The 65761-nt window shown below is 43.2% G+C and overlaps 2 protein-coding genes across 5 annotated transcripts; one reads left to right on the plus strand and one right to left on the minus strand.

Moving 5' to 3' along the window:
• Positions 1–35302: 35302 nt before the first annotated feature.
• Positions 35303–43468, minus strand: BAG5 (BAG cochaperone 5). Of its 4 annotated transcripts, XM_061612264.1 has the most exons (3): positions 41063–41493; positions 40412–40611; positions 35303–40077 (listed from the first exon to the last, which is right to left on the minus strand). In XM_061612264.1, the coding sequence occupies exon 3, from the start codon at positions 40047–40049 to the stop codon at positions 38697–38699; it is 1353 nt and encodes a 450-aa protein (XP_061468248.1). In that variant the 5' UTR covers positions 40050–40077; positions 40412–40611; positions 41063–41493; the 3' UTR covers positions 35303–38696. The 4 variants fall into 4 exon arrangements, with proteins under 4 accessions (XP_061468248.1, XP_061468246.1, XP_061468249.1 ...); XM_061612262.1 differs by lacking the exons at positions 40412–40611; positions 41063–41493 and adding an exon at positions 43128–43468; XM_061612265.1 differs by lacking the exons at positions 40412–40611; positions 41063–41493 and adding an exon at positions 42795–42854.
• Positions 43465–59512, plus strand: LOC133377715 (cytochrome c oxidase assembly factor 8). Its single transcript, XM_061612278.1, has 5 exons — positions 43465–43775; positions 47054–47251; positions 49033–49096; positions 49682–49772; positions 57647–59512. Exons 1-5 carry the CDS (start codon positions 43605–43607, stop codon positions 57750–57752), a joined length of 630 nt encoding a protein of 209 aa, XP_061468262.1. The 5' UTR covers positions 43465–43604; the 3' UTR covers positions 57753–59512.
• Positions 59513–65761: the final 6249 nt, after the last annotated feature.

Genomic DNA, 65761 nt, shown 5'->3' on the forward strand with positions numbered 1-65761 from the left:
AAGAGTCTGGAATTTGGAGGGAGGTGGGGAGAGAGAGAGTGGGACTCCATTATTGTCTGAGGGTTGCTATGGCAATTCCCACAGAGAGGTTTGCTTAATAGAGTGTATTCCCAGGAAACCTCTCAGAGAGGGGAACTAGAGCTATCACTTGGCAAAAGCATCCCCCCCCCATATTTTCATGAATGGCATTTCTGTGGAGAATTTTCTGGGCCACCCTTTGTTAGAAAATGAGAATAAATAAATAAATAAATGGCCACTCAGAATATCAGCTCTACTATACCAGGAAGCCACAGGAGGGATGGAAGGATCTGCCAGTGTTGATTTGCTCAGCTTTTCTTTTTCTTTTTCCCAATTTTAAATTCAGTTCCCCACACTTCTGCTGCAATTCGATTATTTGTTAAAAAAATCTTTATGAAAACTCTTCAGCATTTTAGTGCAAATTTCTCCAAATAAACACATTTATGAATGCAGTTCTGACAAATGTACACATTTTTTGCAAGCAGTTTCACCTAGCATAATGCATAATATTTTCAGTACCATTCATTTTTATGCACACTTTTCCTGAACATATGAATTTTTAAAATTAACAGCAGCTGATTGGAGAACTGCACTGCAAAATTTGGAGACGTGCAAATTTCAAAAGATGGCTGTGTTTCACTTCTCATATTGTTTCAGAAACTGCAAATTTGATAGAATCGGCTTTAAATGCAAATTGGATTACATTTCTCCCACATCCCTCACTGCAATATACAAGGACAGCCCAGGCAAGTAAGCAGCATAAGCCTGTGTGGCAAAATTTCAGGAGGCTCCGAGATAATCTGGTGCCATCCAGATGTTTTGGACTACAACTCACATCAGCCCCATGCATCCATCTAGAAATGTGGCAAACAGAGCTGGCCCTACTATTGGTCGAAGAAGACAGCAGTAGCAGCCCATCATTCATGCTGAGCCCCCAAACTACCCTGCTCTAAGTCCCCCTAAGGTAGGCGACTGCCCTCAGGTACGGTGAAAGATGATGTCCCATTGGCTGGGCTGAAGTAAGATTCAACTAACTGTCTGGTCAGATTCTGTACATGGAATGTAGGGGAGCTCCATCTTGTCCACCGCAGGAAACAAATTGTCTTGAGCCAGCCCTGGTGGGAGAAGGACTTTAAAGAGGAGAACATGAAAGTCTTTGGCTACTTGATCCTCATAAGTGGAACTTTTATAAAACCAAGTACCGTATTCATTATTAAGGGCTATGCAGCAAAACCTATCATCTTAACCAGAGCTTGGAAAAGTTACTTTTTTGAACTACAACTTCCATCAGCCCCAGACAGCATGGCTACTGGATTGGGCTGGTGGGAGTTGTAGTTCAAAAAAGTAACTTTTCCAAGTTCTGATCTTAACATGGTGATGATTACTATCATAATTTTCTCTAAGAATAAAACTGGATTTAATCTTTTTATCACTTACAAATTGTCTTTCTATATGCTCATAAAATATTTGTAACATTATACAGATGCATAAATAGACAGATACAGTGGTATTCAACTAACTTTTTACACCAGCACAACAGGGGTCCCCCCCGCACTCCTCCCCAGCACATGCCCCATGCCATCCCCAAATCTGTTCTGGAGAGTTGGGGGGAAACCCAGGACAGATTCTGGGGACGTGCAGGGGGAGGAGAGGGGGTGATCATTCCTTTGCACAAAGAAAAATAAATAAATGTAACAAGATCTATGTGAGCTTCCAAATCAGGCCTGCCTCTTTGGCCTGAGAAACAGAAGGGCGCGAATTGCTGCTTTTCCCTGCCTCAAACTTGCTCCCACCCCAAAACTCTCTTGGCCTTAGTCACCCTCCAAGGTTACACAGCTCTCTACGGCTCACAACAACCACAGCAAGTATCAGCAAGGTCAGGCATTGTTGCTAACAGTTAAGTCATGCCTTAAATAGGATCGGGGCAGGCACCTTATTTGCACAGGAACTGCCTTTCAGACTGGGACCAGGCAAGCAATGGGCCTTTCTACAGGGCAGCCAAATGGGGAGTTCCACCTGTTTGCGCCTGCGCATATTGCGCCGTGTCCTTGACGACAGAGGGGAGAGAGGAGCAGGCAGTAGGGATGGAGGAGAATATCCGCTAAATAGGACTTAGAATCGGATTCCGACTGAATTTGACCATCCGGTATCTTTTCAGACCAGCACTGATTTCTCGCAGCGGACTGCGGCTGTAATTGGCACAGATTTTTTTGTGGCAGGCCACAGTGGTAAGCAGCATGGATTTTAAAAAATGTTTTTCCTGATTTTACGTAATTCTCTTCATAATTTCTTCTAAATTGATGCATTTGTAACAGTGTCTAGGTGTGATAAATAGGAAAAAACAAACCACGTGGAATACTGATAATTTACATAAGCATTTACATTAAAAATTACACATTTTTCCCCCCAACCAAAAAAACCCCTGGTGGATCTAATCAGCAAGTGCCAAAGCAAACTAGAACAAAAAAATAGGGATCGAACGACAGACTATCAGAATACAAGTGGATTGAAATAAGGCAGCGAACCCCATCCCTAGTGGGCAGAGACTGACTTGACAGGTATGGGGAGGAGGAGTGAGGGCTTCTCTCATCAACCGCTTCTGCGGGAAGTTCTGTTGCTTCAAACTCAAGCTGTCATCGGACAGCTCATAGCTCTCCCCATCCACCCGCACAGCCCCTCTTGCTGATCTCAGGGCCCGTTCTAGCTATTTCCACTTGTAGCTAGTGATGTAAGAAGGCAGCAGTTTCCATTCTCACCTGTATCCATCACAATCAGCACTGTTTCCGTTGCTCTGCAGTTTGGTTTCTGCCCAATACTGCATTATGAGACTCGCTGTTCGCTATTTAATGTAGGTTAGATAACTTGTGAAACTATTCATGTAACTTGCATAACTTACATTCATTTCAATGTAAAGGAAACATCAAAGCAATGTAAAAAAAGTCATTAGGTATTATTTGCAGACTGAAACAACAACGATGTGAAAGTATACCGACTCTATCTGCTTTACTGATTTCCATTGCTGAACTTAGTTTCCACAATTTCCTCTTCCTTTTCTGTTTCCATCGGAATTCTCCAACATCTCTACTTGTTGCACTTCAGCTGGTAAGATGACACAGACCCTCCACAGGTCCTGAAGCTGTGATCTAAGTCAGAGTTCTTCAACACTGGATTCCCAGATGCTGTTGAACTACAACTCCCATAATCGCTAGCCAATGGTGAGGGCTGATGGGAGCTGTAGTCCAACAACATCTGGGGACCCACGGTTGAAGACCACTGATTGTAAGTGATGCATCAAACTTTGGCCAAAGGATTGAACTACAGCGAGGGGCAGCTAACCTTATTTATTTATTTATTTATTTATGACATCTATATGTTGCTTTTCAGGTGGACCTCACAAAGTGATTTACATTTATTTATTTATAAAAATATTTTTATATATTTCCCTTCGTTTGTTTAAAAAAATTGAAGTGGTTTACAACATATAGGAACAAAGAATAAAACCATATAAAAATTTAAAATCAGTCCTCAGTTAACTATTGCAGAAAGATATTGTCTCAGTTGCTTGCATGAGCCATAGAAAAGTTTTCAGCAGTCATTTAAAAATTAGAACAGAGCGTTCCACAGGGCTGGGCCAATGTCACTAAAGGCTTGATTTCTTGTTGTTGGCAGATGAGCCTCACCAACTCAGGGGATGAGCAATGATGTTCTGGCAGATGATCTCAGTGATTGAACTGAGATATAACGGTTCTGGCCCAGAAGCCACATTCAGCCTTATCTTAGCCTCCAAGGGGCACATGCCTGTGTCATGTGTGGCCATCCCACACTCTTGCATGCACACACTGGACATTCTTGCATGACATCAGAGATATACAGTCTCTCTCTCTCTCTCTCTCTCTCACACACACACACACACACACACATATACACACACAAACACACAGAACACCCCATTCAGGTGATCTGTGAAGACAGGCTGGGGGGGTTGTCGCCTCTTCTCCCTCATCAAATGATCACTCTGATGACCAGGGAGGTGTGATCTGCAACTTTTCCAACCATCCCAGTGCCTTTTTTCTTTTTCCTTTTTTGCCACTGCCAATATCACTGGGGCCTTGTAGCTTTCTACAATAAGCTAGTTTCGATATACACTCACACACCAAGGGATGGTTGAGAACCAGTGTGGTGTAGTGGTGCTGGACTATGGCCTGGGAGGCCAGAGTTCAAATCCCCACACAGCCATGAAGCTCACTGGGTGACCTTGGGCCAGTCACTGCCTCTCAGCCTCAGAGGGAGGTGTGAGGCGTCCTTCCCTGGCTCTCCCTGTCAGGTTCCTACCTGCGCGTGGCTACTGCCTGTCTCTAGGCACCACCAGGGACTCCACCAGTCCGGACCGCTCTCTCTTATGATTTCTCTCCCCGCTCTAGCACAGATCTCAACAGATCCCCCTGCTAGGCAACCACCAGTAACGTCCCAATACTAGTATTCCCAGAGACTCTGAATACTGGTATTGTTATTCTCTTCACCGCTGCCACCATTTGTTACAGTTCCCCTCCAGCCTTGGTCATTACCTTACCCTCCCTTCTGGTCTGTGAAACCCCAGCCAAGGATCAGGCCTTTGGTAAACTAAATTAAGTATTTATTAAAGATAACAAAGCTAACAAGATTAACAAGATTTCTTCTTAAGGCACATAAGCATATGGTTTTACTCAATACTAATCCGAACTCCACCTCCCTCCTGGTAAACAACTCTCTAAACCCCACCAAGCAATCCACTCTTTCTCTTCTCCCCCCAGATTCCACAATTCACCACCTCACATTCACCAGATTTACCTGTCATCCTTTCATTTATACTGTCAGCCATTTTAAACATTCAGCCAATCATCAAGCATTCTATTGCCCATTCACTCCCCCTCCTCTTTCACTACTTACCATGTATACTCTAAACAACCAGCACTTACCATATATACACTAATATATAGGAACATCACAGGAGGCAATGGTAAACCCCCTCTGAATACCACTTACCATGAAAACCCTATTCATAGGGTCGCCCACAAGTCGGAATCGACTTGAAGGCAGGCCATTTCCATTTACCTAGGGACGGGATCTGTTGGCCAGTGCCGATTCCAAAGCATTCTGTCAGCCTAACAGGCTGGTATTGATTCGAGTTTGTTCTTTGTCCACTAGCCTCTGCTTTTACCAATCTGTTTTTTTCTCTCACAAAAAATATTGATAAAGTAGGGCCCCGCTTCCCGGCACTTCGCATCCTGGCATTCTGCTAATACGGCAGCTTTCATTCCCTGTTTTAAAGCCGATTTTGCGCTTTTGCAGCATTTTGTGGCATTTTTGTGCGACGCGCCCCATTATACTCAATGGGGTTCTGCTTTATGGCAAGGGTCCGGAACAGAACCTGCTGTATAAGTGGGGCCCACCTGTATTAATTTTGAAAGGAAATATTGATATTTTAATGGAAATAGTAATATTTTGAAAAGAAATATCAATAAAATTATCATTCTTAATATTATTTGAGCGGCAGATTTTTTTTAAAAAAAATTTTTTTTAAAATAGCCATGGAAAATCACTACATAAAATCTGATCCTCAACCATAGAGAATAAGTGAATTAATGTAAAATTTTGTCCCAAATCCAAATTGGGTGGAATTCTGACACATCCCTATGCACACCCATCTCTATCCTCCATCCAGGCAAGCAAAAAGATTTATTGGTGTTCAAGGATCCATTCCAACCAGAGAAAAGCACTAAAGAAGGATGAAAGCTGGTCCAGGGCTTCACCGTGGAGGGAGCATGGCCTAAGGAAAAGTCCCAAGGGCCAAAGAGAGAGGCCTGGAGGACACTCTTTCCCCCCCTGGCCTGTGGTTCCCCATCCCTGATCTATCTAATTCATACAGAATTTCTTCACACACTTTGAAAACCTTAGTTATTACCTCTGTGCCAACTATGTGCGGAGACTGCCACCTTGTGAGTTTTTTCTGTATTAAAATTTTAATGGCTTCCCTTGATCTCTGACATAACATCACTTTTATTGTTCTCTTAGGGAAAGAAAATCTTTCATTTAGATGGATGCATGAGGGCAGGAAACATTGTCCTGAGTGGAATATCCTGGTATCATGCCATATTGAGCTGTCTGATTTTAAAGGTTTCAGAAAGGATTGGTCCCTTTTTATCCTGACTAAGGCTAGAACCTTTAACAGCAATAATAGTTAATAAAATAACAGTAATAAGAGAGCGGTAGCCATCTTCCCCCTGGACATGGTTTCCATACGCATTAGGGGGAAAGATTAGAGACGTAGGAAGCTGCACAGAAGCTTGGTCCATCTAGGGATGGGGAAATCTGTCAATTTTGGTTCTCTCCCTTTCTCACTTTTCTAATGTTAAATTCAGTCCTGTACATTTCTGCAGTGATTTTTTTTTAATCCTTATGAAACTTCTCCACCACTTTAGTGTGAATTTCTCCAGTTAAACACATTTTTGTAGGCAGGTTTGACAAAGGTACACATTTTTGCAAGCCATTTCTCATCATTTCAGGCCTTGCTGCATGTTATTTTCACTCATATATTCATTTTTATACACACTTTCCCCTAAGATATGCATTTTTGTTTAGTTGGTTAACTGCACCCCAAAATGCTAATAAATGTGAATTTCGAAGCGTGGCTGTGTTTCGGTTCTCAAATTGTTTCGGAAAGTGCGGATTTGATAAATTCTGCTTGAAATGCTAACTGAATTGAAATTCTCACCCTCCCTAAGTCCATCTAACTCAGTGTTATAGAAACAATACTGCCAGTGGCTCCCATTTTAGATGGGGAACATTCCCAGTCCAATCTGGAGATGCCAGGGATTGAGCCAGGCACCTTCTGCATACAAATCATTGGCTGTGTCTTGCTGAAGTGCTGTATGCATGGAATGACATCCCTGAATGCAATGGAACATTCCCATCCTCTCATAAGAACATAAGAAGAGTCCTGCTGGATCAGGCCAATGGTCCATCTAGTCCAGCATCCCGTATTCACAGTGGCCAACCAGATATATGTGGGAAGCCCATGAGCAGAAGCACAACATCACACTCTCCAGTGGTGCACCCCAGCACCTGACATTCAGAGGTATACTGCCTCCGACAATGAAGGTAGAACATAGTCATTGTGGCTAGTAGCCATCGATAGCCTTATCATCCATGGATATCCAAGTTGGTGGCCATCATTACCTCTTGTGGAAGCGAACTCTACAGTTCAACTATGTGCTGTGGGAAGAAGTACTTCCTTTTGCCTGTCCTGCATCTTCCAACATTCAGCTTCATTGGATGGCCCCAAGTACTAGCATAATAAGAGAGGGAGAAAAACCTTTGCCTATCCACTTTCTAGCCACAGTGGTCTGGTAACCTCTTGGTCAGATTACTGCAATGTGTTACAAGTCAACTGTCTTTGAATGCGGCTCGAAAGCCTCAAGTAGTACAAAACACAGCTGCTAGAATTCCAACCAACATGACGCATTTTACATGAGTTAAAAAAATATTCATTGGCTACCTGTTAAGCCTAATTCAAGGTGATGGAATACCCCTTTTAAAAACCCTAAATGGCTTTGGTCTCAAGCTGCTGACAGAGCACCTACTTCCATTTCAACCTTCTTGCACTTTAAAACAGGGATGGGCAACCTCAGGCCCAGGGACAAAATATGGCCCTCCAGGTGTCTCCATCTGGCCCTCAAGATTCTCCCACTCCCTCCCTCCCAGGCCACACCCCTCAGTGGCTCTGCTTCACACCCTTTTATAGTGTGTTTGCTTGATGGCAAGAGTGTAGTTATTTGGGGTCTTGGGGGGTCTTAGACCCCCTTACTTTTTTCAGAACAGGATCCCAGCAGGGTCCCTATGTCTCCAGCATCCTGTGAGGCAATCAATATGAAAGGGGAGCATGTTAGCCACTGAAAAGAGTCTTCTCACATGCTTTCTTGTCCTTTCCTGGTGACTGGGGCCAATCAGAGTGAAAGGAGGTGAGTCAGCCACAGAGAAGACCCTTGTCAGTAGCTAAGCCTCTCCCTTTTCATGCTGATTGGCTCCTAGTGACATCTGTTGTTGTGGGAGAAGGCATTAACAAGGATCTCATTCTCAACCCAGCAGCAAAAAGGGGGGAGGGAGCTCAATGATTACACTTTGGTTGTGTTGACCCCCTGAGATTTCCCCAAATGTGGGAAACTCAACTACATGATTTTTATCAATGGCATTGTCTATTCTGTGTTAACCCTAAAGCAAAAGTCCTTGCTGAAGTTAAGACTTCTTCCACATAGTACTACCCTGGTGGAAGAAAGAATAATTCACTGCTGACAAATCATGCCCTTATCAAATCAGCCTCAGAGTCCAGCATAAAAGGGCTCGTTCACACAGCAACTTACTGTGAGATTGATGCTACTTGCATCCCTGTTTAATTCACATGATTCACATGATGCTGCAGACAAAGTGAAAAACTGTGTCCTAGCTTCTCTTTAAATCCACATTATACCAATCTGGTGATAATGAGAAAAGTGAAGGATAAATTGTCTCCGCTTTGCAGCTTTACTCCATGTAGTCACTTTGCTTTGACGTTTATTGCTGGGCGGGTGGATCCTCGCTTTCAGATACTCCCCTTTCTCCCCCCCCCACTAAACTCTCCATGAATTTCATTTTGTTTCTGGCGGCTTAACCAGCCACTTCCGCCTCCCTCTCCTACATCTGAGTTTGCTATGGCCTTCCTCCCCCGCCCTAATCAGTTTCGTGTCAATTGCACCCCCAGGCTCTGGGCTTCAGCAGGGAGAGGCGTGCAATTGACAAGAAGAAATAATGAAACTGACAAAGTAAACCATCTCCCCCCCCCTCTAATCTGTATCCTGTCAATTGCACCTGGAAGCTGTCCAGCTTCAGCAGGGAGAGGTGTGCAATTGACAAGAAACACTGACAAAAAACACCTTCCCCTTCTCTGTTAGCTACAGCAATACACCAGAGGGAGTAAATATGTAAATTTGGGGGTAGGGGCATGAAACAATGACACCAATCCTTCCCAGAAGAATGCCAACTAACGTGAACTGTAGGAAAGAAATTTCCCTATCCATGTTGAACTGATAGAAGAATATAAGAAGAGCCTGTTGGCCCATCTAGTCCAGCATCCTGTTCCCATAGAGGCCAACCAGATGCCCTAATGGGAAGACCACAAGCAAAACCTGAGCGCAATAGCACTCTCCCCTCCTGCAGTTTCCAACAGTTGGAATTCAGAAGCATACTGCCTCCAACAGTGGATATGTGATCAACTGCAGATGCCGAAAAGGTGCTAGGGGCAGGGCAGGCCAGTTTCGGGGAACAAGGGATAGATGCATAATATCCATCCCCTGTTCCGGGCCTGCTCATGACCTGAAGATAACTGGGGGATGTACAGCTCCAACCAATCTTCGACTGCTGTTGTGTAATGCCAGGTCTGTGGTACAGAAAACATCTCTCATCCATGACATGATCATGGATGAGAACGCAGACCTGATATGCATTACGGAGACATGGCTGGACGAGGCCTCAGCTCCTGTGCTTGGGGCCATATGTCCAGCCGGTTTCCAGTACGCACAGCAGCCGAGGATTGGTAGGCGGGGAGGGGGAGTGGCAGTTATTTATCGGGGGTCCTTGATTTTTGCCAGATTTTTTTGTTCTCCATGAGACCAAGTTTGTTGATTGCATGTACTGGAGGTTGGGCCCTAAGAGCAGTTTAGGAATTCTTCTTGTGTACCGCCCACCCCGCTGCACAGCTGACTCCCTGACCGAGGTGCTAGAGGTTATCTCGGCTGTGCGGGTTCTCTCCCCCAACCTTTTGGTTTTGGGGGATTTTAACCTGCACGCCGAGACGGATCTCATAGGAGCCCCTCGGGATTTCATGGAAACCATGACTTCCTGGGAACTGCACCTTAGTAATTGTGGGCCCACCCATGTAGCTGGTCATGCTCTCGACCTTGTATTTGTCTCTGGAGGGGGTGGTAGTGATCTGAAAATGGGGGCTATCTCTTCGAACCCCGTGTCATGGTCAGATCACTATCTGGTGAAAATGGACCTCTTACTGTCACGCACCCTCCGCAGGGGACAGGGACCGATTCGGATGGTCCGCCCCAGACGCCTGATGGAGCCAATTGGATTCCTGAATGCGCTGGGAGATTTGGAGCTGTCTGAAGGCCGCCCGGTCGAAACCCTGGTGACAGAGTGGAATAGGGAGCTCACCGGGGCAATAGACCGGGTGGCCCCGAAACATCCTCTCCCCCTGAATAGAACTCAGACCGCACCATGGTATACACCACGATTGCGGGGTTTGAGGCAGGAGGTGAGACGGCTAGAATGCCGGTGGCGGAAATCTCGCTCCGAGGACGATCAGACACTGGTTAGAGCAGCAATAGCAGCCTACCAAGTGGCAACAAAGGCAGCAAAGAAGGGCTTCTTTGCTACCTCTATTGCATCCACAGAATGTTGTCCCAGGAGGTTGTTCCAAGTGGTCCGAAGCCTGGTCGGTCCAGTTGCCCAGGAACCCATGGAGCACTCTAAAGCCTCCTGTGATGCATTTGCAAAACATTTTGCTGATAAAATCGATCGCCTGAAGAGCTTAATTCTGCACACCGTGGACACAGGAAGCGGGCCAGAGGCGATCAGTTGCGATCCGGTCCGGTGGGATCGGTTTCAGCCTCTTCCCTCTGAGGAAGTGGACAAGGTGCTCTCTACTGTGAGACCGACCACTTGTTTGTTTGACCCTTGCCCCACGTGGCTCATTGTGGGCTGCAAAGAGAGACTGAGCGAAGGGATCATGGTGGTGGTAAATGCTTCCTTGGAAGAGGGTGCATTGCCATCCGCCCTCAAGGAGGCGGTAATAAAGCCCATCTTGAAAAAACCCTCCTTGGATCCCCAAGATTTTAACAACTTTTGCCCAGTCTCTAATTTACCATTCTTGGGCAAGGTGATCGAACGTGTGGTGGCCAAACAGCTACAGACACACTTGGAGGAAACAGATTACTTAGATCCATTCCAATCGGGCTTCAGGACTGGATATGGAACTGAAACAGCCTTGGTCGCTCTGGTGGATGATTTAAGGAGGGCGTTGGATAGGGAAGAACACTCCTTCCTCGTCCTCCTGGATCTCTCAGCGGCTTTCGATACCGTTGACCACGGTATCCTCCTGGATCGCCTGATGGGAATGGGAATTGGGGGCACTGTTCTACAGTGGTTCCGTTCCTATCTCTCTGACAGGCACCAGAGGGTGGCATTGGGAGAGGAGGTTTCAGACCCTTGGCCTCTCAATTGTGGTGTGCCACAGGGTTCTATCCTCTCTCCCATGCTGTTTAACATCTATGTAAAGCCGCTGGGGGCCATCATCAGGAGATTTGGGTTGCAGTGTCACCAATATGCGGATGACACTCAGCTCTATCTCTCATTTAAGTTCTCACCGGAGTTGGCTGTGGAGACTATTTCCAAGTGCCTGGAGTCAGTAAGTGAATGTATGGGAGGAAACAGGCTGAAGCTGAACCCCGACAAGACCGAGGTACTGCTTGTGGGAGATAAGAGAAGGATAGGAGATATTGACCTGACGCTGAACGGGGTTAGATTGCCCCTGAAGGACCAGGCTCGCAGCCTTTGGGTCATTCTTGACTCCCAGCTGTCCATGGAGGCTCAGGTGTCAGCGGTGAGCCGGGCAGCTTGGTATCAATTACGTCTGATACAGAGGCTGTGACCCTACCTTCCGGTCCATCTGCTCCCACGGGTGGTGCATGCCCTGGTCTCCTCTCGCTTAGACTACTGTAATGCGCTCTACGTGGGGCTACCCTTGAAGACGGTCCGGAAATTACAACTGGTACAGAATGTGGCGGCACGGTTGATTAAAAACAGCCGCCGCCACGATCATATCACCCCAGTGCTGGAAGATCTGCACTGGCTACCAGTTATGTACCGAGCCCAATTCAAGGTGTTGGTATTAACCTTTAAAGCCCTATACGGTGTCGGTACAGTTTATCTAAAGGAGCGCCTCCAGCATCACCAAACATGCCGCCTGACGAGATCTGCCTCACAAGACCTTCTCTCGGTCCCACCAGTTAAGACAGCTAGGCTGGTGCGGACCAGAGAGAGGGCATTCTCAGTTGTGGCCTCCACCCTCTGGAACTCTCTGCCATACGACCTTCGCCATGCCCCATCCCTGGTAGGTTTCCGCCAAGGATTGAAAACTTGGTTGTTTCAGCGGGCATACAGGTCTCCTAGATAGTTTTAGTTTACAGAGTATAGATGTAGGTTGGTGGATTATAATTGTTTTATATGTTGAAACTGTATTATATGTTGTATTTTAATTATGTACGCCACCTAGAGTGGCCGTTCATTCGGCCAGATAGGCGGCCTAAAAATAAAATTTTATATTATTATATATTATTATTATTGAATTATAGTGAAAGAGGATATGTTGATATATAGGGATGGGTTAGAATTTTGATTCAGTTCACATTTCAAGCAGAATTTATCAAATTCACAATTTCTGAAAAAATATGAGAACTGAAACACAGTCATCCTTCGAAATTTGCATTTATTAGAATTTTGGGATGCAGTTCGCCAATTAAACAACATTTACAAAAATGCATATATTAGGGGAAAGTGTGCATAAAAATGAATACATGAGTGAAAATAACATGCAACAAGGCTTGAAATGATGAGAAATTGCTTGCAAAAATGTGTACCTTTGTCAAACCTGCCTACAAAAATGTGTTTATTTGCAGAAATTCGCACTAAAATGGTGGAGAGTGTTTATGAGGATTTTTAAAAAAACAACCTGCAGATTGCTGTAGAAATGTAGAGAATTGAATTTAACATTAAAAAAATGAGAAACTGGGAGGAACAGACAGATGTTCCCATCCCTATTGATATATTGATTCATTCAACCAACCAACCAACATGGCAATACATAATTTGCGATTTATCTATTTGTATGATTTTTACTATTGTCCATTGGGGTATTACTTCCTTGGAAGAACACAAAGCAGCATGAATATGGACAAATTGACAAAGCTCCTAATGTAAACACACTCAAACATTATGAACAAGTTGTTTATGCCCTACTTTATGTTTTTCTGGAGCATAGTCAGTATGATCCTGACTGATTCTGACTTTGAAAAACTCTGGAATATGACTATAGCCCAGGGTAGTATCAAGTTGCCACATGCGTTATTTGACTCAGGAAGATTAAAGTCCGAGGCAAACCTGTCTGGATTTGAAGGTGTGTGGTCAGGTGCCAGGGAGTCTAAGTCTTTAACAAGGCAGCTTGTATTATTTTAGCCAAAGTATGAATCCAAATACAAAGGTTCAACTCCACTTGGATGCGGGATTTTTCCTTTAAAAGAGACCTTTTAAGAAATACATAAAGTTACAGAACGTGTAAGCATATCCTGTCTTTGTACACTTCTGATTTATTAATTTTTCAGTCAGTTAACACTGAAATCACAGCCAGCCTACAGGAGAAGGAACGTGGAAGTTTCTTACATCTGGAGGCAGTAAACCACTTAAAAAAACCAGAACGTAAGAAAGGCCCTGCTGGATCAACCAAAGGCCCATCTAGTCCAGCATCCTGTCCGCACAGTCACCAACCAGATGCCTACAGGAAGCATGCAAGTGGGGCATAAACACAACAGCACTCTCGTGACTTGTGATTCCCAGTAACTGGTATTCAGAGGTATGCTTCCTCCAGCACTGGAAATAGTACACAGCCATTGTGGCTAGTAGCTTGTTGATAACCTTACCACTAATTTTTTATTTAGTTATTTAATTAACAGAATTTGTACACTATTGATTATTAAAAAACCCTCTAAGCAGTAAACCAAGAAAAGTAAAATATCAATACAACAGTTTAAAACAAGTAATTAAAAAAAATAAAAACGATTTAAACAGCAGCAGATTTAAAAAAGATTCAAATCCATCAACATCTATGTATCAGGGTAGGCTTGCCTAAACAAAAAAGTTTTAAGCAGGTGCCAAAAAGAATACAGCAAAGGTGCCTGCCTGATGTTAATAGGCAGGGAGTTCCAAAGATTAGGTGCAGCCACACTAAAAGAATGTTTTCTTACAAATGCAGAACGAGTATTATGCAGCACGTGCAACAGTGCCACTTTGTAACAGCCCATGGGCAAGCTCAGCCTCTTCACCAGCAGAATAGTTGCCTGTAGGCAAGGGGGGCTTGTATCCCCCCCGCCTTAGTTCTTGTTAGTTTAGCATTTAGCGTCTAAGTATGCAGGGAGATGGGTCAAGGACAGCCAACATGAGGTCAGAGCCACCTGGAGTCTAATCTGGGGTTCCTAACAAGCATTGAGTGTGATGCTCTGCCAAGAGTGTCTGTGTGATGCTGGGAAGGTGCCTTGTTAACTAGATAGTGTAGGCCTTGGAGCAGTTAACTCCCTGCCAGGCAATTAGGGGCATACAGCTTATCAGCTATTATTATGCTGTATGATCCTGGGAAAGAGCCCCATCCCTGGATGGCTAAGTGGTGATTTAATCCTTTGTAGTAATTAGTAGCATGATGTAGCCTTTTCTAGTAATTAATGCTTATTTGAAGTTGCCTTGTTAATCCAAAGATTAATAGAATAGATGCAATGATTTAATGCTTCACAATAATCAATGCTTATGTAACCTCATTATTGTACTGTAAACATGTATCCTATAAAAGGGTTCTCTGGTGCCCAGTTCGGAGTTCAGAACTGGTCACGCTCTGTGCAAAACGTGCAGTCTGTTCCACGTTGGGTGCGCCTGAGGGCTGAAAGTCACCCAATAAACTTTCTCCTTTTAAGTAAGCCTGCGGCTGAGTCTGCCTTATCCATCTCTCTGGTACCTTGGAAACCTGAATGCCCATTGGCCAGGGCATACACACTTCTGCAAATCTAAGTGCCTGAGTGGGCACATATGGGGTAAGGCGGTCTCGCAAGTAAACTGGTCCCAAGCTGTTAAGGGCTTTATATACCAATAGTAACACCCTGAACTTGGCCCAGCAACAAATCAGCAACCATATTTTTTCTTAACTGAAAATCCCAAAATTTGAGGGAATTGCTCCAGCCCCATGATCATTTTGGTTACCATTGTTTCTGAAGGTGAAGGCCAATGTAGCATGTAACATAGAGAGAGAAATTACAGATTGTAGTGGAAGTCCATCTTCTGCCTGGCTTTGCAATTTGCCAGGTCAACCCGTGGTAGTTCTTTGAGGGGTAAATTACAGCTCCCAGGATTCTTTGGGGGAAGCCATGTGCTTTAAATGTGGTTAAATGTAAGGTTAAGATATAACCCTAGACTCTACCCCATGGCCCACTTAAGACAACTGAAAATCACTGATGCCCAGTCACAAAATGATGGCGCACAGGCATTACATGATGGCAGAGTTTGGCATAATCAGCTAGCAATTACTGACATCACCATCTACTGGTATCTAATCCATCTTTGGAAATGGCTGACTTGTTTCCCACAGTGTTTTCCTTGCAGCAAAGAGTTCTACAGCTCAGCTTTCCTCAAGGTAATTACAAACATTTCACTCAGCCTCCCCCACTTTAGGCAGAATTTGCTGATCCAGAGGCTCTAAGTAGAGAAGGTTTGTTTCTTTTAATCTTTTCCTTTCCTGCCTTTATTTTTACCCATCGCCTGTAATGGACCTTGGGCCACTTTATTTATTTATTCCCACCCTTTCTCCCAGTAGGAGCCCAGGGTGGCAACTTTCATGTTGTCCTCAGTGCCACATCCTGCCCAGTACCTCCTCACTTCCCTGTCCACATCCCTGCCCCCTGCCATGACCTAGCACCTTTTTGTTGGACCAATACCAGCACCAGCAGCTCCTTACATGCTGAGCAAAGGTGGCCCTGAGGCAGAGAGGTTTGGGGATTGGGGGGGAGCTGGGGGAGGAGGGTCTCCCTCCTCTGACGGGAAAGAGCCAGAGGAAATGCTGAAGAAAATTAGAAAGCAAGATAAAAGCTTATTATAAACCAACAACAACTGGGAATAGAACAGAAGAGGATAACAGAAGAAAACTGGATGTGAAGTACCCGGGAGGAGGGATGGAAGAAATTAGCAGATGGTGGTGTGGGGAATAAGGTAGAAGTTGAGTGGGAAAGGACTCATTTTAAGGTCTTTTTATGATGTTTTAAAGTGTTTTTAGTGTTTCTGTTTTGCCGCCCTGGGCTCCTGCTAGGAGGAAGGGCGGGATATAAATCAAATAATAAATAAATAAATAAAATAAGAATGGGAGAAGAAACTACAAGAGATGGGTCCTAGCCCCCCACGTAAGGAAAAGAGCATAGCGAGGACGGACGTATATGAACCGTCCAAATCTATTGCGCTTCAAAAAGGAGCATTTATAATGTGGATCGAAGGCCACATGTAAACAGGCCCTAAGAAACGCTGCTCTGTGCCCCCCTTTGGTGTCTTATTCCTCAGCCCCTTCCTGTAACTCACTGGCTAGTTCTTTCCTGCCAGATACCTTATTTCTTCAGCTCCTGCATCCACCACCCATCGTTTCCTCATACCCCTATTTTTCAGGCCACTCCTTCCTTTGGCCCACATTCTTAGTTCCCCACCCCCCACGCACACGGCCTCTTGACCAGCATTCCTAACGCTCCTCTCTTGTTCCCTTCAATAGCATACAACCCTTTCAAAGCACCGTGAAGTTTCTTCGGTGAAGCCCTCTTGGGGGAAAGGCCACAGCTCCGGGGCAGAGCATTTACTTTGCCTGCAAAAGATCCGGGGTTCAATCCCCAGCATCTCTGGGTACAGTTGCAGGAGATGCCCTGTGGAACCTTGGAGAGCTGCTGCCAGTCAGTACAAATAACCCCAAGCTAGATAGAGCCTATAGTCGGACTCTAATGGACCAGCGTCTACTGACAGCACAATCTTTTCCCACTAGTGTGTGTCCCAGCCCACAATTTAGGAATTAAGAGCCCTAGGTGAAAGCAAGGCTATTTCTCTGCTCCCTTTCAACTTTATTCCTCACCCGTAACTCTTCTTCTCCGGCTTCACAAGACAGAGAAATTCTAATAAAATATCAGTGTTATATGTATTGGATGGATGTTTGTCAAGAGAACAGCTCTTGCTGCTTTCTGTAGCCAAATGTTCATTGCTGCTTAGCTAGCAAAATGTTCATAGAAGCTGAAAAACCAGTCCTGGCTTGTTTCCTCCTAGTGCTGCAAGCAAGAGCAGAAATCCTACCCTTTGCTGGGCATAACAGCTTACTTTGGGAAATATGGTTGGACTTCTTTCTAGTTGGCATCGAAAACCCCTTACTAGTTTCTGGCTCCTGTGAAAAGTGCAAAGGTGGTGGAGGGACATACAGAGCTTTGGAAAACTATAAAGTGTTCAAAGGAGGTGGAAAGATGGACATTTCTCTCTCTCTTATTGTAAAGACTGGTTTGCTCAACGAAAATGACTCTGTGGCAACGTATTGTGGGGAAATATCTTGCTTGGACTAAGGCCTAAAGCTCAGTGCAAGTTCTCACAGCTGAACCAAATTAATTGGAAGCAGAGTGAAAACATACGTTATCAATCTCAAGCCTGGTACCTCAAGGTCAATTGCCTGAGAAACTGTTCATCTATTAGGGTGCAAAAACCCTGGAATATTCCATCACCAGGAAGCCCTCTGATTGGCTAATTAAATTCTAGCTGTTGCTGGGTTTCTGTCCCATAAAAGTGATTTGGTGCTTTTGCTAAGTGCCCCATCTTGCCAGATGCTATCCAAGATGCACATCTCTGGGGAGATATGGAACCATGGGGTCAATTTGCTTTCCTTCCTTTGTGTGTAAGTATTAGGCTAGGCTATACAAACTTTGTTGTTGTAGCCTGTGACTTGAACTCTCTGTATTTTTTGGTATAAAGTGTTTGGTATAAAGGAAATTGGGTGTTTGATTTAAAGGAATTATTATACCAAGATGTTTTTGCACTTGTTTTCATTTTAATAAAGTTACCTCATATTCCTTCAGTGTGCTCATTGCAGGGGGAACTGAATCCAGCACCTTGGCCAGGAATCCACAGGCTAATGTAAACTTGGGACTCTGGCCTGAGGCTCCAGGACAGTGAGCGAAGTTTGGCTCTTGTCCAGTGGAATCTCTGACAGGTCTGCAATTCTGGCACTTGGGTTTCCCCTTGACCCAGAGTAAGACACCAAGTTAAAGGGATGGTCTCAATCTACCTAACTTGTAGGGTTGGTCTTTGGCTTTAAGTCATCCCCAAGAGTGGCATGGATGGTGTCTGTCTGAGGCCGGCTGTCCGGGAATGGGCAGCTAGCCCTGGGTTCTTTACACTTATACTAGAGCTTAGGTCCTCTAACCATATTTCAGTCTCAAAATGTTGTTCCCATTTCTGTTTAAATCACATTCCTCTAGCCTTTGCTACAGCCAACAAGACTGAACATTTTTACAACTATATCCTAATTCACCAATGTTTCAAACATAGCTTGTAATTTTCTTTTAGAATTGTGTTTTTTGTTCATTTTGGTTGCACTTGGGTAATTACAGTGGATTGCAGAAGGAGGAAGGGTGGGATGTAAAATAAATAAATAAATAATCCCCAAGAGGGCCCAGTACACTGTATGTGGACTAGGCTCCCTGCATCCATCCTTCCCAGCAATTTATTTGCAAGAACTGCTACTTATGCATATATTACCAATATGGACAGTAATCTACGGCCCTGATATTTATAGGAAAATAAAAACTCTGATACCCTAAGCATATACAGTTTTACAACTTTGGTGATTGAACCAACTTTCAACCTAACCTGCCTCGCAGCATTGTTGAAAAAAATCCACACATACATAGGAAATGTAAAAATAGATACACAGTATATAATAGCATGTCATGAAAATCAGATGGTTATTTTATTTATTTATTTATTTATTTGTTTGTTTGTTTATATCCTGTCCTTCCTCCCGGCAGGAGCCCAGGGTGGCAAAAGAATAGCAAAAGAATTTAAAAAAAATCAGTATTAGTTGATATAGCCAAATAACAGCAGTGATAACTAAATAAGCCCTACCTAATTACTGGGGGGGGGCAAGAGAGAGAGATTAACATACAGTCCTATGTCTACTCAAAAGTAAGCCCTATTTACTTACTCCTAGAAAAGTGAGTGTAGGATTACAGTCTAATGCTGAAAAGGAGCACTTTCAAACTAGGCGATGAATTAGACTAATAAACCTCTCTGCTCAGCAGCCCAGGAAAAATTAAACTTATGTAGCTCCTTATATTTCAAAAACACATCATCAACACATTTCAATGGCATCATAAGCTGCACCTACACTTTTAAATTTGTTTTCAAAAATGACTAGATAGACAAAATGTGTGATATGCTATTTTTTGCAAGTAAAAATGTAAACCTTAAAAAAAACAGCTAAGCTGCATATATACTTTTATCATCACCGTCACTGATACGGTGTGATGTGTGTGCCCAACCAGATCTTCTGGCAGCTGTGCTGTCTGCTCTTCCTCTATCTTCTAGACCTCCTGCTGCCTGTGCACAGAGAGATAGCAGTGGGTGCCGCTGAAACTGGCGTGCATTCACCATTACCAACATGCAATGCCCGAGCGGCAGCAGCATGTGTAGGAGCAGCTTGGCTGAGGCTCCCGTTACAAAGGGGGGAAAGGATTTTTCTCCCTTTCAGCTGACACACATGGGATCACTGTTACAGGCAGGCTGGCTGCCAGCGCTGCAGGCTTAGGCTGAGACGGGCCCTTCTGCACTCCTCTTGCCAGGGCCCAGCCTTGCTACTGCTCCCTCGCACGGATTCCTCGCACTGTGTTGCTAGATTGGCTCGCCTGTCTAACAGTAAACAGGGCAGTACAACAGCAGCTGCATGGCACTGCAAAAAGAGGGGAGTGGCACAGGGCAGCTGCGGCATAAGCTCCTTCGCCTCGTGCAACTTGCACATAAATGGGGCAGCAGTGAGCAAGGCAACTGAACAGCAGCAGGAATACCTTTTGCAGTGTTGAGCAGCTGCTGCTGAAGTGGCTCACCTGTCCTGTGCAACTCACAAGTAAACATTTCACATTTTAAAGTCAAATGAGACAGAAGCAGGAAAAGGCAGCTCTTTAAGATTCCAGGGATTCCTGTCCATTGCCTGGTGTTCAAACAACTTGCTCTACAATCCCAGTTTCTGACTTCACTTATTGCCTCAAAACCTCTGAAAGCTAGGGAGCAACTGGGCCACCTCGTCTCACAGAAATGGGGTGGGGGCGCTCACATTTTCCTGTATGACTTTTCCCCCCTAGAGCATGTGGGAACTTTTTTTTTTTTTTAAATGAAAGCTGAGCCCAGGGCCCCTCTTGGCATCGGGTCTGGTACATGTGTGCTCCACGTGCCCCCTTCTCTCCCCTGTGTTTATGAAGGTATTTTCTCCCATGCTGGATGAGGTAGCAACTCAACTAGACTTTTCACCTGCAACATGAGGCTTAGCTTATTTGCATCAGCCAAGGGTGGGGAACCTTTGGCCCTCCAGATGTTGCTGAACTACAACTCCCGTCATCCCTGCCATGCTTGCTGAACTACAACCCCCATCAGCCCTAGCGAGCATGGCAGGGATGATGGGAGTTGTAATTCAGCAACATCTGGAGGGCGAAAGGTCCCCCACTCCTGGAGTAGGCCAGCCTATCCCAACCTCATGTCCTCCAGATGTTTTGGACTACAACTCCCATCAACTATGGATGTTGTAATCCAAAGCATCTGGAGGGCACCAGGTTAGGAGAGGCTGGTATAGGCCAACCAGTTTAGCCAGTTCCTTTGTGCACTGTAGTCCCACTCTGCCTTGAAGCACAACGCAATACAAATTGCATAGGGTGATGCATGAGAGCTGGTAGTGTGTGAATGGTGCTGCTTTTCACAGCTGCCTCTTCACTGCAAACTCATGCCCCCCACTGGGGACCAGATAAATAGGACACAGGGGAGCCTATAACTTTAAGATTTGAAACTGAGATTTTTGCAGGTGCGGATTATCTTGTCCCTCTAGCTAGGGCAAGCTGCATCTGCCAAAATGCCCTGTTCTACACAACTGCTAAGAGGCACAAGATCCATCATTCCCCTTGTCTGGTTACCCTTACAGTCACTTCCACTGCTTCACATAGCCTCACCCCAAGCAACAATCTCTTCTAAGTTTTACCCCACCCCGCCCAAACCACACAGTAGCTGATTACTTAGGGAAAGAGTCTTTGCTTTTCTCACAGCACCCAGAAAGTCACACAATGCCACTTGCAGTCATTCCTCTGCTTGCTCACCCCCAGGAAAGCCTTCAACCCCAGGGGGAGCCCAAAACAGTTATGGGATTGTGCTGTAAAAGCTTGAAACCTGGAATCCATTCGTTTGTTAAATGAAACTGTATAAAATTGTATGACCTCACTGAGTTCAGCGGGGCCTGCTCCCAGACAATGGGGTATAGGACTGCTGCCTTAGTCATCCTACAGCGGGATAGTTGTTCCACTATAAATGTACACCACAGCTTAACCAAACATACAAAACACATTGCAGGCAAGAAAAATGCTGGCCTTTGCTAACAAACGTACATCTCAGTGATAATGACAATGTTCTGCACTTGTCTACAGGAAAGGCAAAACTACAAGCAAAGAAGAGATGGGCAGAGCAATCCAGAGCAGCAGAGGGTCCTTCAGTGCACCTGAAGCCCTGCTGGCTCCGGTCAGCCAAAGCAGAAGGGGTGTGTGTGTTCTCTTCTTGTTTGCTATGTGGGCTCCAGACTGAGAGAGCAGAGGTGTCTTGAGGATTGGATTTTTCGGAGGATCCATGGGGCTTAGAGCCCAGCAGATCCCAAGCCTTTGCACCCCACCCCAAAATGCAATAGTCTGGGGCTTTTCTGCTGGTTGCTGCTCCAGCCAGCAGCTTACCGCCCACTTGGGCAGAGAACCACCACCAGCAGCGCTCCTCTTCTCGGCAGGCAATGATCAGAGAACAATATGTACGACTCTTCCACCTCCGCCACTGATATTGGGATGGGTAGGCTAAGACTGCAGCTGTGGGCTAATTTTTTTTTATTTATAACACATGACTCATTGGAGAACACTACAGCCAGTCCAAAACCTGTTTGGTAGTTTTATTGAAAGATCATCTTATATACCCAGTCGATCACTGTGCTCTGCAAGTCAGGGCCTCAGCAGATACGATCTTATAGGAGGTCCGTTCCGCACAACAGAGGAAGTGAACGTTTAGTGTTGTGGTACTGACACTTTGGAATTCTCTCCCCTTAAATATTAGACAGATGCCATCTCTGTTATCTTCTCAACACCTATTGAAGGTCTTCTTTCAACAAGCCTTTCAAGTAAAGACCTTATCCCACTCTGTGCTAGAATTACTTTTTAAAAACTTTTAAAACTGTTTTTAACTTTGTTTTGTTCAAGATGTTTTGTTTTAATATGTTTTAAAGTCTTTTGTTTAAGTGCTTTTAGTGTTTTTGTTTGCTGTCCTAGGTTCCTTCTGAGAGGAAGGGCAGGATATAAATTTAATAAATAAAGTATATTTGAAATCACTTTGATGAAGTCATTGAAGCTTTTGAGATTTATTATGAATTCTCATAACTTTGTTTGGTTCTTTTATTGTTTGTTTATTTTTGTTTCTTGATTTATTGTAGTTATTGTATTTATACATTGTGCTTGTTTTATCTTTTGTACACCGCCCAGAGAGCCTCCGGGCTTAGGGCGGTATATAAATTAAAATAAATAAATAAATAAATAAATTTGCATAGGATGGACTTTTTGGGCATGGCTAGTAAACAAAGCAGAGATATTATTGCTTCAAAGCAGGCCTGTCACTCTTTAACACGACAACAACTAATGCTTTCAGTAGAAACAGGATCTGTAGCCTCCATAAATAGAACATTTCCCATGAGAAAGAGCAGCTTAGAAAAATAAAAACGGGACATGCACAACTGCATTAGTGTATGGAAAGCAGTCACCTCCTCATAAGGAAAAACTCTCTCCAGGCTGGGCAAAATTCCACAAAACTAGAATGGGAAATGCTAGACAGTCTGCAAACCACTGTCTTCAGTGTTGGGGAAAGGGAAGACCAATTATTGCTTTTTTCTAGGATAGCTGCAGATCAGCAAAGTATTGTTTCAATTTTACAAAAAAAATAACAAAAAAAAATAATAATCTTACCAAAAAAATTCTCTAGAATTAGATAGCAAATTTCTGTACCATTCACATGGTGAGGATGTCCAATTTTATCAAAAGGGATAAGCAGATGAGGGGAGCCTCCCCTTTACCTTTCTGCATTCTGCTCTCCCAGACTGCCTCACTTCTGGCCTCTGAGCCAAGCTATGGGCAAGAATTTGAACGGTGAGACACACAGAGATGAGATGCAAGAACTGAGTAAGCATTTTCTTCCGAATATCAATTGTATGGTAACTGCTACAAAGTTTTCCCTTTTTTTTTTTGCCAGGATTTCTAGATGAAGCTGCAGTTATTTCCTTTCACTGCTATTAGTTTTATTTGCCTTTCTTTTTTTTTAAGCTTGTCATTTGTTATGTAGTGTGAGCTGTCCAGATATTTGTACTGAAGGATAGCATAGAAATAAACAAGAAGTATAGTGAATAATCCACTAAAACCAGAGTGGAATGCAATAATCTCCCCCGGTCATCTCTAGGATATGCTGTTCATATTAAAGCCACTTTACAGATGGGTAGCTAAAGTCTTATTTGCACAAACAGCTTTCAGCACATTTGCATAGACATTGCCAGTTTGAAGCCCACAGTGCAGCTGTCCCAAGTAGTGCTTCTCTTGAGGCAGTATTAAACCTTTTACCTGCATCACATTCTGGCTAGGATTATGCAAGTACACATGTAGAAAGCTGATGTGGCACTGGAATCAAAGGGTGGACCTAGATAATTTCTGTTCCCTTCCAAAGCTTATGATGCTATGACGTCCACAGTAGAATAAATTCACATATTGCCTTAGGTACAAAAACATACAATGGCATAGCTAAATCACTGGACTTAAGCAACCACAACCAGTAGCTCAGGCTTGCTCTCCTAACCATGCAGATGCTACCTTTTTATTCCCTCTGGAACAAAGAGAGAACATCAAACCCAGCAGAAACTAGAGAAGACTCCACTTTTGGAGAAACATCAACAGAGAATAAAGCAGAATCTGCTAATTGAGATGACGCATGGCACAGGACTCTGTACTATGATATAAAGAAATTGCTACAGGCAGTGTAAAGAGATGAAACAATCCTGTAAGACATGAGAGGACAGACCAGACATAGTAGACACATTATGACAAGAGACATCTGTCAACAGCAGACAAATATTTGTTGTTGTTATATGCCTTCAAGAGAGGGATTGGTCCCTGGCTGTCTGAAAGAAGCGGCGGTGAGACCACTCCTGAAAAAACCTTCCTTGGACCCAGAGGACTTTAACAACTATAGACCAGTGGCAAATGTTCCATTCTTGGGCAAAGTCCTGGAACGAGTGGTTGCTGACCAGCTCCAGGCGCTATTGGATGAAACCGATTATCTAGATCCATTTCAGTCGGGTTTCAGACCCGGTTTCGGCACTGAGACGGCCTTGGTCGCCCTGTGTGATGACCTATGTCGGGAGAGAGACAGAGGGAGTGTAACTCTGTTGATTCTCCTTGATCTCTCAGAAGCTTTTGATACCATCAACCATGGTATCCTTCTGGAGAAGCTTGCGGAGTTGGGTGTTGGAGGCACTGCTTGGCAGTGGTTCCGCTCCTACTTGGCGGGCCGTCTCCAGAAGATAATACTTGGGGAACATTGCTCGACCCCATGGGTTCTCCAATATGGGGTCCCGCAGGGTTCGGTCTTGTCTCCCATGCTTTTTAACATCTATATGAAGCCGTTAGGTGCGGTCATCCGGAGTTTTGGAGTGCGTTGTCATCAGTACGCTGATGACACGCAGCTCTACTTCTCCTTTTCATCTTCTTCAGGTGAGGCGGTCGATGTGCTGAACCGTTGTCTGGACGCGACAATGGACTGGATGAGAACTAACAAACTGAAACTCAATCCTGATAAGACTGAGATCCTGCTGGTGGATGGTTTCTCTGGTCAGATGGTGGATACATACCCTGTCCTGGACGGGGTTACACTCCCCCTAAAGGATCAGGTTCGTAGTTTGGGAGTTGTTTTAGACTCTTCCCTGTCACTTGAGGCCCATGTAGCCTCGGTGGCACGGAATGCGTTCTACCAACTTCGGTTGGTAGCCCAGCTACGTCCCTATCTGAGTAAGGAGGACCTTACATCAGTGGTTCATGCTGTCAGCTCTACACTGCATCAGCAGTGCCAGGGGGGGCTGGAAATTCCTGGGTCTTTGGCAGGGAAGGAAAGTCCTTAGCCAGCAGTCGGGTTGTAAATCTGCCAGGCCTATCCGAAGCGTACTTGCCGAGTCAGAAGTCCAGAAGCGAGGTCAGTGGAGGTCCGGGATCAATTGCCAAGGAGGTCAGTCAAAGAGATGCTGCAGGGAAACTAGGTCTACACAAAGCCACACATGACGTTGCAGTCAGCAACAAGCTGCAGCCAAGGTATGCCTTATAAAGAGCAAGGTTGACAGCAGGTGTGAGTCCTCAGCGTTTGGGCCTTAAGGAGACAGGCCTGCCTCTCTTCTGCCTGACCTTCTGCTGTCTACGTTCTGCAGGTGAGGGGGGAGTATCCTGTTCACTGTCTGTGTCTGGCTGCAGGGACTCTGCTGTATCTGGGGTGCTCTGCAGCTGAGGGGGAGAAGGAGCTGGATTCTCAGGAGGCTCCTCCGTGTCTCCTTCTGAGTCTGCTGCTCCTGGGTCTGCTGCTGTTACTCCCGAGTCGTCCTCATCTGAGGAGTCCTCTGACGGGGCCATGACACATGCTCTGGTAACCTCACGTTTGGACTACTGCAACGCGCTCTACGTAGGGCTACCTTTGAAGACGGTTCGGAAGCTACAGCTAGTGCAAAATACGGCGGCCAGACTGCTAACAAGAACTAAGCGGTCTGAGCATATAACACCTGTTCTGGCTCGCTTGCACTGGCTTCCAATATGCTACCGGGCCAGATTCAAAGTGTTGGTTTTAACCTATAAAGCCTTATACAGCGCGGGACCACGATACCTGCGGGAACACCTCTCCCGTTACGAACCGGCTCATACACTACGGTCTACTATGAAGGCCCTCCTCCGGGTCCCGACCCATAGGGAGGCCCGGAGGGTAGTAATAAGATCTAGGGCCTTCTCAGTGGTGGCCCCCGAATTGTGGAATAGTCTCCCTGAGGAGGTACGCCTGGTGCCGACACTATTATCCTTTCGGCGCCAGGTTAAAACCTTTCTCTTCTCTGAGGCATTTTAATTTATTTATGTAAATGCTGTAATTTCTATTTTAGATGGTGTATTTTTATATTTGTTATACTGACTTTGTAATTTTATTATTGTATATGTTGCTACGTTTGCCGCCCAGAGAGCTGTTTGCTAGTCGGGTGGGATATAAGCTGAATAAATAAATAAAATAAATAAATAAATGGTGACCCTATGAATCAGCGACCTCCAAGAGCATCTGTCATGAACCACCCTGTTCAGATCTTGTAAGTTCAGGTCTATGGCTTCTTTTATGGAATCAATCCATCTTGTTTGGCCTTCCTCTTTTTCTACTCACTTGTTTTTCCCAGCACTGTTGTCTTTTCTAGTGAATCATCTCTTCTCATTATGTGTCCAAAGTATGATAACCTCAGTTTTATCATTTTAGCTTTTAGTGATAGTTCTGGTTTAATTTGTTCTAACACCCAATTATTTGTCTTTTTCGCAGTCCATGGTATGCTCAACTCTGTGTGAAATTTAGTAAGTGGCAAGGTGTTAAGATTAGGATATGATGCTGCATTTGGAGATTCTTCAGGTTTTGGCAGGAGGGGAATTCAGCTGTCTCTACTATGTTGGGGGCTGGTCACTAGAAAACACTACCCCAGTAATGGAGCATCTGTATTAGCTCTCTTCTGTTTTGCAAGCACTATTGCAGAGGATACTTATACATGACTATTAAATAAAATCATGCATGGTATTCAAATGCAAAGATGTATCACTGAACACTAAAGTCAGGATAATTCAGACCATGGTATTCCCCATCTCTGTGTATGGATATGAAAGTTGAACAGTGAAAAAAGTGGGTAAGAGAAAAAACAACTCATCTGAAATGTGGTGTCAGAGGAGAGCTTTGCTGATACCATGGACTGCGAAAAAGACCAATAATTGGGTGTTAGAACAAATTAAACCAGAACTATGACTAGAAGCTAAAATGATGAAACTGAGGTTTGGACACATAATGAGAAGACATGATTCATTAGAAAAGATAATAATGCTGGGAAAAACAAAAGGGAGTAGAAAAAGAGGAAGGCCAAGCAAGTGATGGATTGATTCCATCAAGGAAGCCACAGACCTGAACTTACAAGATCTGAACAGGGTGGTTCATGACAGATGCTGTTGGAGGTTGCTGATTTATAGGGTCGCTATAAGTCATAGTCGACTTGGAGGCACATAACATGCATGGTATGGAAAAAGTGGACAGAAAAAAATTTATCCCTCTCTCTTAACACTGAAACTCAGGGACATCCAATGAAGCTGAATGTTGGAAGGTTCAGGACAAACAAAAGAGAGCACATCTTCACACAGATTTAATGGAATCTGTTCCCACAAGAGGCAGGGATGGCCACCAACTTTGAAAAAGGGGATTAGACAAATTCATGGAGAATAAACATTATCAGTGGCTACTAACCCCAATGGTTATGTTCTACCTCCACTGTCGAGTTAGTAGCCTTCTGAATACCAGTTGCTGGGAACCAAGGATAGGGGAGTGCTCTTGTGTGCAGGTCGTTATCAGGTTGGCCATTGTGAGACAACAATGCTGAACCAGGCCTGATCCAGCAGGTTCTGCTTATGTTCTTACTTTGTTAACTTTTCACACTAAATGGCAGAGCAGGCTTGTTTACCATCCTGTATTCTGTTGTGATCTTTTAGAGCCTCCTGAAACGCCCTCTCAAGTATTCCATCTAGGTGCTTCAGTACAAGGGCATACAGAGAGGAATTTGCAATGGCTAATAGTTTTGAGGTAGGTTAAAAAAAACTGATTCAACAAATATCCTCATTGTTTGTTGTCACCCTGCTTGAAGCACCACTTCCTCGCCACTCCTTTAGACACCTCATGGTGCTTCCACAAGCAATCTTTTCATTTTCTCCATTTTACCCCCAAGTTCCAGCCCTGCCTGAACAATCAGTGGCTCACCACGTAATAGTATTCCAAACTCACTTTTTCCTCTCGTCAAGAGACACCTGTATAAACTAGCATGCAAGCAAGTTGCATGCTAAACAGTAGTTTGATCACCTTACTTCTTTGCTAGGTTTTGCACTTGGCAGATGAGGCCATAAATAATTTAAGGAGGAGATGCAAGGCAAACTTTATAAAGCTGCTGTGAGTTATGCCTTGCTCTCTTGATCAAGTTTTCTGATTAGTGTCTTGAAACACAGGTTTTCAGGGAGCTTCTCCAAGGCAGAAGCTTGTGTGACAAAACTGGAACAGAAGAAGAGTATTATGAAGGATGCTGTACCTCCCATTTTAAAGTACCCCCCCTCCTGAGGAACTGTTTGGAAAGTAGAGCTAGAGGGAAATCTATGAGCAGGCTATCACCATAGCAATCAAATTAGCTTGTTATATTGGGAACAGCCATACCCAATACAGGACACTCCAGAGAAAGTTGGAGGGCCTTCTGTGAATCCAGGCTCAGTCCCAGAATGTGTTTTGAGAACCCCATTCAGCCCTGGAATAAAAATGTGCCCCTGACCATGCACAGAGGGCATTCATTATATTGCGCAAACACAGCTAGCCCTCACGCATTTGGGATCAGGGTTTCAAATTCATAGGATGTGTCTTTCTTCCAGATCAACATGTTTCATAGCACAGGAAATATCGTTTGGAAATCTGCTCCTAAGGAAACATTCTTCCCAATGTAAATCACACAAGGACTGGCTTATGCCCTGAAAGAAAGACTTATTTTTATGTGTTCCTCCTTACGAACATGTTAATCTGTAAGTGGAAATCTATTTCTCTAAATCTGAAAATGGGGCTGCCCCAAGGTAGTAGGGCACCTGAGCCAGGAAATCTAAGTGGCACCTGTGATGTTCCTATATTACTGTATATATGGTAAGTGTTGTTGTTTTAGAAGATACATGGTAAGTGGAGTGAAAGAGGGGGAGTGAATGGGCAGTAGAATGCGAGATGATTGGCTGAGTGTTTAAAATGGCTGAATGTATAAAAGGAAGAGTGAGAGTGGAATAGGGGGGGAGAAGAGAAAGAGTGGATTGCTTGGTGGGGTTTGAGAGAGTTGTTTGCCAGGAGAGAGTGAAGAAGGAGGGGGGTGGAGTTCAGATTAGTATTGAGTAAAACCATATGCTTATGTGCCTTAAGAAGAAATCTTGTTAATCTTGTTAGCTTTGTTATCTTTAATAAATACTTAATTTGGTTTACCAAAGGCCTGATCCTTGGCTGGGGTTTCACAGACCAGAAGGGAGGGTAAGGTAATGACCAAGGCTGAAGGGGAACTGTAACAAATGGTGGCAGCAGTGAAGAGAGTAACAATACCAGTATTCAGAGTCTCTGGGAATACTAGTATTGGGACGTTACTGGTGGTTGCTTAGCAGGGGGATCTGTTGAGATCTGTGCTAGAGCGGATAGGGAAACCATAAGAGAGAGCGGTCCGGACTGGTGGAGTCCCTGGTGGTGCCTAGTGACAGGCAGTAGCCACGCGCAGGTAGGAACCTGACAGGGAGAGCCAGGGAAGGACACATCACATGTGGTGGCAGTAGCGGTGGGATACGAACAACAGAGAATCCAGATATGAATACTAGAGAATCCAGAACAGTGGTGTGGCAAACAGAAATAACAAAACAAGATTTCTTGTGAGAGTGACTGGCAAAGAGTGTGTGGCAAAGAGTGAGTGAACTCAAACACCATGGCTGAATACATAAAAATGAAAAGAGAGGAGCTGGTGGAGAAGTGCATAACATTCAATTTACCTCACGAGGGTAAAGGGGTAGATGAATTGAGGGTAGCACTTATAGGATTTGCAACTGCCCAGCAAAAACAACCTGTCAGGGAAGAGACCCCAGAAGGATATTTAAGCAATCCCGCTTATATAGAGTACTTGAGAGAGAAGTTAAGATGGGAGGCTGAGGAAAAAGACAAGCAGAGGGAGTTGGAAGCTGAGAGATTGAGGATGGAAGCTGAGAGATTGAGGATGGAAGCTGAGAGATTGAGGATGGAAGGTGCAGAGAAGGAAAAACAGAGGGAGTTGGAAATTGAGAGAATGAGATTGGGGTTTGAGGAGAGGGAGAAGCAACGAGCATTGGATGCTGAATTACAAGTAGAAAAGTTAAAATTTGATAGAGAGAAATTTCACTCTGAGGAGACAAGGAAAGACAGAGATGGAGCAAAAATAAAAATTACTCCAAAGGACTTTGCTGTCTATGAGCCTGGTCAAGATCCTCAAATTTACCTCAGCACCTTTGAAAAAGCAGCTCAGTTGTGGGGGCTACCTGAAGATAAATACATGCAGTATTTATCAAACCTGATTAAAGGGGAATTGGCTGAGGTATACCAATATTTCCCCTCAGACAGTCCTGTCACCTATGCTGAATTCAAAGAAGCAGTGTTTAAAAGATTCAGACTGGGGCCTGATCATTTTAGAAAGCTTTTCAGAAACTGCCAGATACAGACAGGGAGGTCTTTTGTGGAACTGGGAGCAAAGTTGATGGATATATTTGGAAAGTGGATGAGTAGTGCCAAAGCTCAGTCAGTGGAAGAGGTGAAAAGCCTCATGATACTAGATCAATTATACCATCAGTTACCACCAGAAATAAGGCTCCTGGTCAAAGACCGTTCCCCTACATCTGTGCAGGAGGCCGCAGAGATGGCGGATCACTTCGCCTCCAATAGAACTGGCTGGGTGGGGAAAACATCAAGAGAGTTTAAACCCAGACCATATAGTGCTGGCAGAAGGGATGTGGTACCACAGCGAGTGAGTCCTCCATTAAAATCTGAAGGGCACAGGACACCCCAGAGTGGATCTGTGTACCCTAAAAGTGAGGAGAAATTATGCTACAAATGTGGTAGACCGGGGCACCTACGTTTTCAATGTGAGGTTGCCAACCCCATTAGTAATCCTGCTCAGACAAGGGCAGTGAAAACAGAGCCCAAGGCTTTAGAAGCAGCGAAAAAGGTTCAGTTTTGCCAGATAAACTGGACAGAAGTAACAGACCTTGATTCAAGTCTGAGAGAGGAAGTGAGTGTACAAGGGGCAACTTATTGGGCATTGCTTGACACTGGTGCCGCTCAGACGTTACTGAGGCCAGATTTAATAAAATCTGAAGAAATATTACCTCAGGAAACAGTGACTATCCAAGGAGTGAGGGGTCAACCAGAGAGTTTGCCTGTGGCCCTAGTGAAAATGGAATAAAGTTGGTATTAATGCCCAGCAACAAGAACCAGTAATACTGGGAAGAGATGTTATGGGCGCCCAAGGAAAGATCTATGTAGTGACCAGACAGCAAATTGGCATAGAAAAAGAAGCCATATTAAGGGGGGCTGAAACAAACAGGGTGAAATATGTTAACCAGCCTCAGGTCACCATAGCAACCACTAGCAGGCCTGCTGAAGAAGACAAACTGTATCAAGTGGTCTCTGGGGAAGAAGCAGATCAATTCAGGGAAGAGCTGCATAAAGATATAAGTCTGAAGCAGATAAAGGAACAAGCGCTGACCCAACAGATTCTTTTCACTGACAAACTGAGGAATCAAGTTGTGTGTGAGAATGGGATTTTATATAGACTGTGGATGCCTGCTGAGAGAAAGGATGAATGTGAACCAGTGAAACAAATGATGGAAGTGGTGAAAGAGAATCTCAGTCAAGCTCAGCAGAAGCAAAGTTACTGGTATGACAGAACAGCCAGAGAACATGTGTATGATGTGGGAGATATGGTTATGGCGTTCATACCCAGGAAACATGACAAATTACAGGCTAACTGGGAAGGACCATATACCATCAGAGAAAGGCTTGACACAGTAACGTATGTAATCACCACAGACCAATTAAACAAAAGCAAAGTGGTTCATGTAAATATGTTAAAGCCTTACCATACCAGGGATGCAAAGGTGTTGCAAGTTACCTTATTCCCTGAGGGAAGTGGGCCTGAACTTCCAGATTTGGTACAGGAAAGCAAAGACAAAGGAGGGGTAGATCAAGTGGAATGGTCAGAGGAGGTGAAGGAGGAAGTAAAAGAAGAGATTCTGAGAGTTTTGAAAACCTATAGGAATCTCTTTAGCAACAAACCTGGCCGAACCAGTATAGTTATACATTCCATTGATACTGGAGATCATGCCCCAATCAGATCTGTTCCGTACCGTGTGAATGGGAAAGTTTTGAATGAGATCAAAACAGAGGTGGAAGATATGCTGGAATTAGGAGTGATCAGGGAATCCATCAGTCCCTGGGCCTCAAGTATTGTCCTGGTTCCGAAAAAAGATGGAACGACAAGGTTTTGCATTGATTATCGGCTAATCAATAAAATTACTGTGCCAGATGCGTATCCTATGCCTAGGGTAGACGCTATGTTAGAGTTATTGGGGGCAGCAACCATTATCTCTACACTACATCTCTGTAAAGGATTTTGGCAAATGGAACTAGACGAGCAATCCAGAGCCAAAACTGCCTTCAGTACACCAGATGGGTTATATGAGTTTGTGACCTTACCCATGGGACTAAGGAACTCACCAAGTTCATTTCAGAGGCTAATCAATACTGTGTTGCGAGGCATGTCAGATTTTGCAGTGGCCTATATCGATGACGTGGCCATTTTTAGCAAGTTGGTGCCTGAGCATGTCCAACACCTGACAACAGTATTGGAGGCCTTAAGAAAAGCAGGCCTCACAATAAAAGCTAAGAAATGCCAGTTTGGACTAAAGGAAGTAATCTATTTAGGACATAAGGTGGGGAGTGGGAAAATCACCCCCTTATGGAGCAAGGTGGAGGCAATACAAGCGTGGCCGATCCCCTTAACCAAAAAACAAGTAAGGGCATTTCTGGGTGTGGCTGGATTTTATAGGAAGTTTGTGAGAAATTTTGGGGAAATAGCAACCCCCTTGCATGAATTGACCAAGAAGAAGTGTTCTGAGCGTGTGGTATGGACGGATGAATGTCAGAAGGCTTTTGATCTGCTGAAGCAAGCCTTGTGCCAAGGACCCATATTAATAGCACCAGACTATGAGCAACCATTCATCGTGGCTACAGATGCGTCAGACCTCGCGCTGGGAGTCGTCTTGCTGCAGGAGAGAGAAGGCACCAGACATCCAGTGGCGTACCTGAGTCGCAAGCTGACGCCGAGGGAGAAAAACTATTCGTCGGTCCAGAAGGAGTGCCTAGCGGTCGTGTGGGGACTGAACAAGTTGCGCCCATACGTGTGGGGACGAAGATTCACAGTGACTACGGATCATCAGGCCTTGTTTTGGTTGCAGACTATGAAAAACCATAACACTATGCTGCAGAGGTGGTCCTGGGCCCTACAGGACTATCAAGTGGACTTCCAGTTCATCAAAGGCAAGGACAATGTACTGGCCGATGGACTTTCCAGGCAAGTGGCTGGGACTGCAGTGACGTGACCAGACAGAGGAAAAAAGAAAGACATTTTCCCCATAGAGACTTTTATTTGTTAACGCGGCGTATAAATCCTGGAACAGGAATAATACTCTGCAGTTGTTTAAGGGGGGTGGAAATGTGATGTTCCTATATTAATGTATATATGGTAAGTGTTGTTGTTTTAGAAGATACATGGTAAGTGGAGCGAAAGAGGGGGAGTGAATGGGCAGTAGAATGCGAGATGATTGGCTGAGTGTTTAAAATGGCTGAATGTATAAAAGGAAGAGTGAGACTGGAATCTGGGGGGAGAAGAGAAAGAGTGGGTTGCTTGGTGGGGTTTGAGAGAGTTGTTTGCCAGGAGAGAGTGAAGAAGGAGGGGGGTGGAGTTCAGATTAGTATTGAGTAAAACCATATGCTTATGTGCCTTAAGAAGAAATCTTGTTAGCTTTGTTATCTTTAATAAATACTTAATTTGGTTTACCAAAGGCCTGATCCTTGGCTGGGGTTTCACAGACCAGAAGGGAGGGTAAGGTAATGACCAAGGCTGAAGGGGAACTGTAACAAATGGTGGCAGCAGTGAAGAGAGTAACAATACCAGTATTCAGAGTCTCTGGGAATACTAGTATTGGGACGTTACTGGTGGTTGCTTAGCAGGGGGATCTGTTGAGATCTGTGCTAGAGCGGATAGGGAAACCATAAGAGAGAGCGGTCCGGACTGGTGGAGTCCCTGGTGGTGCCTAGTGACAGGCAGTAGCCACGCGCAGGTAGGAACCCGACAGGGAGAGCCAGGGAAGGATGCATCACAGCACCCTCCCCCAAATAACCCCCCCCAACAATTAAAACAACTGAAGGTCTAATTACGCATCACATGCAGATTATGTAACTGAAACATGACCCTCCCCCCAAGCTTCTTCTGGTAGGGGCAATTTAGAGAGAAGCAGCAGGGAGGCTATGCTTCTCTCTTCCCACTTGTCTCAAGCCAAATCACTCTGGGGGGAGTCTTGTGGCAGCTGGGGAAAGAGTGAAGCACTCCCTCCCCAGCACTTCTTGACTTCATGCCCCCTCTGGAAGCCTCTTCTCCCAGGGAAGGAGGATTATTGGGGTTCAGTTACACACATTTGATAGTAGCAGGAAACCACAGGAGGGGAGAATGCTTCCCATGGGCATCTGGTTGGCCACTCTGTGAATAGGATGGTGGACTACACGGGCCATTGGCTTGATCCAGTAGGCTCTGTTTATGTAAGCATGCGATCTGACTAACGCTGCAATCCTTTATATACTGTATTGGGAGTCCTTTCCACTGAAATCAGTGTAGCTTATTTCCAATTAAGCGTAGGACAGGGCATTTAGCACAAGGTGGCATACAGATAATGAAATATTGACTAATTTCTGTTTGTCAGGCTCAGATCTTTTACAAAACCTCTAACTGGAGTCTAAAAATAAGCTGCTTAAATGTTTGCACTGAGCTATGTTCATTATACTTCGTTAGTGATGTTGCACCTATTAATTCTATTTCTTATAAAAACATTTTAAACTTACACCTAGATCAGAGACTGTTATAAACTCCTGCTAGCACAGGAGAAATTTGTTTTTACATTGTGTTATACAGAATATTCATTATCAAGAGAAGGAAGAGAGCTTAAACTTGACATGAATTATCAAGAAGAAAGCATAAAATACTTTATTAAGAATATGTGATGACTTTGTACACATCAAAACAAAGCTATACATAAAAAAGGTTATAACACTTTCTGAAAAGCAAGATTCATACACAGTCTAACATGTCAATTAAATGTTGAGAAAATCAAGGAACAAACAGCACAATCTGTACCACTAAGTACTGGGACTTAAAAGCAGCTGAAGTGCTGGGACTCATTTCAAGAGTTTGTGGATCACAGCGAAAAAATGCTTAAATCCAACAGATCAGAGGGAAGATAATTTATCATGGTTGCTGGCAAAGATACCAGAACAAGGCTGCCCACATCGACTCTTCTCCTAAAGCAATACAATCATAATCTGAAAAAAATTAATATCATGATGCTTAAATATTCAGCAAAATCATATCAGTTTGTTTATTTTGCTACAATGTCATGGCACTGCCCACAGAAAAGCCTTGGGGGGAAATTCAGACCTTACGTTGGTCCAGCACTGAGTAATTCAACAGCAGGTAATATCTTTAGCCCACTGAAATGAAATGTAGCATGTTTCCACGGTTGGCTGCATATTAAATACAAAAAGTACATTCTAAAAAGCACAAAACAAGGATTTCTTACAATCCACATACCAAACTTTTTGGTTTCGCTTATTTAGTTTGCTAGTTTATTCATGCAGAAACTGATTAATTATACTGTACCAAAGATCTTAACATAAGTTTAAGTGCTGCACATTTGAACATATGAGCTAGATATTCTTCTTTAAAAAGAAAACTGGGAAAGTTAAGCTTTTGTAATACATTGCTATTGTAATATCTCCTCACCTTCATTATACTCATCTTTAAGTACTTTATCTGTAGCTCCAACAGGCTACACAACTATGAGAAGCAAACCTTAAGAATGCCTCTAAATAATGGGAGTCTTTCTAAAATTGTAAGAGCCGCATCCCCCTGGCATAAAATATATGAACATTTAAATAGGCTTACATAAAAACAAAAGATGAGATCACTGGAAAAAAATAAGCACCATGGATCTGTTACTGCAACATATTAACAGCACTGTTTAGTTGTCACATCCTAAAATAAACATTAGATCTGCAGTCTGATCCAGGAGCTCCTTGTTCACTGTGAGAGCTCCATGCATGGAAGTTATCACATGAACAATGGCTTCCTCACCGAGTTTGAAGCAAGGGCAGTAGAGTATGCAAAACAGAATGGGAAAAACACACGTTTGAAAATTAAGTGACTTGGGAAATCCAAGTCACATGGGAACTCTATAGGCATGCACATATAGCTTTGGCTCAAAGCCTTTACGACCTACTGAAAGTGAAACACTTTTAGTTATAGTTGTTAACCAATTCATTAAGGATACAAACGGGAACAACACAATAAGGTAAAAGTAATATTTCAGAATCAGCAGAAAAGGACAAAGGAAAGGCATTCATGGCAAAGTGTCGAAGAAGTCTATTGTTTAGGATTGGGTTCTATTTAACCTGGACCAAAACTGAATCCATAAATTTCCTTGGCAAAGGTTTGCTAAGCAAGTGACTATAAACACACACAAAAAGATAACACCAAGGTTTGAACAAGCGTTTTGTCCAGCAAATACGGTAGAATATTTCTGATCCCTATTAGAGCTGAAGGGTGGATGTAATCCAGATGGTACAGAGGACACTTCACTGCAAAGCAGCAGCATGATGCGGCGACAGTCATAGCTATAAGGTGCTGTAAATTCAAGTGTCACTTAAAAGGCACGTCTCCTAGGGATAGCCTTGCTCCTTTTAATTGCTATTTAAAACTCCTACAAACACAAATCCAAGATCAGGATGTGGCTACATTTATAAAGCCATTTCAAAGAAATAATCTTCCATAAGCCAATAATTTTGAAGATAGAACCTGTGTGAGAAACTAAAAATACTATGATTGGTGCTGGTTTTTACCTTCCTGAAACTACAAACAGGAAAGCTTTAAGAATACGGTCAGACACAATATGGTCTGACAGTTAATAAGCTGTAAGGATTCGCTAAGGATGGGGGAAGCAATAAGGATGCAGTAAGTTTGGGGGAAAGAAAGGAAGATATAAGAATCTATTAAGGAGCGATACATGCAACTAACTCAACACAGCTAACACGACTGACAACTATGTTTCAACCAAAACAAAACACTTTGAACTGTTCGCTGTTCCAATTAATTGAAAGGCTAAAAAAACTAAGAAGAATAGACTAAGCACATCTAAGGCATGTATGTGCATGCTGCCATCACACATAGCTAAGGGTATTTTCATAGCTCACTGGAACAAAACAATTCAAAGGGACTAAACTCAAAATGGTCTGGGGTATACAAGAAACACACAAAACCTTGAAAAACACCAATGGTTCCAGGCCAAGTTCTTGTATAAAAAGCACTTAGTTTTCTATTAAGTCAAAAACAGCAAGAATTCTGGAAAAATGCAAAGAATAATTGAGAAACTGCCCAGTGTGACAGGAAGCAAGTGATTTTAGATACCACAAAATTATGCTAAGGTGGCTCCACAACCATGAAGGGCCCTGTTCTGGGGGTGGGGAAGGGTGTCTCTTGACTACTGAAAAACATAGTTTAATTCTTAAGAAATCTATTTTTCAACCTATGCTATGACTTCTGTCTTTAAAGCCTCACCATTCCTTTCTTCTGGTGCAGCCCTGGTTTATAAAAGGAAAACTTCTTTCAGAATGACCAATCAGAATCAGTCTAGCTGCAGACTATCTACTCCTATCTGAATCAGTATATCACTTTAGAATGTAGCTTGCTGTTTATGCCTATACGCCAAAACTTACCACATACAGCCGTATAATATTAGACCCAAACTATTAAAAACCGCATGTAATCAAGCCAAACCTTAGGTGACAGATTAGCGAGACTAAATCAAATGCACCAAAAAAGAGCCATGAGCAATTTGCATTTAATCCTTTGGATTGCAACTGTGCTGTGTCAGAAAAAATTGACTTCTAGGTTGGTTTAGGGCTAACAGACATTAGCTCCGGGTCTTCTCTTCATTAGTTTTGTTTCGACTCCTTTAAGAAAACAGGATAGACAGATTGCATTCTCTTACAGTGTAGAAGAATTGCATACGGGATGGTTTGGCAGTTCTGCAACTCTTCGTCACAAATCGCTTGAGCTACACATTCCAGGAAAAAAAGATGGCTGTGCCTAAAACTGTAAGACAAATGGCATATGGATTGCTGTCATTGCCTGACTGCAACAACACGAGACAGCTGCAGCATAGCCCAGTCCAACATTCACTAGGCCTCTAACAGATGAGTAAATAATGCAACTTTTGGGCTTGTGTTGTCTGTGGGTGACTGGATGGTGTAAAGTGCAAGATTAAAAGCAATGTCCAGCACAAGACCTCTGTTATTTAATATTCCCATTCATCTGTTTTCATGTCTAAGTAGTAAAGAATATTCTGTGCAAGCTTCACTGCCTGTTTCCTGGCTGCTTTTGAGTGCTCGTCTCCTTGTGGGTCTATAGCATCAAGGGCTAGAAGCTGTTTGGTGAGAAGTTCTTCCAGTCTCATGTAGTTCTTATCAGTTCTGTTTCCATCAAAAGACAACACCTCTTGCTGAATTTGGGACACATTTCCAAGAATATTCCAAACTGCTTCGTGCGATGCAGGTTCCGCTTCCGTTTGCTCTACAAACATTTGTCGTTTGACAAGTGCCTCCTTTAAGTCAATATATGTTATGAGTGTCTGTACTTCTATCACTGCTCGCCTCCTGGCTTCTCGGATGCATGGATTTTTGCCTGGACTCACTTCATCCAACTGTGCAATTAACCCCTGCAGTTCTGCTTTTGACCTTAGGTATAAATCTGAAGCTCGCTCCACTTTTAAAAGGGAGACATGAACCTCTTTCATCTTCTTGCGGATTTCTTCTATTTTTATAATGCACCTGTTTTGTGCCAAGTCATAAGCATAAGTGGTATCAGCTTCTTCCTCGAGATCCAAGTATTTCTGCAGTCTGTTGATCTCCTCCACAACTTCTTTACGGTAGTTTCTTATTTCTGGGTGACCACATACATCTAAAGCATCCAGATCGGCAATCAGGCCAGTGAGCACACAAGACAAATGTCTACAAGTCTCATTATTGTTTACTCCCATTAAAACAGCAATAAGGGTTCCTCTCGCTTTGTTCACATCAACCATGACAGAATTAATCTTGGAAACAGAAGGATGTGCATCACTGGACAATGGCAGGGAAGGCTGTTGCTTTGTACAACTGTCTATAATTTCTTGAACAGCACATACTTTGGTCAGAGTGCGGTATCTAGCTTTCCGTAGAGAGATTTTCCCTCCAGTTTTCACCTGAGTGAGCCTAAAGATGACATCCTGAATACCTTCTTCGAATTCCTCAGTTACACAGTTGCCTCCTTTGTAAAAAGTTGTGATTTCTTGTTCCACCAATGATTGTGCTTCACTAAATATGGACTCAATCTCCAACCTTTGAGGGTGGTTTGCATTCTGCTCCAGGTCCTTCAGCAGTTTTTCAGCTTCCTGGGCAGCCCTCTTCCTGGCTTGTTGAACATCACCTCTGCCTTCAGCATCCACAGAATCAATTTCAAAAAGTTGCTTAGTTAAAGCCCTCTCTAGTTTCTTGTAAGCTCTGTCATTGGACAAACCACTGAAGGCTATTACTTGTGATTCAAATTCTTTAACTTCTTTCTGTATTTCTTGTAGCCTTTTAATGGAAGGATGTTGGTTACCCATATCCATTCTTTTTCTTCATCCAGTTCCAGCAGAGCTATAAATAATACAAAGATACAATCAAATATAACCAGTGCTTGAAACACATCCCTGATCGCTAGGCAATATTTCCAAAATTTAGCTTTTCTGTTCTAACTCTGCAAAGTTTAATGTCTCACTTTTTACCACCATATAGCCTTGGAAAATACCCATCTGCAGACACAGAGGACTTATTCTATGGTTTTCTCATTAAGTTTAGCAGGATGAAAAAAGCATGGCATCTCTGGATTTTTTTACAAAAGGTATTTTAAAAGGCATCTTTTTGTTTAATAGCACACACTAACTGTCTGATCCTATGCATGTTACCTCAGGCTGCAATCCAATACACTTACCTTGCAGTAAGTCCCATTAATCCAATGGACCTTACTTCTGAGTAGACATGCACTGGATTGCACTGTAAAGTAGTAAGGTGTAGCTTATTTAGCGGCCTTTCCCCCTCTTAAGTAAGGCTGCGATTTTAAGCACACCAATAGGGCTTTCTTCCCTCTGTCTTTAGACATCACGGAGGAGGCAGAACAATGTGGCTGATGCACTGAGGAAGAAAATTAAAGACGATATTGCCATCTGCTTCAGAAACATTACTCTGCTGGTGCCAGAAAAAAAGCAACAGCTGAACAAGGAAAGGCAGAAGGTACTTCTCATCCTCTTCACTTGCCCTGGTCAGACTAGTAAAGAGATACATGACAATATAACCACCACAGTCAGAACTTCACTTGCACTTCCCCTTCTCCAGTGCCTGCAGCAATCAGGGCAGCTGTGCACTCCCCTCATTTCAAAGCGCAGCAACCTGCCCTTCAGCCGCTCAACGCGTTGAGCTTCTTGCCGATCTTCGCCAACTCCTTGTCTGCTTTCCATACGGCCTTGTCTTCAACTTATGAGTCTGCTGCTCCTGGCCCGCCCCCCGTACCAAGTAGCGCAACAAGTCAACCGCCCACCCAACCTACACACAAAAGTCTCCCCCCCCGCGTCCGCCGCGTCCTTACCCCAGCGAGAAGCCCCTTGGGGGAAGCGAGTCCCGGTGCACAGAGCTTGATCCCCCGCCCCCTCTAACAACCCTACATTCCTGCAGGAAGGAAGCCGGGAATCAGCCCCGAGCTCGGGCCGCTTCCCCCGGGCGGAGCGCGCCAGCAACCTCCCTCCCCGCCTCTCTGCCCCGAGTGACTTCACAATGCCGGACAATCTAATTCCGCCTTGACCGCCCGAGCCGCTTCTCCGGATAGTCACGGCAGAAAGGGTAGGGGGAGCAAGCAGGAAAAGAGGAGCAATAGGCTCCAGGGGGCCGGAGGAGGGCGAGAAGAGGAGGGAGGCCGGCATCCGCTTCTCCCTCCGCCACTGACTTTGGAGGCCTGTAGCCCCCCTCTCCAACCCGGGGCTCCCTCTCACATCCATGGCCTAATCGTGGTTTTCTCCCCCACCCCATCAGGCCTAACCCTCCCTATGCAGCAGCCTCCGGCCCCTCCTCTTATCCCCCCAGTTCTTCCCCCACCACGGCAGTTCTTCCCACCCTGCTTTCTAATTCTACCATCGGTGCCAAAATCCGCCACGCCTCCAACGCCGTTATTTCCGCTCCACGCAATCCGCCCCCCCCTTCCACACATGGCCCAGCTGATTTACCCAGCCAAACAGGGAGGCTCAGCCTCTTTCCTGCGGTCGCCCGCCCCTTCTCCCCTGAGCAAACCACGGCGCCTACCAGCCCGTTCTGTCTAATCCGCCCCAAGGGGGGAAATTAGGAGGCAGGGATAGGAAATGGAGGCGCCTGACGCCCCGCGTCGTCCCACAACTTTCCCCAGCCCATCTTAGACCCTTCCAAGTTGCGCCGATGGGACCGGCCCGTGAACCTTCCACCTTTTCGCACCAAGCCATCCCCACCTAAGCCCAGTAATCCACTTGGGGGGCTGCAATCCTCCACCACATTGCTTTGGAAAAAAGCCAGCAGACGAGAGAGAGAGACTGGTAAGGTTTATTATCACCATTAGTTGGAGCAACTGCCACTGAGTAAGGGACGATCCCTACTATGCCCAGCCTCTCTATTCCAAGGGTAGCCAACGTGGGGCTCTCCAGATAATTTTTATTACAATTATATCCCACCTTTCCTCCAAGGGGCTCAAGGTGGTGTACATGGTTCTCCACCTCCCCATTTCTTCCTCACAACAACCCTGTGAGGTAGGTTAGGCTGAGAGTGGTCACCCAGGGAATTTCATGGCTGAGTGGGGAATTCGAACCCTGGTCTCCCGGGTCCGAGTCCAACACCCGAACCATTACACCACGCTAATGTTGGCCTACAACGCCCATCATCCCTGGCCTTTGGCTATGCTAGTTAAGACTGATGGGAGCCAGGAATCCTGCAACAGCTGGAGGGCATCACAGTTGTCTATGCCTGGAATAAGCCTTTCCTCCTGCCACCCTAACTTCAATAATAATTATGAAAGCAACTTATATGCAACCTTTCATTTCAAGAAGAAATGGGGAAGGGCGGTAGCTCAGTGGTAGAGCAACTGCTTTGCTTGCAAAAGGTCCCGGGTTCAAAACCCACATCGCCAAGCGGGGCTAGAAGAGACCCCATCTGAAACCCTGGAGAGACGCTGCCGGTCAGTGCAGACAGTACTGAGGCAGATGGACCAGTGGGTTTGACTCGGTATTAGGTAGCTTCTTATATTCCCAGTATCCCTCTCTATCACACAGACACACGCACAGCAGCCTAATTTCCATACTCACCCCCTTCCTATTCCAACCACAGCACCGCTTTCCCCACGTCTAATAATCTCTCGCACACACACGCTAAGACCTACCAGCTACACAACCCCACAGCCGCACCCACACCCACGTGCTTTGTGGGTTCTCGCCACCGCTTCCCTAGTCTCTCAACCAAAGCCAAGGGAACGCCCCCCTCCCTCTCTCCTTGTACCTCGCCCTTTGATGTCCCCCTACCCTACCCTACCGACAACCCCCCCCCAGAGTACTACCCTTCCAGCTCAGTTCGCTGCGGCTTGTCAGTAGGCCGAGCCCCCTCGCCCACCCCCACCGGGCTTTCCCGATCCCTCCCCTCACCTTTCTTGTCACCACATCGCTCTCTTTCAGGCGCGACTGAGGGAAACAAGACCATTCCCGGTGCGCTCCTTCTCCTCCTGTCCTGCTGCAGCGGCCATCCCAGAGGTCCGGACTTGTTTCAGTCTCGCCGTCGCCAAACTCAAGGAGAGACACAGACCAGCCAGCCCCATCGCCGTCTCGCCTCCTCCTCAATTCCCCAGCTAGCCATAACTGGGGGTGGGGTCAAACCTGAGACTCTAAGCTAAGCTCCCAGCGCGCGTGCGCGCATTTGTCCTTTTTGTTTCTCTCTCTGTCGTATAGCCGCGGCTACGAGGAGGTAGGTCGGGCGATGTCCCCCGTCGGGTGCTTTTACGACGTTGCCGTAGAGCAGAACGGAAACAAAGCAGCCGTTGCCAGGTCTTGCTTGAGGGATGAAGTAGGCCTTACTCTGCCGATTACCACTGCCTTTTTTGCGCATGTGCAAGGTTGGCTCTGGCGATGGCAGCGGCTGCAGGTAGCCGCCTTGTCTTAGGCTGCGCAACGGCACCGGCGGCCTCACGCTGGTCTTGCGGACGGTTTTCCTCCTCGTCGCCTGTCTCGTCCCCCGGGGGGTTGCCGCGCGCTGAAAGACCTGAGATGGGGGGTGTATCCCCGCCCCCCGAAAGCCGGGTAAATGGGGCAGGAGGCAAGAAAGATTGCGGGGTTTATCATAGACGCTAAACGCCGGTGGCAAAATACCGGTGGCTTCTTCAGGGCTGTAGCCCTATTCTAAGCACATTAATTCGGAAGCAGATTAAACACAGTGAGCCTTACTTTGAGTAAACATAGATAAGGTTATTAATGCTTGTATACGTTTTAAACTACGGCTGATTCTCAATTTAAATAAATCTTTTGACTTTTCTTTTTCATCCCACTCTTCAAAGACATCAGAACCACCCCTTTTTAAAGTGTATTCATTACACTCGATATTCTGCCTTTTCCCCAGTGATTTAAAGGCAGCATATATGGTTCTTCTCCCCCCCCCATTTTCTCCTCACAACAACCTGTGAGGTAGGTAAAGCTGAGAGAAAGCCCAAGATCCCCCAGTGGCTGGAGTGGGGATTTGAATCTAGATCCCCCTGGTCTAACACTGACATTCCAATGGCTATACCACTCTGGCTCTTTTATCATCTTACATGCCTAATAATCTTGTGAGGTAAATTAGACTGAGAGATGGGAACATAGGAAGCTGCCTTATATTGTGACCCTCAATCCACCTACAGTGTTTATCTGCACTGACTAGGAGTTGGTCACACTCTGGAGTTTTTCATGGTCCTACATGGAGTTGCTAGAGGTTGAACGTGGGACCTTTTGCATGCAAAGCATGCGGTCTACCAGTACCACTGAACTACGGTGGAAGTTGCAGTCCAAAGCACCTGGAGAGCACCAGGTTGGGGAAGGCTGGTACAGTGATTGGCCCAAGGTCATTGGAGACTTCAACTTTTGTTTCCCTGAGCTGCCTCCTACCCCTAGGACCTCCTTGGATCACTTCCCAGCCAAGGCAATTTTTGTTAACACTCTGTGACCCTTTCCTTCCTATACAAAACAGTTAGCATGCTTGTGCATGTTCCATAACATCACAGCAACAGCTTCGTCAAAGACTGGTGAACAATGGCTTCCAGATGATGGCTGGCAACCACTTTTTAGCCTTATTTATTCATGTCAAAATAGGCAGAAACCTCTGTTAGCTGAATCCAGAATTGCTTGTGCATGAGTAGAGCTCCCACATTATTTATTTATTTATATTTGTTGCACTTCTAAACTGCCCTTCATGCAAATGAATTCCAGGGCAGTTTAGGAGCATATTAAAAAATTACAGATAAAAATGTAAACTAACAAATATTAGGACAAAATGTAGCAGCAAATAAGATAAAATACATCACATAATATTCCCCCAGTTCCAAAACCTTGGAGAGTCTAATCAGCACCAATAACAGCCTGGGTGAATAAGTGTATTTTGATTTGGCACCAGACGCCTATTGACATAAAGGCTAACTGTACCTCTAGGGCAAGGAATTCCATAGTTTACAGCGAAGGCCCTGTCCAATATCACTATGCAATGAGCCATTCCTGCTGACAGGACAATAAGAAGGGCATCCTCTGCGAATCTTAGGGCCTGGGTTGACTGGTAAAGGGAAAGGTGTTCCAACAGATACTTGGGTCTCAAGCCATGTAAGGCTTTGTATGTCAACATTAACAAAAATAGGTGAAACATGATCCTGCATAGATACTTCAGACAACTTCCTAGTAGCATTCTGCACTAGCTGAAGTTTCTGGGCTGTTTTTAATGCCCTGTAGAGAATTTTACAGTAATCTAAACACAAGGTTACCAGGACATGTGACACTTGGCTAGACTATCACTCTCTAAGAAAGGCCGTAGCTGGTGAACCAGAAGGAATTCATAAAAGATTCCTCGCCACCTAAGCCACGTGGGCTTTTCGTGACAGTGATGGATCAAGGAATACCCTCAATCTAGAACTTGAATTGATTTTAGTAGAGAAAGAAGTTTCGTGTGTGTGTGTTGCTTTCTGTGTGAAGAGTTGCACTTTTAAGAGAATGGGGATGCTGTGGGTGCAACATACTGTTTTTCCTCTACCTGTCTTGGAGAGGAAAGTGGGTGCTGCTTTGTGAAATGATAGCTCATTATTGAGTCAGCTTTAGAACGTGGTTTCTCCTTACCCATCCCAGTAAATAGTTGGGTATTAGTACAACAAACATGAATATAACCACAGACAAAATTAGAAGGAAAGCTACTTAGGTATATGTATAATTTGTAAAATGATATTTTGGAGTATAATTGTGAGTCCAATATTGACAAGCCACAAGTACCCATGTTGTATGGGTGACAGTAGGTGTGTTCAGTTATTTGCATGAGGCCATAAATGCTCAAAAGTGTAGAGAGGGGCACACGTGCAAGTCCCATTCTAAACATCCTCAACACATTGCATCCTCATTCCTGACCTTTCCTGTCTGCAGAGGTCTTCTACTTGCAGTTTCTTGAACATGAGTAGATGGTATGCGATGGTACTCTTTGTGTTTTAGCGAATGTGTGTAACCCTGCACACCTCCCCTGAGTAACACAGGAAGATTGGAGCTGACATGCCAGCTATCATTGGGGCAGAGCTTATGTTCACAACCCTGCTTTTAAATGTAGTGAGTGTGTTAAGGCACATGTCTAATGATGGCTCCTGTGATTCTTTTACAATGTTATTTGCATATTTCAAAGTATCTCAAAGTTTGATTGGGATGGGAACCCATGTGGGCCACATTCCAAATAGATCATGAACTGGTGGGCTATTCTAAAATGCATATATCATATTGTTATCTATTTGCATAACTTTCTTCTATAAACATGGAAAATTGCAGGGTTTAGTAGGTGGACATCCTACAGTACTACAGTGTTCCTAGTCAAGTCCACTTGGAAGTAAGGCCTATTCATTTAAATTGGATTTACTACCAATTAAGTGAGAAATTGAAAACATGGGCTTAACTTGAGCTCCTGTCTTCAGTTACTATGCAAACATTTTATTAGATCTTGTATCGAGCATATGCAGGAATTGGTGCTGGATGCAGGTCAGCATTGTGAGAACCTCTGCTTTAGATAATTTTACTACACATTTCTCTTGTGGATGTCAGAGGTGTTCAAGATGGGTTGTGCTCCTTGTCCTGCTACATGGTTAAAGTATGGTCATCAGACTTACTTTAGAGATTATGATTGCTATTTTTTTTTCTTCAGTCAGAACTGGAAGTTATGCATTCCAACAAATACAACTGACTGCGTGGTGCTAATTCTCACTTAACATTTTGTGTCTTAGGTTTTCAGATAACGTTAAAATAGTTTGAGATGGTTTTGTACATTAAAAAAGTACTATATAAAATCAAATACCCCTTTTCTTTTGTTTTTTAAGGCTTCAAATTTTTGCCCTCCTTCACACTCTTGCCACGATTGGATTGGTCCTCCTCATCGATGTTCAAACCTCCGACCAGTAATATTTTATATTCCTAAACATGAGTCCCCATTGGAACGAAGACTTAGAGAGCTTAGACAGGAAACTCAGGTTTGGAATCAACAGTTCTGGGCAAACCAGAATATATCATTTCAAAAGGTGAGCTTGTAGAGGAAATGAAAAACCACTTGGTGGTGCTGGAAATCTTTAAATGTTTGCAGGGAGAATTGCTGAGATGCATCCAACAGTGGTTTTTCTTCTGTTGCTGTATAGTGTGAGGCCTGATCTTGGTATCATGTAGAATAACATAGAAGAATATGGTTTTCATTTCTAAATTCCCCAAATAATATATTTAAAATGCCTCCATGATAAAAAAAAAATCCCAAATTTCATAGCTTGTTTACCATGAACAGGTTTAGTGCATTTTTCTTTTGCTGGGGAAAGTACTGCTATGCAAATTTGATTTATTAGTCTTCAGTATTACTATTAACTATTTTATTTTAATTTATATTCCACCCTTCCTCTTTCAGAGTACAGGGTGGTGCACAACATGAAAAAATACAACACAGCAATATACTGTAGAACAAGCAATTATAACAACTAAACTACCAGCACAACTACAATATAAAACAATAATGATAGCACCAAAACTGCAGGACATAAATCAAATAATATCACAATATGAGCAGTAGACTCTAGTGTATGCACATAATGTGCCAAAAGCCTGAGTAAAGAGACATGTCTTTAATTGCTGAACAGAACTTAACAGTGTGGGAGCTAGCTGTCATTTCTCAGGGAAGGAGTTCCATAGCCTCAGTTCCAGCACTGAAAAGGCTCTGGTGTTATGTGATCCCATTTCACTACCCTGTTCACCAGCCAGGCAACTGTATTCTGTATCAGCTACAGCTTCTAGACTGCCTTCAAGGAAGCCCCATGAAGAGTGCATTGCAGTATTCTAGCCACAAGAATACAGCTGGTATAGCACAGTGGGGAGGAGAGCCTGGCTAGGAGTCCAGAGTCTGCGAGTTCAAATCCCTACTCGTGTCTCCTGGGTGTCGAGGGCCAGCTAAAAATCACCCCCACAGTGAGTGGCTCAGGGGTTATGTGCCCTGCCACCTATGCAGCTGTGGGCAAGCGGCATAGTCCCAAGGAGCCCAGTTGCCCCCCAGTTGCGGACAAGGAAGGGACTGGCTTGTGCATCTGTGGCAAGCTGAACAGGTCCTAGCCAGCTGGGGAGGACTAGCCTCAGAGGGAGGCAATGGTAACCCCCTGTGAATACTGCTTACCATGAAATCCCTATTCATAGGGTCACCATAAGTCGGGACTGATTTGAAGGCAGTCCAATTCCATTTCAGCCACAAGATTATTGGAGTGTTGGTCACTGGTGTGAGACTATCCCAGTTCAGAAATAGTCATAGCTGGAGAATCAGCTGTAGTTGGATGTAGGTATTCCTAGCCTTTGTGGCCACTTTTGAATCGAGAATGTCTCACCTATGTACCCCATCTAGAACAGTCCATCTCCATAGTTCTCAGACTGGTGAAGTGGACATCCACATTTCCTTTGTCTTAGCAGAATTTGGCTTCAGTTTATTGCCCCCCCCTCCAGCCCATCACTGCCTCCAGGAGAGAGCTGGGTATCAGCAGTGTATTGGTGTATGGTCCTCTCCCAGTCCTGCCATCATTTTACTCATATCACACTAAATAACTAACCCAGTAAGAAGTTATCCTAGTGAGTCCTTTGTTACAGATTGCTTATTTGCAAAATAATCCCTACATTGTTTGCTGAAGATTACCTAGTGAGCCAGTAAATATATTTGGTGGAGTGGGATCAGGAATCATGAAAAGTCCTATACTTGATAGCACTCATGGGTGAGACGAAACTAATATCCTACTAATACCTCAACAACCTTACAATCTAATATTTCCTGATCGTATTTCAGGAAAAAGAAGATTTTGTTTGCTCCAAATTGAAAGCCAAAGGTCTACAACTGAGAGATGAAAAAGGTTAGATCATCGGTTCTATATTTCACAGTACTTTCTTAAAGGAAGAGTTCAGATTTGGTGTAGATTTTACATTTTATAAAATGTCCTAATGTAGAGTAAATACTGAGCTACACAACAAAACACAACAACTAACTTTGTTTTTCTGGAGAATGGGTGTTACTCCCTGGCAGTGTATTTACAAAACAGAGAAAGACCTTGTGTCAAAGGAGAGTGTAATGACAATCTTATGTTGCAGCAAAAACGTGGAGAGGTTACATCTGAGTTGTTCCTTGTTGTGCTATGAATCTATAACTACTCAGTTTCTAAGGAGGGAATATTTTTCTGCACTCAGAAAAATTCCATAAGGCAAGTCACTATTGTAACTGCTTACATACAGGGAAAGCAAACGGAGATTGTGATTTAAACAAGGCTGAGCAAGAAGCCCATGGCAAAACTAAGATTACAACCCAGGTGTCATAGACTTTAGTCCAGTGCTATGTGAGCCTTTCTGTAATAAACCTTGCAAGATATTTGTGTTTAAATGTATGTCCTGGCATGATTTTAAAAAAATGTTTTGACTCTGGGATTGTGAAACTTTTCTTTCAGGCCAGAAAGTAACACTGAATGCAGAAGAAATGGCTGAATTTTACAAGGTGTTTTTAAGTAAAAACTTCAAAAAACATACAGCTTATAACAGGTGAGAGTTTGATTTCTGGAACAATCTTTTATTTGTGAAGTCAGTTCTACCTTTCTCCTTCGTGTCACCCTTTAAAACCACTTTTTAAACAAAGCCTTTTCTGAACCACACAAACATTGTTTTCCTTGCTGCCAGCTGATTCCACGTATCATAATTCCATTAATAATGGAATCTTTGTTTCATCACACTTTATCATATATGATTTTCCTATTGTTATACTAGGCACCATACAAAAAATTAAAAGGCATAATCCTGTCTACAAACTCACAATTTAATAGGACAAATATACAAGGAAAGGAATTTGGGAAGGAAGGCAGTAACATCAAATGTAACATCAAATACTGACCAGGAAAGAATAACTTTCTCAGGCATTTTAACACAATATTTATTTTGGCTGAAATCCTATTCATACTTGCCTGGGAGTAAGTACCAGGGCTGTGGAGTTGGTACGCCAGACCTCCGACTCATTTTTCTACTGTCCGACTCCTTCATAAATGGCAAATGTATATTAACTAGTAATAACAAATTTACTGTAGTAAAATGGTAGCACAAGGTGTTTCATCACCACCACGTGAATCCAGAGCTTGGAAGTTACTTTTTTGAACTACAACTCCCACGAGCCCAATCCCTGGGTCTGATGGGAGTTGTAGTTCAAAAAAGTAACTTTTCCAAGCTCTGGATTCACGTGGTGGTGATGAAATGCCTTGTGCTACCATTTTACTACAGTAAATTCGTTATTACTAGTTAATACACATTTGCCATTTATGAAGGAGTCGGAGTCGGTACATTTCTACTGACTCCAACTCCACCCAAAATTGCTTCCTACTCCACAGCCCTGGTAAGTACCATTGAACTTAATAGAGATTACTGCTGAGTAGATATGTGTAGGATCATTTTGTTAAGACATTTTTATTTTGTCTTTAAAACAATTTTTCCCCAAGGTACATCATAAAAGAGGTTTTGAAATTACATGACATGGGATTAAAAACCCATCACAAAAAGTACTAAAATGTTAGTTTATTCTTTCAGTGTTCGATTAGTACCTCATAAAGTGATTGTTAGTTGATCCTGAAGTTGTATTTGCACATGTGCACACATATGTTTGTATACATACCATGCATTCAGTGTAATGATTGGGTTTGATTTGATAATAACACTGAAAAAACGGCTTTTAATCACAGGAAAAAACCCAAAGTTGCAGCATTAAAATATCTTTAAAAATCAAATGTTTGTCATTTGTTGACATTCTAGGGTTTTGTTTTTGCAGAAAAACAACAATGTGCTGTGGCATAAGCCACAGCAGTGTTTGTTGCTCATTATTTTTTAATCCCAATAGCCACGCATTTAACGAGCATCTTGTTTCCTGTAGTTGAGGGGCCCACTGATCATTGGGCTGGAGAACTGTTTGATCAGCTTATTGCTTCCTAGCATGTCACCTTTTTTCCATTACACAGCTTGGTCTTAAAAACTAAGGCTGTAAGGAATCTTAGGTTTAAGGAGTACTTTGGTGCTTACATTATTTTATAATGTGGATTAGGACAGTCTAATAAGAGAAATTAGACCATTTCCTCTGCATCAGTCAAGAAAATATTATTTGGGTTAATTTAGAATGTCGTTTAATATAAACATAGCATACTGCCACATTACAACACTTGCAAGAAGATCTGTTTTGAGGCAATAATGGAGTATTTGGGGGACAAGGAGAAATAAGGAATCAAAAACATTATTCCTTAACATTTACTGTTTAAAATAAAGGACACAAGATAAGAGTTGGTAATGTGTAATAGAAGTCAGATTTCTTTGCATTCCCTCTAATAGTGGAGTGGTTGAGTACTTTAATGCCGACTTCTAGCAGCCTTAGAACACGAACTGTGCAGAGGAAGAGCATGGAATATTGAGAAAAGAGTGAGTGTCAGTTTAGGAAGGACTGTTGGTACAGGGTTGGAGAGCGAGACTAGAGAGAGCAGGAGGGAGAGCAGTGGAGTGAAGAAACTGAAAATAGATCTGAGGAGGAAAAAGTAAAGGGAAGAAAGCAGTGAAAGGAGAGCAGAAGAAAAGTGAACTATGATTGTCTGAAAGGACCTCACTAGCTACTGCAAACTATCGTTCATTCACCTGCTTAACAAACTGTCCAAGTATTCAGCTGGGTTTGGGATGAGCTATGGTGGATGTTTGCTTTTTGTATTAGTTATAATTGTTCTTTAACAACTTTATGTTAATATTTCTTACGTTTATGAGTTAAAGAAATATTGTGACATCTGCTTGATTCCATGATTTCCAGTGTGCGCATAGAATCATAAAATGGTAGAATTGGAAGGGGCCTACATGTCCACTGAGTCCAACCCCTTGCTCAATGCAGGGATCCAACTTAAAGCATATCCAACAGATGGCTGTCCCGCTGCCTCTTAAATGCCTCTAGTGTTGGAGAGCCCACCACCTCCTTAGGTCATTGGTTCCATTGTCGTACCACTCTAACAGTTAGAAAGCTTTTCATGTTGTTTAGTCGAAATCTGGCTTCCTCTAACTTGAGCCCATTATTCTGTGTTCTGCACTCTGGGATGATTGACAAGAGATCCTGGCCCTCCTCTGATACTGTTTCAAGTACTTGAAGAGTGCTACCTCCCTTCCACCTTCCCAAGGCTAAACATGCCCAGTTTTTGGTCACTCCTCATAGGGCTTTGTTTCCATTCCCCTGATCATCCTTGTTGCCCTCCTCTGAACCTGTTCCAGTTTCCTGGTCTCAGAACTCTGAGGCATTACGGTGTCTACCAGTTTGGAAGGTAAAATGGGCCCACCCAAAAATAAGGGAGTAGTTTCTACATACTGTGAGACCCTAAGTATCAGAAGTATATATAAGTTGGTAATTTATAAGAAAAATATTTTAAACTGTCAAAATGGCCTGTTAATGACCTGAGGGCTTCCAGGATATACAGAACATTGAGGTATTGGGTATCAGTTGAGAAGAAAAAAGAAATGTGGAGAGGGAGAGAGAAAAAGGAAAGGGAGTTAGCCTGCTCAAACCACTGAAGTTTATAATTAATATCCTGGAGAAGAACTTTGCATGCTATGAGGGTAAGACTCCCTTCCCTGTACTATGCAAGGATAAGTAAGGAGAAAGGAAAGGAAAAAATGACATCTTTCTTTTTGAAATCCCAGAACCTCCACCCAGTGTATAGTTTTAAAAGGTTTCAGGTTTAGGGCTGGCAGACCCAAACCTGAGCCTGCTAGAACACAAGAAATTGCTGTTTGTCCATCTAACCCAGTATGAGCTACTTTGACTGTCAACAGCTTTTCAGGTTCTCCAGCAGCTGCTTTTTTATTAGCACAGTAGGAGAAGACCTCAGGAGACAGGTGCCCTTTTTCCATTCCCTTCTCATCTGGCCTTAATAGGGCTATAAGGTTCATGTTCCTGGCTGGAACATTTTAGTTTCTTGTCTCACATGCTAATCTAGTGCATTGAAACTTTCTAAAAAGATGATTATTAAAACCTAAATGTCTTTGTGAGAAAAAATACATCTTTTTCTAAAACTTGAGGGCTTTTCTCCTTATGCTAACCATTCTTGGAAATAAGTTCAATAAATCTCAATGGGGCATAGTGTGCTCTAAAATTCTGGTAAAGGGATATCCATAGAGGATCAGACAACAACAAAAAATAATTTCATATGGATTATGAACCCAGAATTTGCAAGCTCTCCAGAGGTAATAAGACTTGATAATTTAATATGAAATCGTTTATAAATACCGCACTTCAGAACATTGTTTAAAGGAATTGATATGGGCAATATCCAACTTAAGTCATGCTCAGAGTAGACCCTTTGAAATCAATGAGTCCTGAATAAATATGTTTACTTAGGTCAAAGGATTTGATATCATGCACAAATCTTTGAGACACACACACACAGTTGGTTAGTTATTATATATAACAGAACGGTCCTTTACATAGAATGAACTGGGATGTCCCGTAAGCCAATTCTTTCCTCTCTGCACTGGTATCTCATTACATTATTACAGCTTGTGCAACTACAGATATAATTAGTCATCAAGTTTCTTTAAAAGCCTATCTGCAATATGAACATTCTTGCCTGGAGCAATGCATTATCAGACATGGATTATACAGTGGGACATCTGAATAAGCACTTTAAAAACTAGAAATATTTTTGCTTTAATTGGGCAAGGAAAGAAAAACCAGTGATTAAGACAGGGCTGCGGTCGGTATGCCAAACCTTCGACTCCGACTCCTCTATTTTTCTACTGTCCGACTCCTTTGTAAATGGCAAATGTATATTAACTAGTAATAACAAATTTACTGTAGTAAAATGGTAGCACAAGGCATTTCATCACCACCACGTGAATCATCAGGCTAGATTGATAGAACATAAAATATATTTATTTGATTAAAATTTCTGAACAAGAAAACTTTCCTAAATTCCTATCAAAGTGAATGCAACAAACTATGCATTTAATAATTTAAAAAAAGGTTTTTAACAGAAACATAGGATATACCTTAAAACTAAAGAATATATAAAATTATGACTAACAGAACATAATACATAATCTGTCCTCTTACAAACTTTTTATAATTACATTACCAAATGTTTTCCTATAATTTCTTTAATAAACATATGTACTACAGAATTAGGTCTAATAGACCACAAAATTATTTATTTGAGCAAAGAAATGAACAAAAAAATGCTGTCAGATGAAAACATACAAGACACTGTTACGCACTTAATATTTTTAATAAATCTATGAAGAATTTGCCCTCAGAAAAAGAATCGCCTCAATCAGATCCTCCTTCATGGATGCCCTCAAATCTGATCTAATTATTCTAAGAGCAGGGAACAACCTCTCAATACTAACTTGGGTCGGTGGCAAAGCAGTAACCACCAGGGCAACATCTCTGACAATTTCAGGATATAAGGGAATGGCTTCTTGCACTGTTAGTTTTGATGAACGATCACATTTTTCTACTTCTTTTAGTGCAAGTGAGAAATTTTGCTGAAATTTACTCAGTTTGTTCTGCATGGGTTCAGAGGAATCCTTTTCTATGTGGCGACGCTTTGCACGCTCCTTGTTATCCAAATATTTTTCAAAATCAAATTCATCTTCATTTGATGAGGCTGAAGACATGGCAACACTAACTTCTTCCTCCTCCTGACATTTCTGTAACCCAGTCATCCTAATGGCTACCTCACACAGAGCATCTTTCCCTTTAGTCAGCTGTTCATCATCCAGCAGAATCCGGTGCATTGGGTCTACATAAACAGCTGCCAAAAGAATCTTGTTTTGTAATAATAGTGCCTCTCTTTGTTTCATTGAAGCAGCAATGCCATCTGCAATTAACCCTCCTCTTTGGGACAGGCGAAACATCAGATTCTTCCACTCCTTCAAGAAAATGCCTGGAGTTAAGTCCTCAGCTTGTAATTTTTTAGTCACTGTAAATGGGTGATGAAGCAACTCTTCCAATTCTGTCACCTGTGTCCACTGACCTTCGCTTAGTGTCACTTGAGGGTTGGCCATGACCACAAGAAAGGGTTTCGGGTCAAACAAGCGCTGAATCATTAAGTAGGTACTGCCCCAGCGTGTGGCTTGATCTATAATTGCCCCTTTTCCAGCGCGTCTCTTCAAAATGGAATCAACTTTAGGTGTTCTGGCAGCAGTAACTAATTTCCTCACCTTGCCAATCAGAGCAGCAGCATGACCTTCTTTCAGACTGTCTCTTATTGCCAGCTGCTGTGTGTGCACAACACAGCACGTGATGAATTTGGGACAGTTTTGAGGCAGCTTCAACAAGATCATCTAAAGGATCATCATTTTGTTGTTGTTCTGTAGCAACTTCAGTTTGTTCCTCAGTTGCAGGAGCATGCTCTTCAATTTCAAACATTCCTGTATCTCTGAAGTGTTCTTCTAGCTGTTGGTCACCTTCATTATCTGCATTCATTAGTTTAATTGTACATAACATGTTTGAAGCATTGTCAGTTACAATACAAAGAACTTGTTCATAATCTTGCAGAACCTTTTCCGCTAAGACCTGGAGAAACTCGCTGGTGTGATGAGCTTCTGCATCTTTTACTGCCAGTGTCTTGGTAACTATTTCATTCTTGTCACAAACAAATCGGACATTGGTGGCAAAATAGTTCACTCTGTGGCATGTGCAGGCATCCATTTTAAGAAATACAAAGCGTCCCCGAGAGTTTTTTTAAGTTCTTCCTTTTGGTTAAAGGCTTCTTCAATCACTATTTTTCTAATACTATCTCTTTCCAGAGAAACACCAGGTTTGCAGGCCATTTCTCTGTTCAGACTTATAAAAGCCGGTCGTGAAAATAATGATAAATGCACACCATCCTTTGCAACAAGTTCTATGATATGTTTTTTGAATGTATCTGCCGTCATTGTTACAGTAACTTTGTCACTGACAAAATATCTTGTAACTGATGTCTGAGAAGTTTTCTGATCCTTTGCTTGGCTGGAAGTGCTGGGCATTAGTTCCTGGCTTTTGCTGTTATCTTTCTCATTCACAACTTTGAATACTTCTGGATGAAAGCGCTGTAAATGTCTTTTTAAATTGGAAGCTTTCGTAGGAGCATGTTTATCGCTGCCTGAATATGCGCTGATCTTGGCATCACACCATTTGTCTTCATCTGGGTCTTTTGTCATACACTGACACACAAAATGTTTTCCATCCTGAGTTATGGTGAAACGTTCAAATACAGCTGACTTCATGGGAAGCTTCTTTGACATTGTGAATTTATATTTTAAAAAAAATTGTCAATCAAAATTACAAATATTTTTCCTGAAAAATAAAAAAGTATAAAATACAGGTATAAAATGATATATTTACCCAAAGCCCATGAACAGCCTCAGCTCATTCCTCTGGCCTTTGCACACCAGTTATCCTGAAAAATAAACCCAAAGCCCCAAAATGACAACATTCCTATGACAACCTTCCCAAAATGGCTGCCTCACAGAAGGTCTGCCAAAATGGCCACAAGGCAAAGAAAGGCCCAGTCACGCGGCCCCAAACTACCACCCATGCTCCAGCACTAACTGTAGGCCCCAAATGATTCAAGCCTTCCAGGCCCTTAACAAGCCACCAAGGAGGCCTCAAATGAAGCAGGCCTGCCAGGCCTAGCAGAGGCTCTCCCTGCCCCTACTCCAAACCTTGCAGTGCCAGCCCTCCTCCAGGCCCTTAACAGGCCAGCCAGACTGCACAGGAGGCTGCTAAGTGAAGCAGACCTAGCAGAGACTCTCTCTGCCCAGACTCCAAACCTTGCAGGCCCCTTGTCTCAACCGCTCCAACCCTCTCTCTCACGCTCCAATGCTGAGAAGCTCACCCACCAGGTCCTCTCTCTCCCGCCTTGTGTGCCACCGAAACAGATAACCAGCCAAGGCCCAAAGCGCGTAACGCGGCCTAGCAACCTGTTCTGTCTAAGGCCTAAAGCACCTAACATGGCCTAGCTACCTGCTCCGTCATCGCATCAGGCCAGAAAGAGGCCGAGGGGAGGTGGAGCAGGGCTTAAATAGCCACCCTGTGCCACCCTCTATGTGACAGGCATGTGTGGCCATGCCACGCCCAAAAGGGGAGGGGCGTTGAAGCCATGCCAGGTCTTCCCCAGCATGACTGCAAAGGCCCACCATTGCCAGAGCTCTTGGGTCTGACAATGGTGGGAATTGTTATAATATTGTAAGTTTTTTATTTTGAAGTCGGAGTCGGTACATTTCTACCGACTCCACCCAAAATTGCTTCCGACTCCGACTCCACAGCCCTGGATTAAGATGTCTCAAAACCTTTCATCTTTTTACTGTTATTAATGATTTCAGGATGGCTAATTGCGTGTGTTTTGTTGCTTTGTTTCCTTGGTTCTGAAATGTAGGGACTGGTACAAACGGAATTTTACAATCACATTCCTCATGGGACAAGTGGCATTTGAGAAAGCTTGCAAGAGATTTGGATTGAAAAAGTCTAAAGCTGAAAACTAAGGTCATAGTGCTGGGTATACTTGGAATAAGGCCTGATATATTACTGAAATCTAAATTGCACGCATGACCATTTCTTAGATTTTGACATTTGAAGCTACACAAATGCAAGTTGAGCTATACTTCTCATTGTACTTATACCAAGCCAACTGCCATTGTTTACACTACAGCATCCTCCTAGTTGAAAGCTTACTTGGTGAGATACGAAGTGTACCAAAGAATGGATTTTTGTGTGTGCGTGATTTGTACAATCTGTCTGTATGCTCCATTTTGTTCATTGCCATCTTGATCTACAAGCTGGTACTTATGTTCTAGTGTGGCTATATTTTGTAGTAAGAAACAAGACGGTATATGAGTTACACTTCAGGTGTAGTGGTGGTGGGGCTTCAGTTATAGATAGTTAGGACAAAGGCACATGATTATGATGAATGCAAAAATTCATTATTTCAAATTCATTTAGCTTTAAGAAATTCCTAAAAGCATATTTGTAGGCACTTTTTTCAAGTTAGTTCTTTACCACTAGTTTATAATATAACAACTTCTTAACACTCCTGGGCATTAGATAAACCAATGGCATTGTATTACATTGTCTGGTTGATTATTAATGCTTTTCTCACCAGTGGCTTTGAACTACATTGTGCTGATTTATTTATTATTATTCCTTGTATTCCTTCTGTCAATCATACTGTCAAGAAAGATAATGAATTGATATGCCCAGAAATGTAAGATTGCTTCTAAAACATCAGTTCATATTGGTAATTACTTTTAGATCACATACTGCTCTCCCAAGCATAAATGATATGTCAAATGATTATCCTAGATTAACATTGTATGTTGAACCAGAATCTTATATTGCATGCTAATTAGGCTATGTCTATATAGAGCATTAATGTCCTTGTTTTAAGCAGCATCCAGTCTCCAAATTTCACTTAAATCAGTGCACTGAAGGACACCAATCCTTTGCAGTCAGATGTGGTTTTATACTAAATTTGGTTTTTCAGGGAAGGCCACACTCTCATCTTTTCTCCATGGTTAAATGACAAGGAGTGCCCTCTACATACTTATTCCTCAGGATATAAAGTTGAAGGAAGACAGCTTTTTCTGGAGCTTGCTTCTACACACTCAAGGTTTTCTCCCTTCCAGATTTATTGACGGGGCAAAACTAATTCTTCTGAGGTTTTTGAGATTTGTATGAATTCTTTCAGCTTACATTGAGGCATCCATGAGTTCTGAAGAACATCACCCATAGGTTATGTGTCATTCTGCCCCCACCCCCAGTGGAAGGTCATATTAATACGTTGTCAGTCCTTCAGGATTTTCTGGAACATTCCCAAGAACTAGGGCTGGGGCAGATACACAGTCCTCAACACTAAATACACACTAGCCTCGGTTTAACAACTGTGAGTGTGCTGTTCGGATCACATCCTTCTGATCAATCTGTACCTTTTCTCTTGTGCTCAAATTTACCTCACATTGCTTAACCATGTTCTGGTGTTGTATCTGACCACCTGATCATGCTAAACCCTGATTTAAATTACAACCTGTTTTCCTGAAAATCTAGGTGTCTGGATATATTTTTTGCTTTTTTGTGTATACCAACCACTGTATACTTGCTGTGCACCAATGATTCTACCCATTTGTACGTTTTTGAAAGATGGATAAGTTGTCTTTGAAGCAGAGTATGTAGAAAAATGGTATATTATTAAAGTAATCGTTTTGACATATCAAAACCATACTAATGTATAAAGATCATATTCATCTGAGCAGCAAGAAAGTGTCATTATTTTTTCATGAACATAAGATAGCCTACTGTTACATTTCTGGCCTCTGCATTATAATTGCTGATTGTAAATCATACATCAAAGCGTTCAAGAACATGGACTTCCGTGCGGATTTTTCAAAATAAATTTGCACCTGCTCTGTAGCTGTAATAGCCCTCTTGTCTAAAATCAAGGCAACATTGGCTCTGATTGTCCACAGAGATAACAAAAACAGAGGTTTGCTTTCCAATGAGGTTTTAAATGCCGGCTTTCAAAAAACCTAATTATCTTTGTGATATCGTTCAATAACATAGTGAGTTTTCCGCGAGGATATTATAGTTATTTTAGTCGTGTGTAATTCTAGATGGTTTTTCTGTGATATGGAAATGGTTATTGCATTTGAAGCATGTTTTTAATTCCTGCTATGCGCTGGATCTCTCCATTGAGTTATTCATTTCCCTGGAATAGAGGAGGAAAGGGAATGAAGAGGCTGATTAAAGACTAACACGAATGTCTCTGTGTGACCGCAGCTCCTATATTAGATAATGTGTGTTTATAAATGAGCATATTAGTTAATGTAAAAAGTGAAATGAGCCTTCCTAGAATATTATTATTACCAGTGTATATTGTTAATTATTCAGTTTTCCATGTTATCTCCCCCTCCCGTAGTTTGTGTCTTCAGGCACCTAGCCAAAAATGTGCTATGCATGATTTAGCACCTAAGTCAGAAGTAGTGGAAAACACTGCCTGAAAAGAGATGCAGGGTTTGTTACAACTGTCCTTAAGCAATATTGTTTGCTATTCAGACTAGTGGGGATCATCAGCATACCTGTTCTATGGCTTGCAGGTGTCAATGTTTAGAATCCACATGCATGGAACATGAAAAATACTTCTGTCTAGCAGCGCAAAGAAGTGCTTCATTTCTAAGGCACTGAGCCTGAAGTCCAGCTGAAAGAAAATTGGGCCATACAGATGTACTTTGTTTCACAGCCAATGATGGCAACCACATCACAGGGTGATTCCAACAGTTGATTCAGTGTCCCCTTAGTGTACACTACAGAACATACACAGCCCTGTACCCCTGGGCTGGTTTTCCTTTTAGCCATCCAAGGGAATAGGCATCAGCGTGGTCCTAGTAAAGCAGGCAGGAGTGTAAAATAACCAGCCTCCGGGTGCCATGAAGTCCTATTACCAGGGCCTTTTGTGTGGCCCATGCTGCACTTCAGTCAGCCAGGGCTTTGTAATCTTTTTTTGGGCCCACAGGCACATTTGGAAATCCGAGCAATGGTTGCAGACACCACCCACCTCACAATGCAACCGCACATGCATGTACAATCATGCACTTAAACATCAGTTGCTCTGCACGAACTCAATCCCTATCAGGAAAGCTTGTGATATTCTCTCATATGACATCACATATGGAATCGGCATTGAAAAAGAAGTCCCACTGAACTATTGGGTTGTTGTTTTTTGCAAAGCAAACTGCAGGAGCAGGGGACCCAATCTGAATTAGTGCCCTACTATGGGAGTAGGGGATCGTTCTCTTTTTGCCCCCTGTTGTTGTGCTGATCAGGACTCCTCTCCCACTTGCAATTTGCAATAAAAAAGCCCCTATTTAGTTTAATGGGATATTTCTCTTCAATGCTATCGGCCAGCAATTTGGGGGGGGGGAGGAGTTTGAGGGATTGGGATCCCAATCTAGATAATGCACTCCACACAGATGATATTTGAAATAAAGCTTTCTCCCATGCCTAAGTTGCTTTCTCCACTCCCCAGGACACCATGCTGCCCCTCCTCCCTGTCTCACCACTTACTAGTGGGTAATAGGGACCCTTCCCCTCCCTCTGCTTTTTAGGACAATTGGGGTTGCTGGCCTTCTGGAAAGCAAAGACTAGGCCTCCAGTGCTCCTGCCCTTTTCCTTTCCCCAGAATGCCTCTGGGCCCATGCTGGCAGCAACCAAAGCTAAATAATAATATTTTTTTAAAAAAGCAGGAGGGGCAGCTTGCAATTTTTTTTATTAGTATCCACACATTATCTTTGGTATATGGCCAATGATATATTCAAATGTGTGTGTAGTTCAGACTTGAGTCTCTTGCCCTGAGAACTTACTATGTTATACTTGTAAACACTCACAATGAAAATAAAATATTGTCACACCACTAACAGTGTTCATTTAATTATTAGCATTCAATGGAAAGTCAGTAACATTGCTGCCCTCTAGATGTTGACACTCCCGGGTTATGAATCATATCTTGTTATCTCAGAATCCTCTTTCCTATGGGATCAAAGGAGAAAGTAAAGCCCTTTCCTCGACTTTACATGAAGCATCATCCATCAGTTGCTCAAGATGTAAAAGGCACTTTTTTGCCTAGGCTTTCCTTGATCCATACAATTGGACCCTGTTATTACTAGAGGGTTTTTTCCCTTAAAAATCTGTTTCCATTATACTGTTTCACTTTTTTAATGTTTGTAGTTCTTTACACCACTTAGAGATTATTAATATTAAGTTTAGAAGTTTAGAAATGCTTTTAAATAAATATCAAGTGTGTGCGTGTGTGTGCAATATAGTGTCTGTTTTTAAACAAAGAATGTCCTCATTTTTGACCTTGTATGTTGTTTTGGCGCTAATCCTACACTAGGCTGGCAGCAACAGTAAAATAGTCAAGGTAGTCCTGAAATGATAAAAGTGAAGATTTCCATGCATACAGACTAGGCCTAAAGCAGATTAAACCCAGGAGAACTATATTGTCTCTGCAATTACAAAAGATTACTTCTGCTATATTGAGTTCATGCCAGTGATAGCCATTAGCCAACAGCTCCCTGGAACTCTGTGGTTTGTTTAGCATACTTTTATTTTCCAGACTGCATTATGCATTTCTACCAAAATCAGAACAGCAGTAGTATTAATAATAAATTAAATGTTTTACCTGTAATGTCCTGCAACCCAAAAAGTGTTAAGACCTTGGCACTCATCCAGACGTCCCCATTCCTGCCCCCAAACTTTTCCATTGACTTTCTGTTGGATTAGGACAATGGCCAATTCACTGGAAGCAAGATTTTCTGATTTTGAGGGTGAGATTGATAATTTTGTGATCCTTTCTCTTAGGTAGTGGGGAAAGCCTTTTGCTATAGATCTGGGAAATGATATTAACTGAAACCCTTGCTTGGTTCAGAAGGATTTTTTCCATCACAGTGTACTTACCATTCACCTCCTCTTATTTGCTTGATTTTATGTGTATGTGTGTATAGATAGATAAGATGAATATATATCATTTTATTGCATATTTTAATAATTATAGATATGTATTTTTTAAAGTTTTAATGGGATTGTTTCATTGCATATGTTATTAGTTATGGCTGTTTACATTTTAATGGCATTGATTTATTGTATGTTGTAATTATTAACATTTACATTTTAATGCTTGTGTGATGTGTTTTTATACTTACAAACTGTGTAGAAGCCTATCTGGCATTAACCAGTATGCAAATTAATAAAGAATAATAATATATGTAGTCTAAAACTTATTTCCCACAATTACCTCAACATCCAGTGAAGCATGGTCACCCTGAGTACATATACACAATGAACATTATTCACTTATTTTTACACAACACATGAATATCAATGTAAACAGAAAGAAAGAGGGAGAAAAACATGTTACGCTCATGTCCTGCATATAAGCATCTGGTTGGCCACTGTGAGAACAGAATGCTGGGCTAGAAAGGCTTTTAGTCTGACCAAGGAGAAATGTAATTGTCACAGTTCCCCACTGTTTGCTAAGAGTGTTGAAAATACTTTGTTGAAGAGTCCCTTCCCCCCTCATAGACATACAATTCTCAAGTTTCCCTGGAGCGATGAATTAGTATCAAACCAGCTTAAGTATGCAGTGAAGGTGCATGGTCTGGATTTATCAAAGAAGTGCCTCTTGCTTCAGGGGCACAAATCAAACTTACAGTGCAATCCTATACATATTTCCTCAGAAGTAAGACCCATTGGATTCAGTAAGTAAGTGTGCTAGGTTTACAGTCTCAGCATAAAAAAGAGGGAAAGAACATGCTATTGCAGAACAAGTGGGCAAATGAATACAGTAGGGCCCCACTCATATGGCGGGTTACGTTCTGGACCCCTGCTGTAAAGCGGAGCTCATTGAACAGAATGGCGCGCGATGCCCAAAAACAGCCGTAAAAGCGGAACAAGCGCCGTATGAGGAGCTTTAGTCTAATTATGTCTAATTGAGACCACTGTATTAGCGAATTGCTGTAAAGCGGGGCCCTACTGTATGAGAAATGGCTCTGAAGACAAGGTATTTACAGCATCAATTAAAGGAGGCTGTGGAGAGGAAGGTCTTCCAGGCCAGCCTAAATACTCAAGTTGAAAGGGCAAACTATAAGGCCTTTGGAAGGGCATTCTATTGGTTGCATTTCCAACTAAATGATCCTGTAGTGCAAGGTCTTCTGCTTGTGCAATAGAATTTCCCTCAACTTTTGCCCCCCATGCCCCTCATCTGCTTTGGAGGGTTGGGGGAACCCCCAGAACAAATTTGTGGGGTGCACAGTGGGAACTTACATTGCACAAGCAAAAGTCCTCAGTTAAAGGGACAATTGTTTTGGATATAACCCATAGGTTTGGGGCCACTAGTAAGAATGCCCTGTTGGTTGTGCACACCAGCCTCACTAATCTCAGCAGTGAGCACCTGAGAAGATCTCCCTGAGGTAGATCATAGCATATTTATTTATTTATTTATTTATTTTCATTTCTAGACCGCCCATAGCTAATAGCTCTCTGGGCGGTGTACAAAACGAGATTAAAATACAATATAGAATAAAATCAGTAACAAAGGAACACATTAAACTAAAAACATAAACATAAAGCATTAAACATTAAAATGCCTGGGAGTATAGCCAGGTCTTAACCTGGCGCCTAAAAGAAAGAACCATAGGCGCCAGGCATATTTCCTCCGGTAAGCTGTTCCATAATTCGGGGGCCACCACATATATGGGCAGGATTATATGGGTAACTTAAAAGGGTCCTTCAGATAACCTCATCCCAAGCCAGTTAGGGCTCTACAGATTGACCAGCACTTTGAACTGGCCTGGAAACCTACTGATAGCCAATGTAACTTGCACAAATTTGATGTGTTCAGATTTTCTGCCCCCCACTAATATCGAGGAGACCACATTTTTTTTACCAATGGTAGCTTCCAGACTGTCTTCAGAGGCAGTCCCATGTAAAGTGCATTGCAGTAGTCTAGTTTGAAAGTAACCAGAGCATGATAACCAAAGCTCAGTCCAAGGTGAGCAGGCTTGTGCATATAAACGTCTCTGTTGTCTTGCCTTCTGCACATGATAATGGGGGTGGATCATATCCTAAGTTACCCACCTGTGACAGGAGGCAATGTCTACTTAGTCTACACATAGCACAGTTGTACTCAGCTGATGGCTGCCATCATGCCAGAACAAAAATAAAACTGATTACAGTAGGGCCCCGCTTTACAGCGCTTCCCTTTACAGCGTTCCGCTAATACCGCAGTTGTGAATTGTAGAAAGGCCCCGCTTTACAGCGCTTGTTCCGCTTTTACGGTTTTTTTTGCAGCTGGGCGCCATTTTGGTCAATGTAAGTCAATGGGATCTGCTTTACAGCAGTTTTCCCTTTACAGCTGGGGTCCGGAACGTAACCCACTGTATGAGCGGGGCCCTACTGTACACTGATGATAAAGGACAAAATGGAGCAAAAACAAAAGTTTGAGAGGGTCTTGCTCTAGATTTCTACCAGTATGTAGCTGCAACAATATTTGACATTTTTATGAATGCATGAAAAATAAAGGAGGGAAATCGATTCTTTTAATAGCTGAGATATGGCTGCTGTAATATAAAAATCTCAAAGTGGTGGCATATGCACCTGCAGTCTTTGTCAGCATCCCAAAGGGATGGAGCTTCACCTGCTTTGCCGGCATATAATCTGGTAATGAGTCAGCAAGACCTCCCTGCAGGATTGCTGAAAAGCTAGACTGTGTAAAAAGCAGAGCTGGAGATGGATAGAGAGTAGTAGCAAGAACCTGTGAAGGACACTGAGCTGTGCTTGTGAGATTTAATGTGGCTACCCTCTTTCAGTAATGTGATTACCTCCCCCTCCCCCCCTTTTTTTGGGGGGGAATAAAGCTTGCAAAGAGTCCTTTCTTAACACAAATTTCAGCTCCAGAGAGGTTTCACTTTGTTGACTGCTAGAATGAACTGTGCATTGTCTGCCAAAT

This window comes from Rhineura floridana, chromosome 2 (genome assembly GCF_030035675.1).
Source record: "Rhineura floridana isolate rRhiFlo1 chromosome 2, rRhiFlo1.hap2, whole genome shotgun sequence".
Taxonomy (NCBI): Eukaryota; Metazoa; Chordata; class Lepidosauria; order Squamata; family Rhineuridae; genus Rhineura; species Rhineura floridana.

Bases quoted from the DNA above. Each gene is read 5' to 3' on its own strand.
- LOC133377715 (XM_061612278.1), top strand. From the start codon at position 43,605: ATGGCAGCGGCTGCAGGTAGCCGCCTTGTCTTAGGCTGCGCAACGGCA. The intron at 43,776-47,053 runs GTAAATGGGGCA...TTGTTTTTTAAG, and splicing joins CCCCGCCCCCCGAAAGCCGG to GCTTCAAATTTTTGCCCTCC. The intron at 47,252-49,032 runs GTGAGCTTGTAG...ATCGTATTTCAG, and splicing joins AGAATATATCATTTCAAAAG to GAAAAAGAAGATTTTGTTTG.
- BAG5 (XM_061612262.1), bottom strand. From the start codon at position 40,049: ATGGATATGGGTAACCAACATCCTTCCATTAAAAGGCTACAAGAAATA.